The 72,089-nt window shown below is 47.9% G+C and overlaps 1 protein-coding gene across 1 annotated transcript; it reads right to left on the bottom strand.

Annotated features, from left to right (window-relative positions):
- Positions 1-3,806: 3,806 nt before the first annotated feature.
- LOC144141005 (uncharacterized) lies at positions 3,807-49,969 on the bottom strand. Its single transcript, XM_077672485.1, has 3 exons — positions 49,419-49,969; positions 48,331-48,484; positions 3,807-4,208 (listed from the first exon to the last, which is right to left on the bottom strand). The coding sequence occupies exons 1-3, from the start codon at positions 49,967-49,969 to the stop codon at positions 3,807-3,809; spliced, it is 1,107 nt and encodes a 368-aa protein (XP_077528611.1).
- Between the last annotated feature and the right edge of the window lie 22,120 nt (positions 49,970-72,089).

Consider the following 72,089-nt stretch of genomic DNA (forward strand, 5'->3'; position numbering starts at 1 on the left):
ACGAGAAGGATGACAACCTTCGTGTGAAGGCTTTTGGAACAGTACTTGTCTGTCCCTCCAAAAATTCGATGAGGGGCTGCAGGTGTGGGTCTTCGCGCTGCTTCTGGGACATGGTGGTCGTGTTCACAGCTCCTAAGAACGGAATGTCGTATTCTTCATCGTCTGTAGGCATTAGTGGAGTTCGGGAACGACCGTCCGCATCGCAGTGCTGTCGTCCAGATTTATAAACGACGGTTATGTAGAATGCTTTGAGCCTCAGGCTCCAGCGCGCAAGGCGCCCCGAAGGGTTTCTAAGGCTCGTCAACCAGCATAGTGAATGATGGTCGCTTACGACTTGAAACGGCCGTCCATAAAGATAAGACCGAAATTTCAACACCACCCATAGAACCGCAAGGCATTTTTTTCAATTGCCGTGTAGTTCGACTCCGCATGGGAGAGCGTCCGGCTTGCGAAAGCAAGAACCTTTTCGGCACCATCTTGTTTTTGTACTAAAACTGCTCCTAATCCGATATTGCTTGCGTCCATGTGGATGGTGGTCGCCGCGTCTTCATCAAAATGGGCTAACACCGGTGGTGTTGGCATGCGCGGCTTCAGCTCATTAAATGCCGTTTGCTGTTCCTTGTTCCACACAAATCGGGTATCATCTCAGGTTAGGCGGCTTAAGGGGGCTGCGATGTGGGAAAAAGGCTGGAATAAATCGGCGCTAATATGAGCACAGTCCCAAAAAGCGGCGTACGCCTTTTTTGTTCGTAGGTTTCGGGAAATCGGCGACAGCTGCAATTTTGTCAGGGTCTGGCTGTACTCCTTCGTGTCTAACGACGTGGCCTAAAAAGCGGAGCTTCTCGTAACCGAAATGGCACTTCTCCGGCTTGAGTGTGAGTCTCGTTGAACGTAGTGACTGGATAACCAAGCAAAGTCTTTCCAAGTGCTCCTTGAAAGTGGCGGGAAAGCTAACCACGTCTTCGAGGTACGCAAGGCACGTTTGCCATTTCAGGCCGGTCAAGACAGTGTCCATGAGCCTTTGAAATGTTGCTGGAGCTGAGCATAAACCAAAAGGCAGAACCTTAAATTCATAAAGTCCATCCGGTGTCACAAATGCAGTTTTCTCTCGGTCCCGTTCATCGACCTCGATCTGGAAGTAACCACTCCTGAGATCCATCGACGAAAAAGACCGTGCGGGGCGCAGTCTGTCAAGGCAGTCATCGATTCATGGTAGCCGGTACACATCCTTCTTGGTGACTTAGTTATCTTGGGGTGGTCTACACAGAAGCGTACACTACCATCTTTGTTCTGCACCAGAACAACAGGAGAAGCCCTGGGGCGTTGCGATGGCTGTATCACATCGTCCTCCAGCATTTTTTTACCTGTACCGTATAGCGTTTCGTTCCTTGGGAGGGACACGATACGGGATGTGGCGAAGAGGTCTCCCATCCTCCGTGGTAATGATCCGATGCTTCATAAGGGGCGTTTGTCATACCTTGGTTGTAGAAGAGAAGCAATCAATAAAATGTTGTTATAGCTCCAGCAGGCATTGTGGCTTCGTGGCTGGTAGACGAGGGCATATGTCGAAGATGGAGGGTTCACCACCACCTGGCGATGTTTCGGCCTGTAAGGCAAGACATTTCAAGTTTTCTTCAATGTTCTGAAAGCATGCTACGGCGGTTGCTTTTGAGATTTGCTGGCGTTCGTTGCTTAAGTTTGTTAGAAGTACTTCGGTGCAAGTATCATTTAGGTACACTACTGCTCGTGCGATTGAGATGCCACGGGTGAAAAGAAGGTCATTTGTTGCTTTAGCTATCCCTTCAACATACCAGGAACCCTCGCACTTCGCGGAAACCAAGGCGCGCGACCTCGGTAGCAAGACAACGTTCTCATCAACAATATGCGAGATAGACGAGCATTGGTCGTAATCGAGGTCTCGAGCCGTGACGCCAGTAGAGAATGTGACTAGGCGCTCTTGGATATTGTTAATGGCGTGATATTCTCGCAGAAAGTTCATTCCCGAGATAAGGTCTCCACAGCCCGGAGGAAGGATCCCGAAAGTGCCAAAAAAATTCGTAATATACGGATTCTCGCAGTACACTTCCCCGTGGGCGTCATTACGTCGCCGTCTGCGGATCGAATCTGTGGCCCAGTCCTTGGCGTTTTTACTTTTCTGAGCTTGCCTGCAAGTCCTTGGCTCATTATCGAAAAATCTGCGCCAGTGCCCCCTGTGATGGAACGTAACCCCGGAAGAGGACTGACGCCCTATTCTACGCGAGAAAGGCGAAGCTCAAGGCCAAGCGGCTGCTGCGGAGTTGGAGGAAGAAAAGGTGAACGAGGCTCGAGCACAGAGGAGCGAGACGCAGCCAGGGAAGAAGGCGGACTGAACGGGGGCAAGGCTCTGTGCGACCTCACGGCAAGACGTCCGGTCTACGTGCCACAGTGAGGCAAGCCCGTCGCCAGTCTCCGCTACGGTTCCGGGCGTCGCCGCCAAGGACCGGGACATCGTCGCCAGCACGGGCCACCGTCGACCTGGCTCGGGCGTTCCGAATGGCGCGTGACCGGGCGCGAGGCGGGAGCAAGCCCGTCAGCGGACCTGGCTGAGAGTCTTCTGGCATCGGAACCTGTGGTGCCAACCTCGATGACGCGAACACTGCTACGAGGGCGACGTCGGCACCCGCATCCCTTACAACCGACTGTGAGCGTTTCCCGCCCTCGGGACGTTTACGCGGGGATGGTCGCGGATTTTGTAGTTGCGGGTGCTGGAGCGGGCCATTTGGGCTGTGTTCATTAGCTGAGTGTCTCTGTAACGTTTCGTGAATTCCTTTCGTCGTTGCTTGAACCTTCTGTGCTGCTGAGTCTGTAAATATATTGTCTTTTTCTCATCCGCACCAAGAGCGTCCCCTCCGTTTCGTGTGATCCGGCCCATTTCATTACATCCACAAGAGCAGTTACTTCCTGCCCGTCGATTAAAAAAGAAAGATCGGCGCTCACCACTTCATCGGCGCATTCTTCCCCTGTAGGCCGATCGACGGCCGGCGACATTAGAGGGTCTTGGACCTTCCATCGGCAGCAACCTTGCTTCCAGAGGTTGCTGGTTCTAGTTCCCCTGTGGGGACTTGGAGACCTCCCCCTTGACGCATCGTGAGAGCTTTGACGATTGAACGAAGTGTTCAAACGAGCTGGCGAGGGCGAGCGTGGTCACTGTCTCACAGACTGCTCTTGCTTCGCCGCGAGATAGGCGTCGATGTCAGGTTGTCGTTCCCCGAAACGAGGAGGGCGACGAGCGGCGGGTTAAAAACCGGCACGTCCCATCTCGCGGTATGGGCAGCGACGGTACACGTGACCCGCCTCACGGCAGTGGTAGCATAGCAGTGTTTGGTCTGCGGTGCACCATACGTTGGTCTTGCGTATCGGTGGCTGGAAGATTGGCTCAGTGCGAGACCATGTCCCAGAAGGTGGCTATCGTTGCGTTGGGAAAGAGGGCCGTGCAGACGACTGACGAGCCAGGGCATTCGCGTAGCTCAGTTGTAAAACTTCTGGGCTGGGTTCAGGTGGGACAATCGCCTCACGAATCTCTTCGCGACGACCTCAGTGATGGTAGCAATGGCTGGCTGCGAGAAACTTGCGGTAGGCTTTCTCAGTTTTTCTTGGACAATGCTCCGGACGAGGTAACGCAGCGAATTTTCGTTGGCTGGTGAAAGAATGGCGGCGTGCGCAGAAGTCGCATTGCCCATTCGGTTGTAATGGCGTCAGCGATGCCGTAGCGCTCGTTCGATGGGGGTAACTTCTTTTATAAACTGCGGCACAGTCTGTGGCGGGTTTCACACGAGTCTGGCAAAGAGCTGCTCCTTCACGACATGCATAAGGTACCGCAGCTTTCTCGGATCGGACATGTCGGGATCCGCTCGGCAGAAAAGATGCGCCATGTCCTCAGCGAACATTGGAACACTTTCGTGTGGCTTCTGCACGCGCGATTCAAGGAGCTGCAAGGCGCTGTCCCGACGATCTGCGTTCGGGAATGCCTCGCGAATGTCGTGGCCGAAGTCGTCCCACATTCGAAGGCTCGATTCATGGTTCTCCAACCATATACGGGCACCGTCCTCTAGCGAGTAGTAGACATTTCTTAGTTTGTGGACGGCATTCCAGAGGTTATATGAAGCGACTCGTTCGTACTGGTGCCAGTCGTCGACGTCTTCGTACATTTTGTCATGGAAGTTGGGTGGCTGCCGAGGTTGTTGGAAAATCACCTGTGAGTTGTTGGACTCCATGGTTAACGTTTCGCGAGCTTGACGCGCCTGAGCATTCCCTGGTAGGAGGCCGAATTTAGGGGTTAGGCCCAATAGGCGGCGGCTGCTGCGATGGACAGGCGTGTCGATGAGATAAGGATTGACGGGGCTAGATGAGCGGCTGCCGGTAGGACTGCTGGACATACCCCGCTCCTCCACCAGTGTTCCGTTGAAAGAAGTGCAGCAGGCGAAGTTAGGGCAAAGACAAACACAGATTTATTAAGCGAACTGATGCCTCTAGAAAAAAAGCCATGAAAAAGAAGTGGCCTCACGCGAAGCACTGATCAGCGAAATCAGCGTTCGAAAGCAAGAGCCGTTCCAGGAACTCTCCTACACGGGCCACGTGGAGGAAACTTTCGTCGTCATCGTCTTCATGGCTCCGTCTCATAGCAGACGCACTCGTGACCATATGCTTCTGCTGACAAAATCGTTGTTTGTACGATCATGGTTTTGGCTGCATTAAAATATGGACCATGAGCAGCGCAGGATAGCATAGTGGAGGTCTTGGAGGTGTCACTGTAAAATTATGCGCATGGGTATTTAAACTGAAGAGAAAGAAAGTGCTGCAGTATTGCAGCTCGTAGTACGCGTGTTTTATCAAGTTTGAAGAAAGAAAGGTCGGACAAAACAGGACAAACATTCCAAGGCGGTAAAATGTCTGAAAAGGATGATCTGTACACAACTAAAAACGAAGCGCTTAGATCCGAGGCTCGGTCTCTCACTCTAAGTGGAAAGGGCACAGGAACGGATGGACCATTCACAAACAGCAGAGATGTGGATGTATCCTTCAAACAGGATAAAAGGGATGGGTATTCAGCGATCAAACTTTAAAAGCATAAAGCAAGTCCATGTGCGTTCGCTGGTTCTCAAGGCTTCACTTGTTACACTCGAAATACAGGCTCTCGACAGGGCTAGTCCGAAAATTACCCTAAGATAGACGAAGCCCCAAGTGTAACACGGGGTCAAGCATTCAAACAGCTGTTTTAGTCGCCGACCCATACACCCCACTGCCATAGTCCAAACGAGAACCAACCAAAGCAATATACAAGCGCAACAGGAGTAGTTTGTCGGAACCGTAAGATTGGTGGGAAAGAACCTTAAGGATATGCATTGTTTTGAGACATTTATGCTTAAGTCTCTTGACGTGGGGAATGAATGTTTGTTTGGTCAAACGCAACACCTAAGAACTTGTGCTTCTTGTTCACAGGAAGTGACACGCCATTAAGAGTAATGTCTGGGTCTGGATGGACCACGCGCTTCTTGGAGAACACAACGCAGGAACTTTTTGCAGGATTCAATTTAAAGCCAACCTTTTTTGCCCAGCCGGCAAGTTTCTTTACACCAAGCTGGACTTGGCGTTCACAGTTTACATATTGCATGATTTATAGGATAACTTGATGTCATGTACATACATAGAATAAGAAGAGTTCATTTTTACTATGAACAGAGTGCAGATCAACACGCCACCTTGCGGCATGCCATTTTCTTGCAGTTGAACCTTTGATAGTACACAACCACCTCTAGCTCCAAATGTTCTGTCTGACACGTAACTAACGAGGATGTTTAGCATGTTGATGATGATGGTTGGATGTTAATGGCACAAGGCCAACTGGGGCAAAGGCGCCAAAACAGTGGTTAAATATGAGAGGTGAGAACGTAAACCCTAAAATCAGTAAGCAAGAACAAAAGTAAAATGAATAAAAAACATTGAGGAATGCTGGTGTATAAGGCCAGGTTCTGATCATGCGTGGTATGAAATCAAGTCTAAGAATTTAACTTCTGCTAAATATTTAAAAACGCGCTTGAGAGAAAATGTAGGATCATAAGAGAGGAAAAAGGATGGATGTAATGGGATGTGTTGTATGTAAAGTTGGGTGAAGTGTTTGTGTTGTGTTGTGTCGAGTGCTTTGCATTAGAGTAGTACCTGGATTACGGATAGAGCCTCTCCTCACCCACTACAAAGGGGTCTTGGAAATCCTGTGAGCAAGTGGGAGTGTGTTTTGAGTGTGGCCTATCCGTCCCCTAGGAAGGGCAACTTCAGTATGTCTACGGTGTTTGTCAGTGGTGTATTGTCCCAAGAGTGGCTTTATTATGTGTAGTTTGTTGTCTGTCTGTTGATTCCAGAGTGCTTGTCATGTTTCTCGAAGGTGGTGTCTGATGTGTGGCTTGAGGTCAGTGTAGGGTAGTGTTGGTATGTCCCGTGTATTTGTATGTGCAGCAGCAGCGGCCTTCTGATCCGCGGTCTCATTTCGAGAGATCCCAGAGTGGCCTGGAATCCAACACATGATCACTTCAACAGTTAATGCATACGCTGACATAATGGTTTTATACACTGCATTAGGAAAATGGTTTTTAGAAGACTTGTTGGATGATAATGAATGTACAACACTCAGTGAATCTGTGAAAATGAAAGACTTGGGTATTTGATGTTGGAATATGTGATTGAAAACAAGCAAAACTCCAAGGGCTTCCGCCGTAAAAATGCTGGTTTTCGAGTTCAAGGTCTCAGAGACTCTAAAATCGGGTCCGTGCGCCGCACACGACAGAGTAAGGGCAGTTTTTGATGCGTCACTATAAAATTCTGCACATTGATACTTATACTTCAGGGACAAGAAGTGCTGCAAAATAGCAGTTTGTGGTACCCTGGTTTAATCAATTTTCATGAAGGACAAGTTAGACATACAGGTTCAAGCTGCCAGGGTGATAAAACGTCAGCAAAAGAAGATGTGTAAATGTCTAAAAAGGACATGTTGAAATCCGAAGCTTCCAGCCTCACTCTATGTGCCCAGGCAGCACAGCAAGTCCGATTCTTGACCGGCCAATCTACGGCTGTTCTCCGGAATGCTCGGCCATCGGCAACAAACTGGCCAGCATTGAACATAAGATAAGCGGTTTGAATACGGCCTCCATCCTCTGCGCACCATTTCGGCAGCCAATGTTCTTAAGTTGGTCAGCTTTCACTCGTTAACCGTCAACACGGTTTCCCCTCGGCGGAAGTTACTCAGAAGTTATCGGGCGGATCAACCACCGGTGATGAACGGAACTTGCTCCAGCAACGTTCAATCAAAAGACAGGCGGCAGGTGTGCCGCCGCCGACTACTCGTTGTTGCTTGAAAGCGGGTTTGCAAAAGATGATCAGCTGTGCACGGCCACCAGGCGACCGCTTTGTTTCCGCTTGCAGGGGAACACGTTGTGAATGACTGTTGTCCAGCTCTAGAGTGCTCGTGTTTCGTAGGCAGCCGTTGTTCAAAAGTTGTTTTGGAAACGTACGTTATCCGGTCCGCTTATGAATCTGCACGCTCCTGCTGTTCGAAAGTTGAACGGCTGGCGTCTGTCTAATGTCTAGCACCACCCGTACCAATCACCGGAATTCCGAAGGTCATGCGGGGACACGTGCCCAGCCACCAAACAGTGTGCTGTATATACACGTGCACTCATGGACAAATGAACCAGGACACAAAAATATTAACCGAATAGGCTAAATCGAACATAATCGATAGTGAAGACAAAATAAGGGCTTGCTAGTGGTATATTTGGAAAGGCACATTTTCTCTCTAGTGTTGTGACATGTGTTCGCGCTTTGTGGATATCCTGCTTGCCACTTTGGAAACACGTGATGCTAAGGATAAGCTGAAATGCTGCTGCAAATGATCGACGAACGGCGGTGTTTTCCAGTGCCTGGACAAAGAAGTTCATTTTTGCTAGCCATTTTCTTGCGCGACTAAAGTTCGGTGCAGAAACGTTTTACGGCTCCATTTGCCGCTTCCGCTTCACTCTCACGGTGTGGTTCGCGGAAGCTAAATTCAATTCACTGATGCTGACGACGCTCGATATGTCTAGCGTTGCTGGTGGACAGGTGGTAGGCGCAGCGGAGGCGGCGTGGAAGTCTGAAATCATTGTAGGTGCTGTTGATAACATCGTGAGGGATGGAGATGTTTCGTAGCGTATGCAGGTTTTTATCGCACGAGCTCCGTTTATACAGGGTGATCAAAGTTGCGTGGACATGTATTTTTTTAAAATAGGCGCTTAGATTTACGCGAAGACCACCTCTACAGTGAGGTTATGATCCCAGGAGGACACAGAATTAGGAGGTAATTATTGATGTAGGTGGTGTAATTAACTAAAATTGATAAATTACCGTTTTAGGGGCTGCAGTAACCAGGCATGATTGTATTGGAAAGTTATCCGCAATCATGTTTCTACGCAGTTTCAAGTGACAGAATTCTTCTAGCGCAGCCGTAGTCCGAGATATAAAACGGCGAAGTTTAATTGCCGTTCGCATGATTACGCATGTTAGAAGTCAAGACCGGCGCCTAGCCCCTCCCGTTTGTTCTGTGTTTCGATAGTGGTTCCTAGTACAGCAGATTGCAATACCGCTAGCCAAGAATAATTGGGTGGAAGTTATCACTTTTTCCTGCGCCTCCACCACTTTGTCGAACTAAACACCGTACACAGTAGGCACGTCACACAAGGGGGAGCTTTGCGCCCGTGCAGACTGTCTTACATGCGTAATCATGCGAATGGCAATTAAACTCCGCTGTTAGATATCGCAGAGTACGGATGCACCAGAAGATTTCTGCCAATTGAAACTGCCTAGAAACCTGATTGCGTCTAACTTCTCAATATGCTTGGTTACGGTAGCCACTGAAAAGATATTTTGGTCAATTTTAGTAATTAAGGCTCCGAAATCAATAATTACATCCTATTTATGTGTCCCCCTGGGCACATAACCTCCCTGTAAAAATCGCCTTCGCGTAAACCTAAGCTCCTATTTTTATAAAAACCTGTAGGCTGGGCGGTTTCACCACACTATCATGTGTTTCGATGGCTCGGCTACTTTGAACAAGGCAAAATACCATATGCGACTGCTCAACTTTTCGGAGCTAAAACGTCCCTTGAGAAGAAAGGAAACATGGAAACAGTTTGAAAACCTGAGCTTTGTAAGAAAAGCGTTTTCCCATTTTTATTTTTATCTAATTTCTGGCTGAAAACCTTTCCTAATGCTTTCTCGGCTTCTGTTTTATTGGAAAATATTTCTTTTCTCTAACCAATTTGTAGTTCAGTAGCACCTCGGCTGAACGCGCGAAAGTTGTGCGCTCTCACCTTGAGTGGGGTGCGGCTCACGGTGTTCTGTTTGGGGGCCTTCGCTTCATCACAGGGTGTGGAATTTTCTTTTCTCTGCAACGTGGAGGGGTCTATTTCCCGTCTGGTGCCGCAAAAAAGCAAGCATCCCTGCGTAGTCGCAAGCGCGTGCTCAGTCTGGTAGGGTGTTTTCACAGTAACGAACTTTTGTTGTCGAGTGATGTCGTTGAACGGTGACTATTTAGTCGGACACTGAAACTGCTTGCGCACTCAAAGCACAACTGAACGCCCAAAACTCTAAGTAAAGGTTCACTCTTAGAAGAGGTTGGTACACAGCCTTGACGAACAGGAAATGCAGAAATAAGCTGTGAAGTTGACCAGCGACAGCAAATAGGACAGCCATGGCCGTATTTACGTTGTTTAGGCCATGCCAGGGGTGCATAATCAGCGAAATTGAAGATAGTGCGGTTGGTTTTTCCGCGTCTTTCACAGTGATTTGCGCATCCACCGCTTCACGTGCACGTGTTTTATTTGGCTCAGGTATTCCTGGCCGTGTAATCTAAACAATGTGCATATTTACTTCCACTGCTCCAAGAGTGTTGTAGGGTCTCTTTAAAGCAAGATACATTGCACATTACCAGTGTAAATATCTGTAGGTGCCTCGAACTGCCTTTCAAGTTTCGTGACATTGGGAGCTGTACAGAGGTGTAACTCGTCCTTTTTCTTTTTGTTATGTGGTGCAGGTGCTCCTGAGCACGGCCGTTGTGGTTTGCTTTCGAACTCTGTCCATGACAACAGAAGCGGTTGCATCAAATGGAAGCAGCATCACTGTAGGAGCAGCAATTGAGAAAATAAATCTGCACCACATTTTGTTTTCAACAGTCTGTCAGTTGCTGAATTTATTTGTTTACTTAAAAGCACGAATGACTGCTGTTACGAGGCTATCAATTCGGCACTTGAATGTAGAAACAGCTCGACTATACCCATTGTACGGCTGGATGAAAGCTGCAGCACCAAAATTAATATGCCTCCTGCAGTGGAACGGCCAGAAGAGTATGTTGCATGGCTAGAGTTCAACCATGGCTGAGCGGCTCTGGTTCAACAGCTGGCCCTCAAGCAAGGCTAAATAGCCGTCGTCTGTAAAAGTTGAACGGCCATGGGTTGTTAAAGGTTGAACGGCCACCGGCCAATAAAATAACGCAAGACGACGGCAAAGTCTGGCGGCCGAAGGGCGGTTGTAGGCCCATTTGTCGGTGCTTTGGTCAAAGGTGAGCAGCTGTTCAGCTTACACCGGGGAACTTTCAGCGCACGGCCAATGCCCACTTTTAAGTGCGGGCTCCATCAGAGTGTAACTCTGATGGAGCAACGGCCGAGCGGAAACAGAAATGCTTGTGTGCTTGGGTGAGAACGGCGAAGGAACGGACGGGCAATTTACGAACAGTGGCGATGTGGATGTATCAATAAAACAGGTTTAAAAGTATGGTTATTCAACGATGAAAGTTGAAAAGCGTAGACAAAGTCCATGTACGTTCGTTGGTCCTCAAGGCACCACTTATTACATTCAACATATAGGCTCTGGACCGGGGTAGTGCGGAACGTACACGACGCAAGGCGCAGGCCCAAGTGGAATACTGGATCAAGACTTTTTAGGGTTGTTTTTGATGCCGACCAATACACGACACTGCCGTCGTCTAACCAAGACCTGACCAAGGCGGTAAAGACCCGGAGAAGCAGTTCTTTGTCGGCACCATAGGATTGGTGGGAGAAGACCTTGAGAACGTTTAGTGTTTTGAGGCATTTATGTTTAAATGCTTTGATGTGTGGGATGAACGTGAGCTTTTCGTCAAATATGACACCTAAAAACGTGTGCTCCCTTTTAACAGAAATAGATGCACGGTTAAGCGTAATCTCAGGGTCTGCATTAATCCCGCGCTTGCGGGAGAACACAACACAAGTACTTTTGTACGGGTTTAGTCTAAACCCGTTAATGTCCGCCCAGCGAGCAGGTTTCTTAACATCGAGCTGTACTTGACGTTCGCAAATTGACAGGTTACAGGATTTAAAAGATATTTGCACATCATCTACATAGATGGAACCGAAAACGGCGGTAATGCCTTTCGGAGGGAGTTCATCTTACCTATAAACAACGTGCATCTTAGAACTCCACCTTGCGGCACACCACTATCTTGCAAATATACATTGGAAAGTGCACTGCCAACCCTCACTCGAAAGGTTTCTTCTGCCAAATAACTACAAAGAGTGTTCATCATGCTGCTGTAGACACCAAATGTCTTAAGGTCCCTGAGTATGCCGTAACGACAGGCTGTATCATAGGCTTTTTTCAATATCGAAAAATACAGTAAGGCAGAACTGGTTGTGGAAAAATGAATCTTTCATGTAGGATTCCAGTGCAACAAGTTGATCTTTGGTAGATCGCCCCACCCTGAAAACGGCGGTAATGCCTTTCGGAGGGAGTTCATCTTACCTATAAACAACGTGCATCTTAGAACTCCACCTTGCGGCACACCACTATCTTGCAAATATACATTGGAAAGTGCACTGCCAACCCTCACTCGAAAGGTTTCTTCTGCCAAATAACTACAAAGAGTGTTCATCATGCTGCTGTAGACACCAAATGTCTTAAGGTCCCTGAGTATGCCGTAACGACAGGCTGTATCATAGGCTTTTTTCAATATCGAAAAATACAGTAAGGCAGAACTGGTTGTGGAAAAATGAATCTTTCATGTAGGATTCCAGTGCAACAAGTTGATCTTTGGTAGATCGCCCCACCCTGAAGCCTGCCTGGCCGCCCTCGAAAAGACCATTGTACTCCACAAAGTACACGAGCTTACGGTTTATGATCTTCTCGAGGAGTTTACACAGGCATCTTGTCAGGGCGATGGGACGATAACTTGCGGCAGAGGAAGGTTCATTCCCTTCCTTCAGAAAGGCCACAACTATGGCCACCTTCCAACACCTTGGAAGCTGCATCGAAAGCCTTATTCTGGTGCAGAGGTGTAGGAGGTCTCAAGAGTGTCTGCGTATAGGTGTTCTATCATGGTGTTTTTAATGCTGTCTGCCCCTGGAGGTGAAGGCTTACACGTGGCAAGAGCAACCTTCAGCTCATAAAGTGTGAATTCAGAGTTGTAAGCAGAATAAGACTTGTCCCTGTTTCGTAACCGCTTCTTTTCTGCGGGTGTTTTTTGTTGCATGAAAGTATTAATGTAGTGTGCTGAGCTGGATACGAGCTGGAAGTGTTGTGCGAGTGTGTTAGCCTAGTCTACCAGTGTGTCCCCTGTTGTACTAACCAGGGGCAGGCTGTGTGTCTGCTGTCCTTTTAGTTTTCGTATTCGTGTCCAGACTTTGTGTGTGTCTGTGTATGAATTGATGGAAGTGAGGACGGTGCGCCAACTCTCCCTTTTCGCCTCACGACGCACTCGCTTCCAAACAGCCTTTGCCCGTTTAAAAGAAATGAGGTTATCTGACGTTGGGTAGCGGCGAACGACACCCCACGCCTTGTTGTGGGCCTCTGGCGCCCGCCTACAGTCCTCATTCTACCACGGCCTCCTTTGGTTGCACGGAGCGCCGGAGGCGTGGGGAATGGACTTTTTGGCCGTGTCGAGGATGTGCGCCATGAAGAGTTGGGCTACTTCCTCCACGTGTAGGTGTTTTATGGATGTGTGGTGTAGTTGAGATGTTTGTGTGAAGGTGCTTCAGTTTGCTTTTGATTCATTAAACCTTTTATGGGAAGATGGACTGCTCGGGCCTGTACCAATATACGTTATTGAAGTGGTCTTTACCATATGGGTCAGTGACACAACCCACTCGAAACATGGAAAGAGAACTGCAAAACCAATAGCCAAGTCAAGATGTGAGTATGTATTGTGTGCTAAGTTAAGGTATGTAGGCTGTTTTTTTTTGTTGAATAGCCATGCTCCAGAGAATATAAGAAACTTCTCTATCAGGCGACCTCGGGCATCCGTTTTGGAGAAGCCCCAAAGTGAGTTGTGCGCATTAAGGTCGCCTGTTAGGTTGTATGGTTCCGGCAGCTGGTCAACCAGTGCCTGAAAATCGGAGCTCAAAAGTGCAAAATAAGGAGAGATGTAAATGGAGCTTACCGTTATCAACCTAATAAATATTATCGTACAGATTGCTACAGCCTCAAGGACAGTGTTTAAAGAGAGAGGGTGTTATGGTAATGATTTCCGGGCGACAATGGCCCCACCCACTGAAGAGTGTGTGCAGCCAACCCTATCCTTTCTGAATACCATGTACCTTGTGGGCTACCTCGGCGCAGTGAGTGGTGCGCATGCGCGCAGGACGCCCTCAGGGCACACAGCATTACACACGACGAAGCCCTGGTAGTTCACAGCCGGCAGGAGATTCCAATCTTCTACGCAGAATGCGCGCGCAGCATAGGCAGATAGTGGCGCCCATAAGAGGGGGCCATACAAGCCGAGGGGGCGGTCAGTCGCGCGTAGTCTAGCGGTGCTTTTTGACCAGTGGAAGCGAGTGACAAGAGGCGCGTACCTACTCTGACGGAAGGACAGCAGCACGACGCAAGGTCGCCGAGGAAAGCGAGTAAGTGTCCGCTTCGCTTGACCACGGCTGGTTGAATGGTCGAAGCTCCCCGACAAGCGAGTTCAGGATAGCGCCTTCTTTGCTGGTGATCACTGTTCCACTGCTCCGCCCAGCCACCTGTTATCACGAGATGGTGCCTGTCGGCTCGTTATCCTAGGGTTTCGTTCTGTTATTTTCACTGGCCTGGGTAAAGGCCGGCTAATTTTGTGTTTTTATTCTCGGGGCGTTGAATAAAACTTGTTCGTTTATTACTGCCATGTCTTGGTGTTTCCTCATCACGCGAAACGCGGCTCACGTACCCACTTTACAAGAAGGCTAGTTCCTTCACTGGCGCCCAACGTGGTTTTTTGCGTCGAGCCTCGGTTCGTTTTGTGAGGATCATCAGCCAGTTAGGGGACTCGTAGTTATTTCGACTTGCGGGTAGTGCCTGGGGTAACTCGGCTTCAGTGGTGTTGGGGTACTGTTGCCTTATCGCGTCGTTCCCGTGCTAACAGCGATCATAAGGTGTGCCAGACACTAGGAGTGCTACTAAGGAGGCGGCAAAGACGGAAGCTCCGAAGGTCGACCCCTCACCAAAATCCTCGCAGGATATTTTGAAGGACCCAATGCCGACGGCCAACCCAGGAGACAACCAATCCCATGGCAGTGAGACCAAAACGGAAAACCCCACGGAGGAAACCCAATTGGTGGCAATGATGGGGCAATTATTCGCACTGCTTACACAGCAAACCCATTTCATTGGCACAATGCAAACTAGGTTCACCGAGCAAACGAATGAAACGGCAAAGATACAGGAAGCCTATTTACAACGGCTGTCAGACGTCGTGCACGCCCATATCGGCCATGCAGGGTCTCCTGTGGCAGCTACGCCCACTCCGGCCGCCACAGAACTGGCCAGACTAAACCCCAGGCTTCACATTGCAGTCCCGGCGTACGAAGGTCACACGGACTCAAAATCGGCGGTCGATTTCCTGGGAGCGATGGAGGACTACCGCAGCGCCGAGGCGCTCCCTCACGAGTTCTTGCTACAGCGCGTCTTACCCGTTGCCCTGACGGGCTCGGCGGCTCGGTGGCGCCGCCGTCAAACATTTGCAAGTTGGGTGAACTTCAAGGAACAGTTCCAAGAAGAGTTTCTGCCTCTAGATTATGCCATCCGTATGAAGGACGAACTGGTATACAGGGCTCAAAGAGAGGACGAAACGCTCATAGAGTACATCCGCTATTTCCAAGAGCTTCATGAACGCGCGGACCCAAACGTTCCGTCGTCGGAAAAAGTCATGAGGGCAATACGGCAATACTATCCTCGCTTCCAGCCTTTTCTGGGTAGCCACAGCTTACCCACCATGGACTCTCTGGCAAAAAAGGCATCGATCATTCAGGCCGAAATGGCGTCTTGGGGCACATCGGCGGGAGCTCTCACAAGCTCGGCAATGGGATCACCAAGCATGGCCCCGCAGCCGGCGGACCAATATGGCCAGACGGCTGCGCTTACCCGAGCAGCGCACGAAACCGCACCGAGCACGGGACGGCCCAATTGTTCCGGCGGAGGCCCTAAAGACTCAAGGCCAGCTTGCTATCGGTGTGGGGGTCGTGGCCACTTTCAGAGACAATGCCCCAGACCACCCGATTCGGAGCTCCGGCCGGGAAACCAAGGCAGCCGGCAATGGTGTGCAACCGTTGCCGGCTGTCATCCAGAGTCTACGGGATACCGCAATATGCGTCGGGCCGAGCTGACGGACCCCAAGGAACGGTGGAAAATGAGCGGAAGAGAGAATGGAGGAACCGCACGTCCTTCCAAAAGCTCAGACAACGGCCACAGCAGGAGACTACAAATACGATCGGTATGAGGCGAAGGATACCAACTAAGCCACCAGGCACATGGATGTCACCGCAGCCGTCGACGAACCTCCGTCGGAACAGAAACGTACCCACGGTACCTACATGGGCTGCTCAACCATTGTATAACAGGCCGTTACCCAGGAAAACCCGCATTTTTTGGTCATCCCGGTATGCAGCACTAACAGAGTCAAGCGGCGTTCCCGTTCCAGCTCTTACACACCCCAAGAAACCCCATCAGAATGGTCGCAGAAACGGTCGTCAGCATGCGTCCATCGTATATCAGCAACTTCAAAGGCCCGAGACCTCAGCAGCACCCGAACCGAGGGCAATTCCGGTCATAGGGCTGCCAGCTTTCTGGCCTACAACAACACAGCCAGACACAGAAGGCCTGAAACAACAAGACTTCGAGGAACAGTCGCCCTTCAGTAGTAACGTCACTGGAGGGCCGCTAGCCAATACAGAGACATGGGTAGCGAACAAAGTGGTCGCGGAAACGAGCCCGAGGGGCGACCTTCCAGCATTTCAAACCCTGCAGGCGTCGCATAGGAGCACCAATCCAATGAGCAACCTGCCTTCGGAATTCAGACTGCGGGGCAACGAGCCAGAAAAGATGCCCTGTATTAACATCCAGGTGGCAGGAATGGACGTACCTGCACTTTTGGATACGGGGGCCACAAGTTCGGTGTTTGGAGACGACATTAAGAATGGTTGCAAAAGAAAAAACTTGACTCTGCGCCAAGTAAACACAACAGTGCGCATGGCCGCCAACCAAGCCGTGTCGGCACTAGTGGCGGCGAGGCTCACCGTAACCGCAGATGCACGGAAGCACCGACAGCGATTTTTGCATATCCCCGGTGTTTGTTGCCCAGCAATCCTAGGATGGAATTTTATCGTGAAGGCAGGGATAAAATTGACCTCAGAGCCGGTAACTATTGCTACCAGACCGACCACACACCGATCAAAATTGGAGCAAGTTCGCCGGAATCGTTACTCTAACTTCGCACGGAAGTCACCCCTTCCGGGCCACCCAGCAAAGCAGAGGGCTTAGAGACGGTGTTGAAGACGTTTAAAGGACGAGCAGACCAAAAGGTAAAACTGGCGACTGTACTCGAACCATTTGCAGCAATGTTTATGGAGACCCCCCGAACCATCAACGTGTTAAAGCATCGCATCGACACGGGTAACGCTCGACCCATCCGGTTTAATCCGAGGCCCTTGAGCGTACACAAGCAGGGACGCTTAGACGGGGCCCTACAAGAAATGTTGAACAGCGGAGCGGTACAACCTTCAAAAAGCCCGTGGGCATTTCCAATCGTCCTAGCAGAGAAAAAGGATGGAAGCACTCGCCTTTGCGCGGACTATCGGCGCTTAAACGCAATCACTACAAGAGACTCGTACCCGTTCCCATCGATCGATGCAGTCATGTACTCGCTCGGATCGTCGAAAGTCTTCACGACGCTCTATTGCAGCTGCGGCTTTCTACAGATCCCCCTAGACAAAGCGGATAAGGAGAAAACTGCTTTTATCTGCAGCAGAGGACTTTTCGAATTCGTCAGATTGCCTTTCGGGTTGTCCAATTCCCCAGCAACATTTCAGCGTGCAATGGATATCATACTTGGCGATGCCAAATTCAACTACGCCATGGCATACATGGACGACGTGGTTGTGTTTTCAGATAACATGGAAGATCACCTGGGAAAGCTTCAAACGGTTCTTCGGCGCATGCAGAATGCAGGACTGACAGTTAACCCTCGAAAAGCACAGCTCGCCAAGGACAAGATTGACCTCCTGGGTTTCGTTGTCGGGCCCGGCACGGCGAAACCCAATGAAGACAAACTACAGGCCATACTGCAATTCCCGCGCCCCACCGACGAGAAGAGCTTGCAACGCTATTTGGGAATGGTTGGCTTCAACAGACACTTCATCCATAATTGCTCCGAACTTTCCAGGCCGCTCCACCAGCTACTTCGAAAAGGCGTCGGCTGGTCTTGGACAAACGAAGAGGAACAGGCGTTCCGCACACTTTCCAAAGCGGTCGCGGACACCGCTACACTACGTCTGCCTGATCTCAACCGTCCCTTCGTTGTTCAAACAGACGCAAGTGATTACGGAGTGGGCGCAGTTTTGCTCCAAGAGCACCATGGCATACTATGCCCTCTGGCATTTGCAAGTCACAACCTCTCGGGAGCAGAGCGGAACTACTGCGTTACAGAAAAAGAGTGCCTCGCTATCCTATTCGCACTCAAGAAGTTTGACATGTACCTAGACGGAGCGAAATTCACAATACAGACCGTTATGAGGCTTTGCCATAACTATCACGCTTGCAAAACCCCGTGGGTCGTTTAGCCCGATGGGCGCTAACTTTACAGAAGTATGACTATACGGTGCAGTACAAGAAAGGCAACAGCAACGAGGTGGCCGATGCCCTGTCCCGCGCGCTGTTGCCAGGCAGAGAGCAGGCAACCCCAGAAGCGCACGCTATTACACTCCACAGCGAAGCATGGGGAAGTTTAATCACCCATGAACAACTGTTACAAGAGCAGCTGAGTGACGAGGAGTGCAGGCGCATTTTCCTCTCGCTTGCCAACGACGATGCCGCAGACGATACAGCTGCGAACAAGCTTCATGACTGCTACGTACGGAGCAAGGAGGGTTTACTTCGCCGCTACATCCTTGCTTGCGAAAACGACGGTGGGGAATCACCCTTTCGTGTTTTCGTGCCTGCAAACCTGCGCAGAGCGTTCCTTGAATACTACCACAACTCTGCCCTGGCAGGACATAGCGATGGCCAGAAAACCTACGAAAAACTGGCCGGCTTGGCAACCCGGCCTCGGATGGGACGAGACGCCATGAAGTATGCGCAAACCTGCTCAATCTGCCAGTCAGCAAAGCCAAGAGGAGGAAAACCTCCGGGATTCATGAAGTCGGTGGAGAGCCATTACCCGTGGAAGACCGCTGCATGTGATGTGATGGGCCTTATCCTAGATCAGGAAAGGACAATCGCTACCTACTCGTTATCACGGACCACTTTTCTAAGTGGGTTGAAATGTACGCACTACGTAGGCTGGATTCAAAGATCATCTGGGAGAAACTGCTGGAAACGTTTGCCCGATTCGGATTCCCAGCGCAGCTTATAACGGATAATGCCACCTACTTCACGAGCAAAACACTCAGTGACACTTGCAGTGCTTTAGGCGTGAAACACAAGAAGACCACCCCGTACCACCCCAAGCCAACATCACGGAGCGCGTGAACAGAAACCTGAAGGCCATTCTGGTGGCGTTTACTGAAAAGCACAAAGACTGGGACAGCCGTCCCACGGAGATGGCTTTTACTACACACACGACCATCAACAGGTCCACACAATTTAACGCCAGCCACTTTGCTTTTTGGGCGGGACATACAATTCCCCATCGAGAATTCACTCCAGTGTGTACCCGAATCAACACCCCTTAACTACAACAAGTACGCGCAACACCTACGCACCCGCCTGTGCGAGACATTGCGTGAGGCCAGAGAAAATTAGGATCTGGCGCGGCTTGAACAACGTCTTCAGTACGACAAGAAAACACGATCACTACAATTTGCAGAGGGCGACAAGGTGCTGCGTAAAACACACCCTCTTAGCAGCGCCGCTAAGCCATTTGCGGCTTCCCTCGCCAAGCGTTGGGAGGGACCGTATAGCGTAACTAAGTGTCTTTCCCCCTTATCATATATGATCCGTAAGCCCAGCGGCCGGCAAATCGGACCCATGAGCGTGAATGACCTCAAGGCATACCACACACGTCATGATTTTCAGGAGTAACGCAATACAGTTCGGCGCTCGGGCACATCCAACGGAATGCCTAGGACTATTGATTTTGGTCGGGAAATCATCCCTGTATTTTTAAACGGCAGAGCATGCACTCATGTTCACTCCAAAACTTGTCTCCGCAAGATACCGGGGTAGAACCTTCATGGATCCGGTGTTCGCCGGTCCCAGCCACCCCCACGTCGATACCATGGGCGTGGATTCCACGCTGGGAGGGGCCGGTATCACGCGCCAAGGCACCACCATGAGATTGCACACACGAGCAGGCCTCCGCCGAGATACCACAGACCAACACACGGCGCCCGGGCAACCAGGCACGTGGCGACCTGGTGCCACATCGGCGGCGGTGCAGAGGGTTCATACACCTCCAGGTCCAGTTGGGACACGCAGCCTCGACCCGCCAGAGGCGCCCTACCCGCTCCTGCACCCTTCACGGGAAGAAGCCGGGACGACCTGCGCCGCATAGATCCTCTCAGACCGCTACGAGAGGAAGCCTTCGTGCAATGGTGCGCTCTCTGCGCACAATGCGTGGTGTCGGAATCCGCGCACGAGTCCTCCGAAACGAACCGGGAACGGCTTCGGCTACAGGCAACTTTACAACAAGCGTTGGCCCCCGGACCGCAGCATGAAGCCACCCGCTGCCTCCTGCAGGAACTCGCCGCGGCACTACAGGACCCCGGTGACGCGAGAATGGGGCAACAGATCGCGCTACATCCTCGGGAAAACGCCTTGCAAGGGGAAGACTTAGTCGATGTGGAGGACGAAGTGTAGACCACCTAAATAATTGCCAATGGCATGTGCCCCTTCTCATTTTTCTTGTTTGTTTTCCTTCGTTATCCTCGAATGTAATTTTTTTCTTCTTCCGTTCTCGGGAATAAAAGCCATACCCAAAAGCCACACGGCGTGTGGTCTTCGAGGGGGGCGAGTGTGGGCCACCTCAGCGCAAAGAGTGGTGCGCATGCGCGCAAGACGCCCGCAGGGCACAGAGCATTACACACGACGAAGCCCTGATAGTTCACAGCCGGCAGGAGATACCAATCTTCTACGCAGAATGCGCGCGCAGCATAGGCAGATAGGGGCGCCCAAAAGAGGTGGCCAGACAATTCGAGGGGGCGGCCAGTCGCGCGTAGTCGAGTGGTGGTGCAAGGTAAATATAAATGGTAGCGAAGGTTCGGGAAAAAAGCGGTTCAGAACCTATTGCCAGCGACATCAGCATGGGGGCTTATGGGAGTGGCGATTGAAGCGCGACTAGGTGAGGAGGGAACAAGCACTAGTAACAAAAAACCAAGTTTTGTTCAACAATAAAACAACATTTATATTTTACGAACTATACTTATTTCTCAATAACATTTATTTAGGCACAGTATATAAATCATTTATGAAAATGCTGTTCATGCTCAAAAACCTTTTTTGTAGCGCCCTCTGAAGAATGGCACATGTCATTGCTCTGTTATGCAGTCCTTGTAGTGATCGGAAAGGCGCTCCTAAAGTTCGTCTGCTAGGAAACGCCCCTCGCGTGTTTTGGTGGTGCGCATTTGCATTCGTTTTTCCTTGTTAATTTCGTGTGCACTAAATTTTTGCGGTGCGTGGAGTTGCGAGATGCGTTGTATCGTCGGTGAACACGTGTAGTACCGTCCCCGGCGGGCACGGTGAACTACGGGACGATGCTGCCAACGGTTGGAGCGGAGCGCTTTCGTCGGTACCTACAGAAACGATGTGCTGTACAAGGTTGCAGCAGCGACTCCCGTACACATGGCGTTTTACTGCACCATTTTCCTCTCATTTCCACAGGTAACGCGAAACTATTGTACTGTTAATATGTGCACGGGGGGTTGTGTAAGGGGACGAGGGGGTGCAAAATGGAGAGACGAGCTAGTTGGTGAACAATTTCCATGAGTGAAACTTAAGCACAAAAATTTTTACAGGGACGAGAAAGGGAACGGCACAGGTGCTTGCCGTTCTGTGCCGTTCCCTTTCTCGTCCCTTTAAAAATTTTTGCGCTTAAGTTTCACTCATGGAACCCGCCGCGGTGGCTCAGTGGCTAAGGCGTTGCGCTGCTGAGCACGAGGTCGCGGGTTCGATTCCCGGCCGCGGCGGCCGTTTTTCTGATGGAGGCGAAAAGCAAAAACTCCCGTGTGTACGAGATTTCGGCGCACGTTAAAGATCCCCAGGTGGTCAGAATTAATCCGGAGCCCTCCACTACGGCGCGCCTCATCGCCTGCGTTGCGTCGGCGCGTTAAACCCTACAATCAATCAAGTTTCACTCATGGAAAGTGGTGGTGCTTCGAAAAAATGGGTCTAAAGCTTTGTTATGTCACAGTTATCTCTTGATTTCACCTCAGGCTGGCTCAGAGCAAGTTGTGTCAATTACTCAAGGACTTTTCGGCGTAGTACCACTCGAATTTAAACGAGTCGCTTTAATTGTCTATCTCAGTGTCTTCTCTATTGCATTATAACGCTTGTAGTGCTCGGTGCTTCCCGCACTTGTATGCGCAAGCATTATTTCTAGCGCAGTACTGTGTTGTGCTGCTCCGTGCTGCGCTGCTGCCAGATCTTTCCTGCTATGTGCTTTTACATACTGCCGTCGCTTTCGTTTGCATTGATCCATTTTTTCTCTTTTTACTTATCTGTTGCGACACTTGCCTAATAGTGCAACCAGGAAATTGCAGGCGTGAATGCTGAGTGAACTTCTGTAGAAACACTTGTCTACTTGATAAGACGCCGGGACAGCTGCAGTGTGCTCGCTGCACTTTCGTGAATCGGCATTCCTGAGGCCCGGTTTTCTATGTCAAGATGCAGTGCCTAGTTCTTTTCTCTTGTTTCGAAGTAGTTCTGCTGTTGACGCTTTCACATAGCATTATGAGCAATATTGCTCATGATGCTATGTGTTACTGGTAAAGTCAATTTTTCGGCGCGTAAGGAAAATCATAATGCATGTAGTGCCCACGAACATTTTGTACTTAGTGTATACGTGCTCATTTTGTGCAGTGTGGTAAATTTGTTTTATGTTTATCCTGGAATAAAATTCAAATGTCTTGATTATAGCATGACTATGCGTTATTTCTTCTCTTAGAACAGAAGCACACAAACTGAGCAGGCATTATATAACCTTGATCTATACTTAAGGCACGCACGCAACCTGCGTATGTGCGACACTTAGCAGCGGCGTTGGTAGAAATTGGTATCGGGGTAAGGAGTGGGCACGTTTTTTATATAAAAGGGGGGCCGGGGAGAGTGGTCAAGTGTCATTTTGGGCTCTGTATCTCAAGGCAGAAAAAAAATTCCAGTCGGGGGGGGGGAGTACGTTTGCCACCCGCTGCAATCAAAATAAGCAACTGATTGCTTTTATACAGCAGTGCAAGGCATGAATACAGAATAAAGGTTCAGAGAAGATGCAAGATGCTTTTATAAACACCGAGGCGAATCACACGACAGTATGCTAAAGTAAGTTTCTCTAGTCGCGAGTATAAGCTGGCGTTGACTTGAAGCACACACGCCAAGGGCTCGCCAACTTGCGTCAGATGGCAATGACATGAGCCCTCAGCCATCAGATTCCTGCTAAGGCTCTTTTGAAGTCAAATTTTCCCGCTAATGCCACTAAAATGACGTCACTTTCTGACCGGATCTTGCGTCACATCCTGTTTATTTTTTGTTCCGCCGGAAGTGTTCCCTCCTCACACAGATGGCGCAAAGCCCCATGAGCAGCTTAAGAGCCGCCATTTTCTGAACGTATGGGCTTCTATGGAAGCTTCGCTACCAGTTATATTTACCTTGGGTGGTGTTTGACCCGTGGAAGCGAGTGACGAGAGGCCCGTACCTACTCTGATGGAAGGACAGCAGCACGACGCAAGGTCGCCGAGGAAAGCGAGTAAGTGTCCGCTTCGCTTGACCACGGCTGGTTGAATGGTCGAAGCTCCCCGACAAGCGAGTTCAGGAAAGAGCGTTCTTTGCTAGGGATCACTGTTCCACTGCTCCATCCAGCCACCTGCTATCACGAGATGGTGTCTGTCGGCTCGTTATCCTAGGGTTGCGTTCTGTTATTTTCACTGGCCTGTTGAAGGGCCGGCTAATTTTGTGTTTTTATTCTCGGGGCATAGAATAAAACTTGTTCATTTATTACTTCCTTGTCTTGGTGTTTCCTCATCACGCGAAAGGCGGCTTGCGTACCCACTTTATGAGAAGGCTAGTTCCTTCAACCTATTTAAGAAATTTGTTGGTTTATAGTTGAGGTGGGTTTCCTGGAGACATCATACTTGGCTGATTGGCATGTAGCATCTCATACACATCGTCAAGATTTTTAAGGAGGCCTCTGCAGTTCCATTGGATGATGTTTCCTGTTCCCATTATGTAAATTTAAGAATAACTGGAGTGTGTGTGTGCGTGTGCGTTCATGTGTCGTCTTTCGGGGCTGTTATTCTGGAATTTTTGGGCCTGTCTGTCAGCTTGGACATCGGAGGCCGCTCCTTGCGATGCGTTGCAGGCAGGAACACCGCGACATCCATCTCCTTGCCAGATGTCAAAGGGGTGCCTGCCCAACCGGTACCCTGGACTTAGCCCCTTTTCGGGAGCCCTTCATTTGAGCCACCACCGCCGAGGGCGTCCGGGGCACCAGGGGTGGCACGGGCGGAGTGGTGGCGGTGGGAGCCGGTGCAGGGCCCGCCGAGTCCATCCCCTCGGCAGCCTCCAACGCACTGGAAGACGGGGAGGCAGAGGCGGGAGAGGCACCGGTCCCGACAGAAATGGTTTGCACCACAAGCGCTGCTGCCTCAGCAAGCGGCGTGGTGCCGGGTTGGGCTGCGTGAGGCAACCCAGCGGGGGGCGGGGGCGGGACCACGTCAGACTCGCTGAACTGGGTCCCTGTGGACACCAAACGCCGCTCCGCCCACCGGCGAGCTGCGTCGGCATACCTCCCCAGGGGGAAAGAGGCGAACCTCTTTCGCGCCTCTGGGAAGGTGATGTTTCCCATGACCTTCGCATTGATGACTTGCTTTTCTTGCTTGAATTTTTCGCATTTCCGTGAGTATGCAGCGTGGGGACCGTGGCAGTTTGCGCAGGTGAAATACCAAGTATTGCAGCTTTTGGAATAATGGTCGTGGTCATGCTGGGCGCATTTTGCACAGGTAAGTTTGCCACGGCCGAAGTTTGTGCCAAGCCCGAACCATTGGCCCTTCAAACAGCGCCACGGGTTCGGGAAGTAATGCCGGACTGGGCATCGGATAAAGCCTGCGTTGACACATTCGGGGAGGGTCGGCCTGTCGAAGGTAAGTATGAGGTGCTTGGTGGTAGTTGTTTGTCACCTCTATGTATGGTTATACGTCTGACACAAGTTACGCCCTGACCACCAAGCCCCTCCAGCAGGTCAGTTTCAGTTTCATTCAAGAGGTCATGTTCAGAGATCACGTCCTGTGAGCTGTTTAGGCTGTGGTGGGGCGTGACTCGGATGGCCAGATGGTCGATGCTGGTTTGTACGAGAGGTTTATCAGCCTGATCGTGGCTACTGACTTCAACAAGGATTTCACCGGTTCTTTGTTTTTTGGCTTTATATGATTCGCCGATGGCACCTTCGAAAAATGGTAGAGGAGAAATGCTGACTTTGAAGCAAGAGGGTTCAAATGATCAACTTATTCTATCACTAAGAAGCGAGAGTAGTTGTTTGGTTTCGGAATACGGTTTCGAAGTGGTGGAAAGGAAACTTCGGTGAGGCCCCTTTTAGGGGGCCGATCATGTTTGGGGAGGGGGGTTGGGAAAATGCCATATGATACATTGGAAAGCAGGGAGACGGAGATACTTTCTTCTTTGAGCTCATTCTGGCTGTCAAAGAGGTCCCAGAGCTCCCTGCCTGGTAGAAAAGCATGGAGCCCATCAGCCGGAGCTTGACCAAGGCTCCGACGGCCACCGTTTACGGCTTCTACCCTTCACCTTTAAACACCTCGCCACGGTTGGACACGGCTTATGTATGGGAGCTTCGGGTCCGCGGTGTCGCTGCTCACCGTCACCATGAATACTCATGGTGCCCCGTGAGGGGGTGTTTAGCATGTTACCCGGAACACCGAATGACTTGCGGTCACTAAGGATTCCGTATCACCAAGCGGTCTCGTATGAATTCTCGAGGTCAAAATACAGAGTTAAACAATACGTTTATGCACGAAGGCATCCTTGATGTACGAGTCAAGAGCTACCAGTTGATCGTTCTTCAATCTCCCGACCCTGAAGCCTGCCTGGCCACACTCGAGAAGACAGTTGTACTCCATGGAGTACACGAGCCTGCGATTGATCATCTTCTCCAAGAGCTTGATCAACTTCTCCAAGGTCTATAGGATGGTAGCTTGAGGGGGACGATGGGTCCTTGCCTCCATCATAAACGCCACTACTATGGCCTCCCTCCAAGACATTTTAATGTGCCCGGAAAGCCATATTGTATTATATAGATGTAGAAGTGTTTCGAGTGTGTCTGCGTGTAAGTGTTGTAACGTTGTGTATGTGATGTTGCCTGGGCTTAGAGCAGAGGGCTTACACGTGCTCAGAGCAGCCCTCAGCTCATGTAGTGACAACAGGGAGTTTTAAGAAGTCTGTTATTTGTTGTTGTCGTGTAGAGACTTGTTTTCACTAGAGTCTTTATACTTCAGGGAAGTGTTCGTGCAGTGTGCTGAACTGGACAGATGTTGGAAGTGTTATGCGAGTGTGTTTGCCTGGTCTTCCAGTGTGTCCCCAGCTGTACTGACCAGGAGCAGGCTGTGTGTCTGTTGCCCTTTGAGTTTCCGTAGACGTGTCCATACCTTGCGTGCGTCTGCGAATGGGTTTATAGATGTTATGAGTGAGCACCAACTATCTTTTTTCCTCACGGCGCACACGTTTTCCGAATGCCATTGCCCGTTTGAACAAGAGGAGGTTTCCCGACGTGGGGTACTGACGGAGAATACCCCACGCCTTGGTCTGGACCTCTCGCGCTCGCCTACAGTCCTCATTCCACCCCGCCTCCACTGGTTGCGCACGGCACCATGGCGTGGGGAATGGTCTTTTCGGCGGCGTCGAAGATGCGCGCCGTGAGGAGTTCAGCGGTATGTGTGTTATGGTAGTGTAGTGCAGTTTCGATGTCTCTCTAAATGTGTTCCAGTTAGCTCGTGCTTCATTGAACCTATTATGGGAAGATGAACTGCTTGGGCCTTTACCTACATATGTTATTCAGGTGGGGAAGTGGTCACTGACTAATTGATCAGTTCCCACACCACACTCGAGAAGAGGACAGAGAATTGCGGAGCCAATAGCCAAGTCAAGATATGAGTATGTGTTGTGTCCTATTTTATGGTATGTAGGCTGTTTATTCTTGGAAAGGGTTCCTTCAAACGATGTAAGAAACCTCTCTATCAGGCGACCCCGGGGCATCCGTACCGGAAAAGCCCCAAATAGAATTGTGAGCATCAAGGTCGCCTGTTAAAATGTATGGTTCGGGCAGCTGGTCAACCAGCGCCTTGAAGTCAGAGCTCAAAAAGTGCAACATCAATAGGAACATATATGGAGCATAGCGTTATCAACCTATTAAATATTATAAAACGTATTGCTACAGCCACACGTATATTGTTTAAAGTGACAGGGTGGGATGCTAATGATTTCCGGGGGATTATGGCCACACCGCCAGGAGAGTGTGTGCAGCAATACCTGTCCTTTCTGTATACCAGGTAACTATTCAAGAATGTTCTGTTTTGAATTCAGATGTGTTTCCTGAACACAAATTACACTTGGCTGATTAGCATGCAGTATTTCGTATACATCGTCATGATTTTTAAGAAGGGCTCGATAGTTCCATTGAATTATGCTTACTCTTCCCATTATTTAGTGTGGGAGCTACTGCAGTGTGTATGTTTATGTGTCGTCTTTCGGGGCTGCGACTCCCGCTTTTTTGGCTTGTCGGGAGGCTTTGGCGTCGGGACGCGATCCTTGCGGTACACCGCAGACAAGAATTGTGCGACGTCCATTTGATCCAAGGATGTCTTCGGAGCACCTATGTATCAGACTCCCTTGACCGCGGAATCTTTAGGGCGCGCTTTACCTTGCACGCCACCGCCGAGGGTTTCAAAAACGCCTCGGGTTGCGCAGGCGGTGCGGTGGGGGTGGGAGCAGCCACTGGCTCACCCATTTCCATCTCCGTGCCCTCGCATGTGGTTTGGGGACTGTGCAACGGAAATGTAGGCTGCAGCATCACTCCCGCAAGACGTGGTTGTCTCCACAACCACTGCTGGCTTAGCGAGCGGTGCAGAGGCGGGTTTGGCCACCAGAGGCAACCCGGGGGGGGGGGGGGCGGCAGAGCCGGGGAAAAGTCCGACTCGCGGTACTGGGTTCACGCCGAAACCAGGCGCCGCTCCGCCCCCCAGCGAGCAACGTTGGCGTACCTCCCCAGGAGAAAAGAGGTGAACCTCTTTCACGCCTCTGGGAAGGTGATGTTTTCTGTTATTTTGAGATTGATTATTTTCTTTTCTATTTGGACCTTTTCGCATTGCCTAGAGTAGGCCGCATGTGGGCCCGTGCAGTTTGCAGAAGTGAGTATGTAAGAAAACAGTTGTCAGTGGGGAGGTCCTGCGCAGCGCATTTCGGACACGTTGTTTTTCCGCGTCAAGAGGTTGTACTATGCCCGAACCGCTGGCACTTGAAGCAGCTGCGCGGGATCGGAATGTAAGGATGAATGGAGCATCGAATGAAGCCTGCGTTGCTATGTTCAGGAAGTAAGGGCAGGTTAAAGGTACGGAAACTATGTTCCGTGGTGATTATGTTATCATCCTTGATCATCGTGATGCGGTGCACAGCTGTGACGCCCTGATCCTTTAAACCTTCAAAAACGTCGGCATCTGTTTCCGTAAAATCTGCCTCAAGAAATCTCCTTCGTCATTATCCTGTATGTCTAGGGTACTGTAGAGTTTGTATAGACCTCCTCGGCTACTCTGACTATTTTGTTCCTTTTTGGTATGACATTGCCTTCTTTGTCTTCAAGTGCATACATGTCATTTCTCCCCATGCCTTGACGCCTATTCACTGCTTTCAAGGTACCTACGTTGTTTAAAGCATATTCGATCCTCTCAACAATAAACTTCCGTAGGTCACCTGTCTTACGCTCATTGATTAACTTAAAAAGCTCCGCTAGTTCTATTCTGTAAGCTGGGGTGGAGATTATCATAGTTTCCAGTCTCCGAATTACATCTTTCGTCTCCTGGGAAAGTTGACCAGTATCCTGTCTAGCCGTCGTACCCCGACTTCTACTGCACACTCCGTGATATTACGTGTAATATTGTCCCTGGCTTTCTGTGTCGTAAACTCTGCTTCCTCGATAAGAGCTGTATATCGGTTCTGCAGCGAGATCCGGCATTCTTCAAGTTTAGGTCTTGGTGTTAGATCATTAGTCGGCTTTGTTCGTACTAGCTTGTTGCCGTTCCTCCTCAAATCTAGCTTAATTCGAGATCTTTCCATACGGTGGTCACTACATCTTATCCTTCCGAGGACTTCCACATCATACACGATGGCAGGTTATCAAATATTATGAAGTCTCTTTCATTTTATGCTCCCCATTCGGACTTCTCTACGTCCACTTCCGGCCCCCCTGTTTGCATAACGTATTCACGATGCGTAGATTATGCCATTCTGCAACAATTTATGCCCCGTGATTGCCGGCATCTATATTTTAATCCTCTGTTCAGGTTTATTCCCCAAAGACATGCCAATTGCCTGTGTAACACCCATTATGAAACACGGGGACAAAAACTCTATGTAGTTACAGGCCAATTTTGAAATTACGAAGAGTTTTGAAAGAAACGTAAAAAAATACTTCATATCAGGCTGTTATCGCACTTAAATAAGCAAAACGTTCTCCACGACATTCTACACGCCTTTCGAAAACACCGATCAACCGAGCAACCGAGACGGGTTTATTAAAGCACAAAGATATATTAATCGAATCAATCAAAAACCAAAAAAATTATTGCAGGCATGTATATTGATTTCTCTAAGGCTCTCGATCTGATAATTCATAATATTTTACTATTCCAAATGTAAAACTATGCGATCAAAGGAGTCCCGCATGCTCTGGTCGAATCGTACATGTCTCATTGGAAGCGATTTGTCAATATTGATAACGCTACATCAGCTTCTGACTCGATTAGTGGAGGTGTCCCCCAATGCAGCACATTGGGACCACTTCTGTTCGTGATGTGTAATACTGATATAGTACACGGTGTTAAAATGCAGTAATGGTTTCTTATGCTGATGGCACAACTGTTTTTGTTCCTGGCGTATTTCAGGCAGAGGTAGAAGGAAAAGTAAATGATGCGCTAGTTGAACTGAAAAACTCGGATGCGCAAACGGCATAAAAAGAGATAGCAATAAAACAAAAGTGGTGTTATACCTGCCCACGGGGAAAGCACTGCAAGACATCAACATTTGTTTAAGCCGCGACAATTTATAAATTGTGGACAACGTAGAGACACTTGGCAATATTATTCCTAAGAATCTAACTTAGAGTGACCATGTTGACTATATCCAATCTAAAATGTGTTCAGCGGTTACCGTAATGAATAGAATGCGGCATATTCTTCACGATAAATTCAAACTACTGCTCAACAATGCACTGGTAAGCTCCATTCGGCAGTACTGCTGCTTAGTTAGGATACGACAGGAATCACGAGCTTAAAAAAAGGACACCTGCTTCAAAAGAGAGCTAATCTGTGCATTTCAAATATACCCTTTCTTTCGTGTACCAGCCAGGTATTTCTAAAAAATGACTGTCTTCCTCTGTTTTCATTTATATAATTACCAGGTACTAATAAAGTATAAATCGTTCACTAATAAAAACCATAACTTCATTAGATGTTTGTACAAATTCATAAGAAAAAGTTCAACTCGCCTGACAAGAAATGCCGAGAAATGGTTTGTACCTACTCCCCGAACTTATGACACACGATCGCTCACCTATAGTGTTCTGGTCCTGCTTAACAGGCTGCAGTCAGAAAATTTCGACTTAACTTCCCATCCCAACTCGCATATTGATTGCACACTCAGCAATTGTGCAGCACCGTTGGAACTCACGTGTTCTTTTACATCAGTGTGTTCCTTGGCTGTCCCAGAATCATTTCTTTTTCGATGGTCAACACATTTCGTTGCAAAAACCGCCCGAGCTCTTGGATTACAGCAAAAGTGTTTCATACGCCTGTAATTTGCCTTTCAGAGCTTGTCAGAAACATTATATAACATACTAAAAACAGTTTTATGACGTTCTGCTTACGATGTCTATATTGATTCTTTTTGGTGGTTTTGCTGTATATTGTTGCTTCAATTATGTTTTACTTATGACGAGCGTCGCACCGCCGACACTGATGCCAATGTGTACGGGGCTGGAGCGTCTGTCAAGCTGGATTCACAGCTTATAGCTCCAGTAGCTCCTGTCAGAGGAAAATAAAAGAATTGAATTGAATTGAAATTGAATTGAAATGGAATTGACTAGTAGGTCCCCCTGATATTTCTACATCGACAACCCCAATTGTCTACTGATTTGTCTCCAGCCTGCTTCTTGCCTGCATTAGCATTTAAATCTCCCATAACTACGGTATACTGTGTTTTTACATTAGCCATTGCAGATTCCACATCTTCATAAAAGTGCCTAAGTAGCTCGTCTTGGTGGCCGGGTGTAGGCGACTAGCCCTGTACCACCTTAAGGTTGTACGTCTCATTAAACTTAATTACAAGGCTGGCTATACTATCACTGATGCTATAGTATTCGTCTATGTTGCCAGCTACGCTTTTATTGACTAGAGATCCCACTGCCAGTTATCATGGGTTCCCTAGACGACGATAATACGAGAAGTGGCCATTTTTCAGCACCATAAAGGATTAACCTGTCGTTTTAACCTTACTAAGCCCTATGACATTCATTTAATGCCCTGTAATTCCTCGAACAACACTTCTAGAGTTGCTTCGCTAGATAAAGGTCTCGCGTTAAACATTGCCAGGTTCAGATTCCAATGGCGGCCTGTCTCGCTCCAGGTATTCTTACCACTCTGTGCTGCGTCACAGCTCTGACCACTGCATTGGTCAGTTGCTTTGCAGCCACTGGAGACTGCGGGCCGTTGGTTAATCGGCGGCTTCATGGGAGCCTGTGGCCATTACTTCACCAGGGGTGGCAATCCTGCTCTGGCCAGGGAGTGTTTTACCGGCAATGGTCACCGGGGTCAGGCCGCACCCCAATCCGCATTCCGCAATTCCCTCAACACGCGGATCTTAATAATTCCTCTGGGAATTGTGCGGCATCTGGAATCGAACCACGGTATTTCTGCTAGCGATGCGGAAGCTCTACATCTACGCCACCGCTGCAGCTTAAGACAGAAATAAGAGTTGGCAGTCAAGAAAACCTCGGAAAGCAAAGGGGAGAATGTGGAAGGTCATTGAAACAGGTAAAGACTTTCGTGTGTCTTGATTCAACGAGCCCCTCGTTTGCCGTTCTGATTCCGTGCACGCATAGCTAGGGCTTCTGTTCTAGCAAATCTTTGTGCCATAGAGAGCTTAAGAGGCTTCAACGCTGGTCGACCACTCGCGAGATGTTGCAGACACTCGATTGGCGGCCAGGGGGTTGAAAAGAAGGTCCCCTTCACCCCCTGTAGTCCGGGCAGCACTGGCTAGGACCCCCAATCGCTAGAAACAAAATGCATTACCACAAATATCCCCAAAACGGGAAAGGAGAACCGGCAGGCCCGCAGCGTAGTGGTTATTGCACAATACGGGTATTCTGGAGGTCGTTGGTTCAGATGCCACCCACCGGGCATTTTTTCTGCACTTTCTTTGTTTCCAAAAATATTTATCTGTTTCAATGACGTAACACTTCCTCCCCTTGGCTTTCCGAGGTTTTCTTGGCTGCCAACCAATATTTGTGCCTTAATTCAAGGAGGCCCTCATTTCCCTTTCTGATTCGCTATACACCCACACACGCACAGACACACATCTAAATACATATATATATATATATATATATATATATATATATATATATATATATATATATATATATATATATATATATATATATATATACATACATATATATATATATAAATCTAGAGAAAGATAAACTCACAAAGCGCGCAGAAATAGTATAAGTAAAGAGTCGGATACACAGCAAGAACAATAACAAACAAGGTTTACATACGTAGCAGCAACGGGAGTTGCCTTCATTAGAGTAAAGTTACACGATTTTGCTGTCGCAAACATTTCGAACACATTTCTTATATAGGTTTGCCGGAAACATTGAGAAGGAGCGGCAAATGTTTCGGAAATGGAGAGTGTGCATACAGTCGGGCTGCGCCTATGTTACAACAAAAAACAAAAAACAAAACAAAAAAAGGCGGGGGGAGGGAAGCGAGAGAGAGAAAAGGGGTCATGTTAATATTGCAGCGTTCAAGGTTGCACCATGACGGTTCAACGTAAGCCGCGCGGGCTGCAAGTTCAGACAATGCCGGAAACTGGACAACAGCGGTTTGAAAAGAACGGGAAGAGTATACAGTAAGGTATTCAGCGGCTGGGGAGACTGGTGGGGGCGGAAGCGAGATGGGTTTGCCCCCGCGGATGATGAGAATAGATAGGGGGCACAAAAGAGCATTTCACAGAAGCTAGCAACTGAACAGGAAATAGGTAGGGTCACAAAAGGTTAAACATGAGTAGATCTCAAAGAGGCAAACATTCTTAAGTGGTGGTGGGAACGAGGCCTTCTTCCCCAGGACAAATGGCATTGTTGAGCCGCATTAGGCTAATAAAGCTGCTGTATTAGGAGAGTTTCTGTGAATTCAGATGGGAAACTCGAGGGTAGGAATAATGAACATAGTTATAAAAATTATGAAGCCGCTAATTTTAATCGAGGGATAAGCCCGTTAGTTTTCAGTAACTTTCATTATTCCAAGTGTGGCTGACCCAAACTTATAAATGCGATAAGATTCCCGAACCTCGCGGTCGTAGTGTGTTTTGAAGGCGGATTCTAAAATCGTTGCTTTGAGATGTTCAAATGCATGCCCCGGACTGTTCACATGTCTTGGCAGTGGCAAATAAGGGCAGCTTTTTGCATGAGAGCTGTGATTATTGAACCGTATTCGGAAGGGCGTTTCAGTTTGGCCGATATATTGTTGCCTACAAACAGTGCACTTTAGACGATATACGATATTACCGGAGTCACAGTTAAAGTTACCTTTTATATTTACGTAGTGTCTGAAGCCGTGCTGGTGGCGCGCTGTGTAGTGGTCATATGTGGCCATATTTTACATCGGGTTTTATTGCAGGGCATGCAGCCAGTAGTGGCCGGTCGGTTGATACGAGAGTTAGTAAGAAAGTCACCTAAATTCTTATTACGCTGGTACACAACGCGTGGTGGTTCGGGGAATATGCTTTTTAAGCGGTAACTTTGCATTAGGATATTGTGAGGTTTTTTTAGCACGGTTGACACACTTGGAGCGGAGGATGAGTGGGTTAAAACAGTTAGTTTGCGGGTTCCCGTTCGGGGCTTTTTTCTTACAGATTTCGTTACGGTCTAATTGGTTGGCTCGCACAATAGCGTCGTCGATAACTTTTTCCGGGTATTTTTATTCAGGAGGGCGGTCTTGAGTTCTCGACAGTTTGAGTCAAAGTCGGCTTGGTTTGAGCAAATTCTACTAAATCGGTGGACTTGGCTGTAAGGTATTGCTGTCTTGCAGTGTCTGACATGCCTACTTCGGAAGTGCAAATACTGCCGCGTGTATGTCGGTTTTCTATACAGTTTAGTTTGAAGCCGACCTTGGAAGGTAGTAACGGTGACGACCAGAAAGTTTACACTGCGTTCCGAATAGGAATGAGGAAGCGAAATACTAGGATGGGCTAGGTTAAATGCCTCAATAAAGGTGAGGAGCTCCGCCTCACCGTGTTGCCAGATCATGAATATGTCATCAATATATCTTTTATAGTATATTGGCTTTATATTTTGGGTGTCAAGAAAGTTTGATTCGAGGTGAGCCATAAAGATATTAGCGTAGTTATGTCCGATTCGAATTCCCATTGACGTTCCGCTGACTTGCACGTAATTAACTCCGTCGAACTCAAAATTGTTCAGTTCAAGATTAAGCCTAAGGAATTTTCGGAGAGCAGAAGAATCGATAGGTTTGTCGCACGATGACTGCTCATACGCAAGGAATACAGCGGCGATGCCATCTTCATGTGGGATGTTAGTATACAGTGACGCAACATCAAGGGTGACTAGAAGGCAGTTATCAGGAATTTCAATTTTTGAGATGTCTGAGAGAAAGTCATTGGTATCCTTAATGAAGGATGGAAAGCTGGGCGGAATGTCGCAAATGAGATCATCCACACAGAGCGAGAGGTTTTCGGTAACAGTGCCAATGCCAGAAACAATGGGGCGCCCTGGATTGTTCACCTTGTGAATCTTTGGGAGAAGATACAATTTACCGGCTACCAGGCTTAAGGGGATCAGGGAAGGAGCCGTGGTTTCATTTATCGTTTTATTTATTACAAGCTCAGCAAGTTTATCTTTGACAATTTGCTTATAATCTTGAGTGGGATCATTGGGTAGTGCTTTATAGAACGTCGATACTGATAGTAACTCCGCCAGATACATGAGGCTACGAGAATACTTCTACGATCACCCCACGACGGAAGAAGCCCACAAAACCCTACCTCGCTAAAGCACTGGACCCCTCCCACACAGCGTGATAGTTGCCTCGACATGTACATCAAAGCTGTCCAACGCGATGTGCGAAAAGCATACCAAACACAAATTTCTTTCCACCAGAACATGACTACCAACGAAACGAAATCCCTAGAGGAACTCGCAAGCTGTCCCGACATACTTATTAAACCTGCCGACAAGAGAGGCGCAATCGTAATCCTTTACAAAACCGGCTATGTAACCGAGGCCAATAACCAACTATCAGTAGCGACGTTCTATAAAGCACTACCCAATGATCCCACTCAAGATTATAAGCAAATTTTCGAAGATAAACTTGCTGACCTTGTTATAAATATAACAATAAATGAAAGCACGGCTCGTTCTTTGATCCCCTTAAGCCAAGTAGCCGGTAAATTCTATCTACTTTCAAAGACTCACAAGGTTAACAACCCAGGGCGCCCCATTGTTTCTGGCATGGGCACTGTTACCGAAAACCTCTCGCGTTATGTGGATAATCTCATTTGCGACATTCCGCCCAGCTTTCCCTCCTTCATTAAGGATACCAATGACTTTCTCTCGGGATACCAATGACTTTCGCGGCCGCGGTGGCCGCTTTTCTCGTGGAGGCTAAAAGCAAAAACGCCCGTGTGTAGGAGATTTCGGCGCACGTTAAAGATCCCCAGGTGGTCAAAATTAATCCGGAGCCCTGCACTACGGCGCGCCTCATCGCCTGCGCTGCATTGGCACGTTAAACCCTACAATCAAATCAATCAATCATCAATCGACTTTCTCTCAGACATCTCAAAAACTTAAATTCCTGAAAACTGCCTTCTAGTCACCCTTGATGTTGCGTCACTGTATACTAACATCCCCCATGAAGATGGCATCGCCGCTGTATCCCTTGCGTATGAGCAGTCATCATTCGACAAGCCTATCGATTCTTCTGCTCTCCAAACATTCCTTAGGCTTATTCTTGAACTGAACAATTTTGAGTTCGACGGAGTTGATTACGTGCAAGTAAGCGGAACGTCAATGGGACCTCGAATCGGACCTAACTACGCTAATATCTTTATGGCTCACCTCGAATCAAACTTTCTTGACACCCAAAATTTAAAGCCAATGTACTATAAAAGGTATATTGATGACATATTCATGATCTGGCAACACGGTGAGACGCAGCTCCCCACCTTCATTGAGGCATTTAACCTAGCCCATCCTAGTATTTCCCTTGCTCATTCCTATTCAGAACACAGTGTAAACTTTCTGGACGTCACAGTTACTACCTTCCAAGGTCGGCTTCAAACTAAACTGTATAGAAAACCGACAGACACGCGGCAGTATTTGCACTTCCGAAGTAGCCACGTCAGACACTGCAAGACAGCAATACCTTACAGCCAAGCCCACCGATCTAGGAGAATTTGCTCAAACTGAGCCGACTGACTCAAACTGTCGAGAACTCAAGACCGCCCTCCTGAATAAAAAATACCCGGAAAAAGTTATCGACAACGCTATTGTCCATGCCAACCAATTACACCGTAACGAAATCTGTAAGAAAAAAGTCCCGAACGGGAACCCGCAAACTAACTTAGTTTTAACCCACTCATCCTCCGCTCCAAGAGTGTCAACCGTGCTAAAAAAACATCACAATATCCTAATGCAAAGTCACCGCTTAAAAAGCATATTCCCTGAACCACCACGCGTTGTCTACTGGCGTAATAAGAATTTAGGCGACTTTTCTACTAACTCTCGTATCAACCGACCGGCAACTACTGGCTGCATGCCCTGCAATAAACCCCGATGTAAAGTATGCCCACACATGACCACTACACAGCGTGCCAAAAGCACGGCTTCAGACTACTACGTAAATATAAAAGGTAACTTTAACTGTGACTCCGCTAATGTCGAATATCTTCTAGAGTGCACTGTTTGTAGGCAACAATATATCGGCCAAACTGAAACTCCCTTCCGAATACGGTTCAATAATCACCGCTCTCATGCAAAAAGCTCAGCTTATTTGCCACTGTCAAGACATGTGAACAGTCCCGGGCATGCATTTCAACATCTCAAAGCAACGATTTTAGAATCCGCCTTCAAAACGCACCACGACCGCGAGGTTCTGGAATCTTATGTCCTTTATATGTTTGGGTCAGCCACAGTTGGGATTAATCAAAGTTACGGAAAACTAACGGGCTTGTCCGTCCATTAAAATTAGCGGCTTCATAATTTTTATAACTATGTTCATTATTCCTACCCTCGAGTTTCCCATCAGAATTCGCAGAAACTCTCCTTATACAGCAGCTTTATTAGCCTAATGCGGCTCAACAATGCCATTTGTCCTGGGGAAGGAGGCCTCCTTCCCACCACCACTTAAAGAAGCCATGAAGAGAAAACAAAAGTTTGTTTTATTCGAAAGATTAGGTGTTTTATAGTACCCGAAGCGGTTTCCCGGAAGCAAATGATGCTTTATTCACTGAGAAATAAGGCAATTTAAGCCAAAATTTTAAATCTCCCGCTAAAATTGCACATTTTGTCACGTGAACAATGGCGTCCATGAGCCGGTCCATGAAACAGATACTTAGTATGTCGACTCCATATAGCACCCACACGCGGAAGTCGACCGAGACGGCGGCCATTTTAAAAATACTAGTAAAATTTTGTGCACCCGCAGCCTATATTCATGGAATCGCCTGATCCGGAGAACAAAACTCTCGCCGAGGAGCTCGGGCTTGCATTTAGCAACCTCACACCACTTGAACGCTCAATGCTTCCAAGTGCACGAGCGGCAAGAGTTGTCGGATACGCGGTGGACAGGAAAGCGACCATTCCGCGATAGCCACAAAAGACGAACACCCAGCCGTCGGCACCGCGGCCTCGTCAGCCCCGTCGCGACGGACGAATACAGACTGGTACGTATGTGCCGTATTTTCAATTTCAGTAGCAGTATCGCTTATGCCAGTTGGCCGGTGTTGTGTATGGAAAGCCGTTCGCTCGAGCTCTCTGCTCCGACCAGAAAGATTCGAGCGTCAATGCGCGGTGTGTACGGCAATTTTTTTTCCCAAGGTCAGAGCGCTTTGACGAAGTCGGCGACGAGCACCAGCATGTCCGGGTCCCTGCCGTAATCACTTCCTCGGAAATAAAGCGAGCACACTCGTACTTCCTTTAGCTCTCTTTCGCCTCCGTTTGCAAAGTTGACAAAACGTAGCCACTTGCTTCGCCGGCCGAGGTTCGTCGTTGGGCAGCGCATGAAAGGAGATCTCACCGGTGGGGATGTCGCACTCCCTCGACGATTGGCCCGTGCTACATGGGTATTTCAAAACACAGCAACGAAATTTCATTGTAAAGTGCTCGAACAAACTGATGTTTTGAGTGGTTGTAAACTGTAAACGAGCTCGTAACGATAGCAGCAAGCCTCCATACCGAAACCTGTGCGACGAGTGGCACTATCTCGTTGCTGCTCGGTGTTCCTTACCCCCCTGGTTTCTATTTTTACCTTTGCTGGTTGAGGATATGACGGCCAACCTCCTGTGAAGGGATTACGATACCAAGCAAGGTGGCGGCTGTGCGTGCTGGGATGGTTCGTTGGCCCCGAAGAGCCTTAAACCCGAAAATTCGTCTTCGCGACGGTGCCAATGGCGAGATGTCGAGCTCGGCCAACGGTAGTTTCGTGCGCATTGGCATACACGCCTGCGTGTTCGTTCGGAACTTCAACCGTGTACTCCCCCGTTCTTTGTCATAAAAAGAATGTGCAGTATGTTTCACGGGCATTTAGCTCGCTATGCAAACTGTAAGCCCTGCCTAACATGCGTTTGCTTTTGCCGGCCTCCGCCAATCGCAGAACATTCTCAAGTGACATCATAGGTTGTGTTGCGGAAAATGAGCTGGTGGGTCGCATGGTCATTTCCTTTTTCCCTAATTATGTAGCTCATTTGAGCGATGTTTGCGTTATAAGTGGTGTCGTTATGGTTCTAACAAGGCAATCTTTCGAATGAACCAAACTTGTGTTTTCTCTTCATGGCTCCTTTAAGAATGTTTAACTCTTTGTGATCTACTCATGTTTAACCTTTTGTGACCCTACCTATTTCCTGTTCAGTTCCTAGCTTCTGTGAACTGCTCTTTTGTGCCCCCTATCTATTCTCTTCATCCGCGGGGGCACACCCATCTTCGCTTCCGCCCCCACCAGTCTCCCCAGCCACTGAATACCTTACTGTATACTATTCACGTTCTTTTCAAACCGCGGCTGTCTAGTTTGCGGCATTGTCTGAACTTGCAGCCCGCGCGGCACACGTTGACCCGTCATGGTGCAACCTTGAACGCTGTTTTGTTAACACGAACCCTTTTGGTCTTTCTCGCTCCCCCCCCCCCCCGCCTTTTTTTGTTGTTGTTGTAACATAGGCGTAGCCCGACTGTATGTACACTCTCGATTTCCGAAACATTTTCCGCTCCTTCTCACAGTTTTCTGCAAACCTATATAAGAAATGTGTTCGAAATGTTTGCGACAGCAAAATCATGTAACTTTACTCTAATGAAGGCAAGTCCCGTTGCCGCTACGTAAGTAAACCTTGTTTGTTATTGTTCTTGCTGTGTATCCGACTCTTTACTGATAATATATATATATATATATATATATATAAATATATATATATATATATATATATATATATATATATATATATATATATATATATATATATATATATATATATATATATATATATATATATGTATATACCGAGAGGCGTCGTTCTTCAGTCGGCTGCTCCGGAACTACTGCAGACGATCAAGACCGCTGTTCTACCTTGACCACGCGCTGCAGTTCCATCCTGCGGCACGAGTCCTTGCAGCAGACGGCCTTCCCCCCATCTTCGAAATGTCCCTCTCATGCCCAGCCACCTCCATGAAAGGTGCCTCAGTAGGAGGCGCCCCTCTAAACCTGGTCTTCGACCTGTCCCGCCAACTCCGCGCCGGCAGAGCCGTCCCTTCTGGCCTCAAAAGCACCGCCGCGCAGCTACGCCACCTCGGCCGCTGCCCCTGCGGTGCCTTCCACTGCAGCTTTTTTGAGCCGGCAGTACAACCTCCGCTCGAACACTTCAAGGTTCCTGCCCCGCGGCCGCCAGGGTTGACTGTGCCCTACTGATGCTGGTAACGCAACCAACCATAATTTCTCTAGGAAATTTTACATGGCATAAAACTAACCGACAAACGTGCCCGATATGAGGTGCATGCCTCCACTCTGAAAAAGTACCTCAATTCCTCCATTGTGCCCAAAGGTCTTGCAATAGAATTAAAACCAGCCACACCTGAGTTGTCGCCAGCGAATAAGGAAAAGTGGGACGGTGTGCTCAAATCCGCTTCATTGGACTGGATACGCATAATTGTTGATCGCTACCAGACAAATTTTGAACTTTTGGTAAGGAACGAAAAAAATTCTCTTTCCCTATCTGCGCTAGCATGAAATCGAGTCATTGGCCTCGCACGAATTAAAGATTCGAGATGAGCTGTCTCAAGTCAAAGCCAAAACATTCTCGCGGGATAATGTTTTCCCTAAACCAGACGGGCCCACTGCTCGCACTTTACCAGTCACACAGCAACAAGATGTCGAGAGAAGTAACGTAGTCAACTAGTCAGATGCGGTTTTGCCCAACGACAATTTCAGCATATTTTCTAGGGGTTTGAGCTTTTGCCCAACAACAGGTTTTTTTTTCAAATTCCGGTATTTCAAAGATCTGGAAAATTTGGCCCGTACCATGAGATTAAAGGAATACTTTCATGACCGCGAGACATGTAGTGACACTGTTAAATTCCTTCCAAGCCCTCAACAGTTGACACCACCCCCTCCTCCCCCGAACGGGACAAGTGCTTAGATTAGTATATCAAAGCTGTGCCGCAAGTCATCATTGAAGCTTACAAAAAGCAGTTTACCTTCCGCCAGAACCTCTCCATCAGTGAAAAAAAATCATTGAAAACGCTGTCTCACCACACTGATATTGTAAAAAACCAAACAAAGGAGGCGCAATTTTTTTTGTCAATTCTTGTTTTGTTTTTTTGTTAATACTTTTTTGTCAATCTTTCGTTCTCCCTTCGTTCTCCCTTAAGTGCGTACCAATTATGGAAAACAAACTCTTAAATTTACAGTTGTATCCGTCTGGAACAGCATACCACTTGAAAAAAAGTTATGCCCCACATTCTATTCGTTCCGCAAACTTTTTAAAGAGTCATCATCATCATCATCATCACCAGCCTATCTACGCCCACTGCAGGGCAAAGGCCTCTCCCGTTATTCTCCAATTAACTCGGTCCTGTGCCAACTGTGACCAATTTATCCCCGCAAACTTCTTGATCTCATCTGCCCATCTAACTTTCTGCCGCCCCCTGCAACGCTTGCCTTCTCTAGAGATCCACTCTGTTACCCTTAATGACCAGCGGCTATCTTGCCTTCGCATTACATGCCCTGCCCACGTCCATTTCTTCTTCTTAATTTCTACTAATATGTATTTAACACCAGTTTGCTCTCTGACCCACTCCGCTCTCTTCTTGTCCCTTAATGTTACACCTATCATTTTCCGCTCCATTGCCCGCTGAGCCGTTCTCAATTTAAGTTGAACCCTCTTAGTGAGCCTCCAAGTTTCTGCCCCGTAGGTGAGTACCCGTACGATGCAGCTGTCATACACTTCTTCAGCGACAATAGTAGGCTGCTTTCATTATCTGAGAATGTCTGCCAAATGCACCCCACCCCATTCTGATCCTTTTAATTATCTCTGCCTCATGGTTGTGATCTGGGGTCACAACTTGGTCTAAGTAGATATATTCGCTTACCACTTCCACTGCCTCGCCACCTATCTCAAACTGCTGTGCTGTCCCGAGGTTATTGATCATTACTTTAGTTTTCTGCATATTAATTTTCAGGCCCACGGTTCTACTCTGTTCGCCCATTGCGGAAAGCATGCTTTGCAATTCGTCCCCCGAGTTACTTAGCAAGGCAACGTCATCAGCAAATCTGAGGTTACTGAGGTATTCTCCATTAACCCTTACTCCCACCTGTTCCAAATCCAACGTTCTGAATACTTCTTGTAAGGATGCTGTTAATAACATTGGACAGATTGTGTCTCCTTGTCTGACACCCTTCCTTATAGGTATTTTACTGCTCTCCCTATAGAAAATTATGGTAGCTGTAGACCCACTGTAGATATCCTCTAGTATTCTTACATAATGCTCATCTACCCCCTGGTTCCGTAATGCCTGAATGACTGCTAGGGTTTCGACAGAGTCAAATGCTTTGTCATATTCTATGAAGGCTATATATAGGGGATCAGTATACTCAGCGCACTTCTCTATCACCTGATTGATCGTGTGAATATGGTCCATTGTTGAATAACCTTTACGGAACCCTGCTTGTTCTTTAGGTTGACTGAAATCTAAGGTTGCAGAGATTCGGTTAGCGATTACCTTGGTAAATACTTTGTAGACGACTGACAGTAAGCTGATCGGCCTGTAATTTTTCAAGTCCTTCATGTCGCCTTTCTTATGGATTAGGATGATGTTCGCGTTCTTCCAAGATTCCGGTACCATTGCGGTCATTAGGCATTGCGTATACAGGTTTGCCAGTTTTTCAAGTACAATTTCTCCGCCATCCTTCAAGAGGTCTGCTGTTATCTGATCCTCACCAGGTGCTTGGCCCCCTTTCATTTCTTTCAAAGCCTTCCTTACTTCTTCGGTCGTTACTGGTGGGATGTCTATCTCCTCTGAACTACTGTCTAGTTCGGCATTATCCTGTATGTCCCGGGTACTGTAGAGATCCCTATAGAACTCATCGGCCACTGTGACTATTTTATCCCTATTTGTGATGACATTGCCTTGCTTATCCTTAAGTGCATACATCTGATTTTTCCCCACGCCAAGACGTCTTTTCAGTGCTTTCAGGCTACCTCCGTTCTTTACAGCGTATTCGATCCTTTCCATATTATACTTCCGTATGTCAGCTGTCTTACGCTTATTGATTAACTTCGAGAGCTCGGCTAGTTCTATTCGGTCAGCTGCGGTAGAGATTCTCATGGTTTGCCGTTTCCTGATTAGATCTTTCGTCTCCTGTGAACGTTTACCAGTATCCTGTCTAGCCATAGTGCCCCCGACTTCTATTGCACACTCCGTGATGATGCGTGTAAGGTTTTCGCTGGCTTCCTGTGTCGTAAGCTCGGCTTCCTCGTTAAGGGCGGAATTTCGTTTCTGCAGCGCGATCCTGAATTCTGCTACTTTACGTCTTACTGTTAGTTCGTTTATCGGCTTCTTTCGTACTAGCTTGTTGCGGTCCCCCCTCAAATCTAGCCTAATTCGAGATCTTACCATACGGTGGTCACTACACCTTACCCTTCCGATCACTTCCACATCCTGCACGACGCCAGGGTTATCGCATAATATGAAGTCTATTTCATTTTTGTGCTCCCCATTCGGGCTCCTCCAGGTCCACTTCCGACTCTCCCGTTTACAGAAGAAGGTATTCATTATGCGGAGGTTATTCCGTTCTGCAAACTCAACTAGTAGGTCCACCCTGCTATTTCTACAGCTCAGACCATAGTTTCCAACTGCCTTGTCTCCAGCCTGATTATTGCCTACTTTAGCATTGAAGTCACCCATAACTACGGTATACTGTGTTTTTACTTTAGCCATTGCCGATTCCACATCTTCATAGAAGCGTTCCACTACTTGCTCGTCGCAGCTGGATGTGGGCGCGTAGCCCTGTACCACTTTGAGCTTGTACCTCTTATTGAGCCTAATTACAAGACCTGCTGCCCGTTCGTTAATGCTATAGTATTCGTCTATGTTGCCAGCTATGCTTTTATTGACTAGAAATCCCACTCCCAGTTCTCTTCTGTCCTCTAGACCACGGTAACATAGGACGTGTCCATTTTTCACCACCGTAAAGGCTTCGCCTGCCCTCCTAACCTCGCTAAGCCCTATTACATCCCATTTAATGCCCTCTAGTTCCTCGAACAACACCTCGAGACTTGCTTCGCTAGATAAGGTTCGCGCGTTAAACGTTGCCAGGTTCAGATTCCATTGGCGGCCTGTCCGGATCCAGGGATTCTTAGCACCCTCTGCTATGTCACAGGTCTGACCGCCGCCGTGGTCAGTTGCTTCGCAGCCGCTGGGGACTGAGGGCCGAGGGTTAGTTGGACATGGTTAGTTTAAAGAGTACCTGATCACAAAACGTGTTGTTTGCTAAACTCTACCATCGTGCCATGCTTATAATTTATACCATGATAGTATCTCTTTTACCTACCATACAAAACGCTGTTACACGGTAATTTTCTTGCCTTGTTGTTATGAAATGTTACGCAATCTTTGTTTAATTCGTACAAATGTTTTGACTATTTGCTGCCTGTTTATTGCACTAGACTTATTCTCTAACGAAGGTCCCCCCGAAAGTTTTCTAACTTCGGGACCTCCTCTGTACTGCAACATTTTATTCATGTAAATGTATGCATTATAGAAATAAAGTTTGATTGATTGATTGAAAAAAAAAATAGTTATACTTAACCAGCTTGACTACGTCAAAGAAGCACAGAGGCAGCTATCAGTCTCATCATTCTACAAACCACTCGAAAATGATCATATAGCCGACTTTAAAGAAACTGTTACACAACATCTCACTCAATTGGTGAATGATGGCGTAATGGAAGAAAGAACACCCCATTCACTTGTTCCGCTTAATCCTGTAGCCGGCAGGATTTACTTGCTGCCAGAAATCCACAAAAAAGACAATCCCGACCGCCCAATCGTCGCGGGGATAGGCACCGTCACGGAACACCTTTCGCGGTACGTGGACTCGATAATTATCATCATAGCTTATAGTTTTCCTTCCTACATTAAAGATACTAACCACTTCCTTTTGGACGTTTTATACTTGGACATTCCCAGCAATTCTCCCCTGGTTACTATAGATGTTGTGTTACTCTACACAAATATTCCGCACGACGATGGAATCCAAGCAGTAACTAACGCTTGCAGGTAAGCAACCTTTGGAAAACTTGTCAATGGATCTACACTAAGCACTCTCCTTCGGATAATTCTAGAGCTTAACAATTTTGAGTTCGATGGAAAACACTACGTCCAAAAAAGTGGCACATCTACGGGAACACGCGTAGGGCCAAACTATGCCAATATATTTATGGGGGTCCTGGAGGGAGAATTTCTGAATAGCCAGAGCTTAAAGCAGCTCCATTATAAGCGTTTCATTGATTATGTATTCCTGATTTGCGCCCACGGCAGACGAACCTGCTAACCTTCATACACGCGTTAAACTCTGCGCATCCCTCCATTTCTTTTTCTTAGCAATACTCTCCGCCTACAGTTAATTTTCTTGACGTAAACTTCACCGTCTCAGAGGGCAAACTGATCACTAAACTGTACCTAGAAGCGACCGACAAGCAACAGTACCTACATTTTCAAAGCAGTCACGTCAAACATTGCAAAACCGGAATTTCCTATAGCCAAGCACATCGTTTTCGGCGAATTTGCTCAAACGAAGAGGATTTCAATAATAATTGCAAGGAGCTAAGCAGTGCACTTTTGAATTAAAAATATGCCGTTGATATAATTGACAACCCTAAAGACCGAGCACGAAACCTGAATTGCTCAGACCTTCTCAGAGGCACCAAAACCTCCAACGACACCCCGCAAACGAACTTGGTCTTAACACATTCCGCATATGTTCCCAAACTCTCTTCTATACTAAAAAAGCACAATAATATTCTGACCCAAAGTGAGCGCCTGAAACTAATTTTTCCGGAGCCCCTACAGGATGTGTACAGGAGAAACAAAAACATTAGGGATGTCCTGACCTCATCCAAAATAAGGAGTGAAACGACCGGAAGATGCAGTCTTTGAGGGAAGCCTGGATGTCAAATATACACGCACATGTACACAATGGATACCGCGGTCAGTTCAGCCTCTGACGTTCGTCTAAAAGTCGGAGGAAACCTGAACTGCGATAGTTCCAATGTGGTATATTTGCTCGAGTGTACGATGTGCCACCTACAATACATCGGGCAAATACAAAACTCATTCAGAACTTAGTTTAATAACCACAAGTCAAATTCCAAAACTCTGCCATCTCTCCCGTTGTCAAACACGTTAACCTTCCTGGGCACTCTTTTGACCACCTCAGAGCCATGGTATTAGAATCTGAGTTTCGCTCTTACCATGACCGACTAATCCGCGAATTTAGAAGTTCAAATCCGCATCGTCAGGCATTAGTGAGAGTTTGGGGAAATTATCGTCTTTGTTGAGTACCTAAGGCATTTTCACCTTTTTCCTTTTTTCTGTTTTTTCTTTCTTTTTTAGCTTCATTTGCGCTACGAATCATTGTCAGCCACCTTACGTTCCCCCCCTTCACATCCTTGTCTCTCTCCCTTTTTTTGTGCAATAGTAGCTGCATTCCCAGTACGCCTCCGCTCCCGCGGTTGGCAGCCCACTTTGGGGGGTAAATTTGTTATCGTGAAGGCGCCGTCCGCGCGGTCACTCACCATTTTTTATAAGCGCGGTTTCCCCACCCCTCCGCTTCTTCGACAGTTTAGTTCGCCCTAAATTTTCTCATTCATAACTCACTTCTTTGCATGCCTTCATCACGCTGTGACATGCTTTTATCATATACTCGGAAACTTGTTGACCCTTATTGGCAATCTATTTAATAGTTGCTTCCACGCAGGACACACCTAGATACTTCCTACCTAGCTAAATAATTGGTTGCGTTGCTGGCACGTGCGCTCTTCTGTCACTTCTGTGAACTTTTGAACTGGCCTGATATGCCCCACGCCGCCGGTAACTGGTATTTTCAGGAATGGATGTGTCACCGGCGGCTTCCGTTCTGTATTTGTTGTTCTTGTACGTTGCATTTCGTGTGTAGAGACGTTCCCGGCACCATTCATTCATTCGTGTAATTTGTATGTAAAGGGTTTTTGAACAGCTCCCTACCCAGTCCTTTTTTTATGGATGAAGTTGTATATTGCTGGGCTTTTTAGAAAAGAGTTTGTCGTCATGTATAGTGGCACATGATAGTGCCCTCCCGTCCCTCTTCCCTCACCCCAACCCGCCTATGTTGTTAACAAGAGTGCACTGTAGCACACCTTCTACACCTATATAAGCGTGCGCGCTCCTATGTTGTAGGTTACTCAAGATGAAGACTGGTCCTCCAGTCGAGACGTCAGTAAACCACTGTTTTTGTTTTAATTCGTGCGTCTACCACCATTTTCTCAACTATTTCTTCTGGCTCCTCGAGAATTTTCGTTTGCTGCTTATATATGTATATATATACATATATATATACATATATATATATATATATATATATATATATATATATATATATATATATATATATTCTGAGGCCGTAGATAGAAGATGACGGGATCGTTGCTTTCGCAGCTCCTTTATTCCGAGGCGTCAGGTGGGGACGAACCAAGATGGTGACCCAGCGTCCCTGCTGATGATGATTAGCCGAAGACAACGTTGTGCCGGTGATGATGAGTATGTACAGCCGATGATGCGGTAGCCGCAAGCTACTGGTGATGATGATTAATACCAGTGGGGACAAATATCTCCTAGCAGGTGTTGCATAGCCGGCGCACACACGGTGCGTGGACGACCGACGAGACAGCGCTGGGGACTGAACCATTTATTCGTCTGTGAAAACAGTATTTAAAGCATAGCAAGGGAGAGGGAGTTGGGAAGGAAGAAAGGGCGAGGAAAGACATGACGCTGAGTTGTTGATACGTCACACGCCTGGCTCAGGCGGCGAGAGGTACCAAAGCAAGCCGATTTACAACATTTCTCCTCCCTTAGTATTGAAAACGCTGTACAGGCTTTCTTTCCCGAGTAGAGCGTCGCAAAACTTGCGGGGGTTCCTGCGCCTTCTGGATAGGTGGCGGTAGTTTTTCGGGTGCCACCTGGTATGCAGCCTGCTCGTTCAAATCGCCTTCGTTGTCGGTTGGTGTGGGCGCAGCTGCAGCCGCATTGCTCCCCTCGTCTTGGTCTCGGTGAACGCCGCTCCGAGCGGATGCCGGGCTCGGCCTGGAACGCACTTGGTTTATGTGACGTCGAACCACCCCAGCGGGCGTTTGTATGATGACCATGCGAGACCCTGTTGTGGACTGAACTTTCCCTGGTGTCCACTTCTCCCCCTGGCCGTAGTTATGGGCGTACACGGCTGTGTCGGGCGGCAGTGTCCACTCTTCAGTCTCCCGGGTTGACGCTGGGAAAGGTGGGAAACATGAGTCCAAACGAGAGCGGATCAGGTAGCCGAATAGAAGTTCGGAAGGGGATTTCCCTCGTGGCACGGCGTTCTCCTGTAGTTGAAAAGAACTTTCACTAATTTCTCTTCTAATGTGCCTTCGCTTATCTTCTTCAAAGCTTCCTTAATCGTCCGAACAGCTCGTTCAGCGAGTCCGTTAGATTGTGGGTGATACACAGCCGTACGGAGGTGTGCGATGCTATTGTTCTTCGCAAAAGTGGCGAATTCTTCACTAGTGAACTGCGTGCCATTGTCCGTAACTATTGTGCGTGGAACACCGAATCTGGCAAAAATGCTGCGGAAGCTGGCAATTGTGGACTGCGTGCTTGCATGCCTCATGAGCACGGCTTCAATCCACTTAGTGGCAGCATCCACGACCACCAATATCATGCTGCCTGCGACGGGCCCGGCGAAATCGGCGTGCAGCCTAGACCATTTTTTCTTAACGGCTGGCCAACTTATTGGTTGAGTAGAGGCTGGCATAGGCAGGTTTTGCACGCAGTTGTGGCACGACGCTGAGAGTTTTTCTATCTCTCGGTCTAGTCCCGGCCACCAGAATGCCGATCTGGCGACAGCCTTCATTGCCGATGACCCTTGGTGTGTCTCATGCAGCATATGTAGCACCCCTTCTCGTGCTTCTGTGGGAACAACAACTCGATGACCCCAGTATAACAACCCATGAGCCACGGATAGTTCTAACCGGCGGTGCGAGAATGGCACCAGCTCTGTGTCCTTTACATGTTTCGGCCAGCCATTCTTGGTGTACTCAACGACCTTCGCTAGTAAAAGGTCCCGCGCAGTTAGCTCTTGGAGTTCTTCGACAGACACAGTACCATCATCGAAACTTGGTAGAGCGTAAACATACTCTGGGGGTTCCTTCTCGCTGGCGGTGCTGGAGTCTGCAGCGGTAGCTGGCTGAGGGTGTCGGCGTTTAGTAGCAGCTTACCGGGCGAATAGTGAAGCTTGTAGCGAAATCCGTTGAGGTAGAGAGCCCAGCGCTGTATTAGAGCTGCGGCCAACGCTGGCGTCGGCTTCTCCGCTTTCAGCAGGCCCAGGAGCGGCTGGGGATCTGTGACCAAGGTAAAATCTCTGTCGAGAAGATAGTCGCGAAATTTCGTCACCCCAAAAATAAGGGCCAAGGCCTCACGTTCTAGCTGGGAGTAATTCCGCTCAGCAGTGGTCAGCGTTCGCGAACGGAAGCCTATGGGACGGTTCACTTTTCCATCTGTATGAAACAGCACGGCACCAATGCCATGCGGAGAAGCGTCGCACTCCAGTTTAAATGGCTTTGCGGGGTCGTAGTGAACGAGCACCCCTGCCGCAAGTAGACACTGCTTTGCGTTGGCAAAGGCGGTGTCTTGAGCTTCTCCCCAGACGCAACCCGCATTTTTGCAAAGCAACTGGTACAAAGGTGCAAGCAAAGATGACATATTCGCAAGGAACTTGGAGTAATACGACAGCATGCCCAGAAATGAGCGTACTTCCTGCACATTTGTCGGGCTTGGAGCCTGGGCGATTGCTTCCACATGTTTCTCAGTGGGGTGTAGGCCGTTTTTGTCGATTTGGTGCCCTAAGTACGTGGCTGAAGGCTGACTAAATTTGCATTTGTCTAGACGGAGTTTCACACCGTGCTCCCGGAAACGCTGCAGTACCGCTCGCAGGGTCTCGTTGCTTCCCTGTCGCTCCGCAACCAACACATCATCGAGGTAAGCTTGCACGCCTGGTAGCCCCTGCAGGACTGTTTCGATTTTTCGTTGGAAGATGGCTGGGGCAGACGCTATGCCAAAAGGCAGCCTCGTGAAGCAAAATAGCCCTCGATGCGTGGTAATTACGCATAGCCTATGCGATTCTTCGTCAAGCGGTACTTGATTATACGCGTCACACAGGTCGAGAGTGCTGAAGTACTCTCCGCCGTTTAGGCACGCAAACATGTCGTCAATCACCGTCAATGGGTACTGCTCCAGTTCGCATACAGGATTTAACGTGATCTTGAAATCGACGCAAATCCGAACGGTTCCATCTTTCTTTAAAACGGGCACAATGGGCGTAAACCACTTCGCATGCGCTACCGGTGATAACACCCCAATTGCTACCAGTCTGTCAAGTTCTTGAGAAACCTTATCACGGAGAGCGAAAGGAATGGATCGTGCTTAACAGAACTTGGGTGTAGCTCCTTCCTTGAGTCTTAAGTTTAACACAGGCTGACAAAAGAAATTTCGAGACTCTATTGTAAGCTATGTTTGCATCTGCTTCGCAACCTGATGAGAAGTCTTGCTATTTTAAACCCTGGCATGTTTTTTTATAATCCAATGGTTCCAACAATTGCGTCTGTTGATTTTCAATTTTACGATATTCAACAGTTGCCTACAAAAAATGTCGGTAGTGATCGGTAATATCATCTGTTATTACTCCTGCCTGGACACAGTTCTCATCGTAGTTTGATAGTATGTGGTCAATTATGAAAGACGTATTTGCAGATACTCTCGTGGGGTTTACTATATGGTTTTGAAAGCCATAGGATGACAGCAACGTTTGGTACTCGTGTTCATGTTATTGGCCGTGTTTAGGTTGAAGTCACCACAAATGATAGCCTTGCAGCTATTGTTAGCAAAGTACTGCAAAACGTCCTCCATCTTTGACATATATGTCTGAACTTGAGACCCTGGTGGCCTGTACACTACGCCAACAGAAATTTTGTTTTCTAATTCAACGAACAACATTTCATGTTCCGCTAAGCGTGTTTCGGTTAAGCTGAGTTTTTCGTAGCGAATTTGTGTGGATAGGTAGAGAGCAACTCCAACGCCACTAGCATAAGCTTTTCTAGGAAGTGATACAAACGTGTAGTTTGGCAAATTATTAAAGTCTTTATCTTTCAACCAAGTTTCTGATAGAGCTAAGATGTCATACTGTAAATTTTGACGTGTTAGAAGAGAAAGTAGTAAGTCATATTTTGGTTTAGACTTCTTATGTTGCAGTGTAGGAGACTAATAGTGGGAGTATTCGAAGAAAATTCACCACTCGGAGCACTATTATCCATTTCGGACAGCTAGCGTACAAAAATGTTTCACCTTAAACAATTTTTGCTAGGTACTCTTTAGTGGCAATGTGGATAGCCTTGGCGTTTTCTGCATCCCTCGCGAGAATTTTCGACTCAGTGACCCAAACGAATTTGCAGTTTTTCTCCTTCTTTTTTGCGATGGCCATGCCCAGCAAGGATTTATTCTCAGGACACAGGTGTTCCTTAATGAACACGGCATTCGTGTCTGGAAATCCTATTTCGTTGGCTGCGAACCGCTTTTTCTTTGCTGCCTGGAGAACTTCTTCACGTGTAGCTCGGGATACAAATCGAACAATCACGTTAGTTTTGTCTTTTTCGTTCGTCGGCACTCTGTGTACCACATCAATGTCTGCAGCAGCCACTGCTACTTCGACTTTCCCTGCTATCTTTTGAGCAACTTCCACGAGCGATTATTTTTTTCTTTGGGGATTCCTTTTATCTCAAGGTTGTTCTTTCTAGTGTACTGCTTTAGATCAGTTAACTCTTTCGTTGCACTAAGCATTGCCATTGCTAGTTCGTCTTTCTCTTTTTTGAAGGCGGCATTATATTTTTTCAGGTTGTCCAACTCTTGCTTCGTGCCACAAAGGTCCTCGAATGTGTTGTTCATGAATTGCATGCTTTTTTTAACTTCATCTAACACTTGTTTGAGGTTTGATGTCATGTCCGTGAAGTGCTTCAGCAGTTCCTTTATACTGTTTGGGGGTCTGTCACCCATGGTCATGCAGTGAGCGATCCAAGCGTACTAAGCAAAATGTCAAGGAAAACTACGCACCGGCGAGATAGAGCAGATTCGTGAGCGGGGCGTAAAATGCTTTCGTGCCTGGATCGCTCGCTGCAATGTGAAGCTTGTAGCTGAGGATGGATTTATATGGTCCCGAAGGCGTGTCAGCGATGCTCCGCGCAGGCGCTCTGCAGTTCGATTCCCTGGAACGTGGCACCGGCAGTTCAGCAGGCTTCGTCGACATGTGTCATGTCGCAGGCAGTAGATCCAGCAGATTTACCCTACGCTGCAGTTCCAGGGGCCGGTGCTGCGAGATAGAGCAGATTCGTGAGCGGGGCGAAAAATGCTTTCGTGCCTGGATCGCTCGCTGCAATGTGAAGATGGTAGCTGAGGATGGCTTTATACGGTCCCGAGCGCATGTCAGCGATTCTCCGCGCAGGCGCTCTGCAGTACGATTCCCTGGAACGTGGCACCGGCAGTTCAGCAGGCTTCGTGGACACGTGTCATGTCGCACGCGGTAGATCCAGCAGGTTTATCCTATGCTGCAGTTCCAGGGGCCGGTGCTGCGAGATAGAGCAGATTCGTGAGTGGGGCGAAAAATGCTTTCGTGCCTGGATCGCTCGCTGCAATGTGAAGCTTGTAGCTGAGGATGGCTTTATATGGTCCCGAAGGCGTGTCAGCGATGCTCCGCGCAGGCGCTCTGCAGTTCGATTCCCTGGAACGTGGCACCGGCAGTTCAGCAGGCTTCGTCGACATGTGTCATGTCGCAGGCGGTAGATCCAGCAGATTTACCCTACGCTGCAGTTCCAGGGGCCGGTGCGGCGAGATAGAGCAGATTCGTGAGCGGGGCGAAAAATGCTTTCGTGCCTGGATCGCTCGCTGCAATGTGAAGATGGTAGCTGAGGATGGCTTTATATGGTCCCGAGCGCATATCAGCGATGCTCCGCGCAGGCGCTCTGCAGTACGATTCCCTGGAACGTGGCACCGGCAGTTCAGCAGGCTTCGTGGACACGTGTCATGTCGCAGGCGGTAGATCCAGCAGGTTTATCGTATGCTGCAGTTCCAGGGGCCGGTGCTGCGAGATAGATCAGATTCGTGAGTGGGGCGAAAAATGCTTTCGTGCCTGAATCGCTCGCTGCAATGTGAAGCTTGTTGCTGAGGATGGCTTTATATGGTCCCGAAGGCGTGTCAGCGATGCTCCGCGCAGGCGCTCTGCAGTTCGATTCCCTGGAACGTGGCACCGGCAGTTCAGCAGGCTTCGTCGACATGTGTCATGTCGCTGGCGCTAGATCCAGCAGATTTACCCTACGCTGCAGTTCCAGGGGCCGGTGCTGCGAGATAGAGCATATTCGTGAGCGGGGCGAAAAAAGCTTTCGTGCCTCGATCGCTCGCTGCAATGTGAAGCTTGTAGCTGAGGATGGCTTTATATGGCCCCGAAGGCGTGTCAGCGATGCTCCGCGCAGGCGCTCTGCAGTCCGATTCCCTGGAACGTGGCACCGGCAGTTCAGCAAGCTTCGTCGACACGTGTCATGCCTCAGGCGGTAGATCCAGCAGGTTTACCCTATGCTGCAGTTCGAGGGGCGGTGCTGCGAGATAGAGCAGATTGGTGAGCGGGGCAAAAATGCTTTCGTGCATGGATCGCTCGCTGCCAAATTTATATGGGGCAGCAAAAAAATGTCGAATAATGCCTATTAGCGTGTCGACATTGCTGAATTAGCGAGATGACTGGATGAGCGAAATAGAATACATCACAGTAGCATGCAGAATATTTTGGATCAGAAGAATTCGTGTGTTTGTTAAGGTGAAATAAAGGCTCCTATCAACCACAATAGGTTTGGCGTCCTCCGTAGTTGGAAATTTTGCAGTGCTCTCCTGCTCGACCAGTAAGAAAATTTAGCACCGCCGAACATAGCCGAAAGGGTATATGATGACCAACGGAATGCTCTAAAATGCCGCTTTTTCAACATTTTGCTCTGGTATTTTGTTTCCTCCATAAGGTTGACATGTCGATCGGCAGTTAAAAATATTTGCCTAATGCATATTTTATATGCGTCAAATGGTTTTCAAAGAAAGTCTTTACATTAAGTAATAGTTAGGAAGCCTCTAGAGTTTGAGAAAAAAAGGGGAGCGATCAACTGGCTTGATACGGAGGGGATCCGATAGAATTCTTCAATAGCTTCCCGTCCTATGCACTACAGTTATGCAGCCTTCGAAAGGTGCAGCATCTCAGTCCATGGACACTGTTCCTTCCAAGCCGAGGAAACGGCGATAGCACGTGCGCTTACCCAAAGCAGCGCCAATTTACCATGACAGATTCTAAGCCGGAGTGCTCCACCTTTTCGGAGGTTCGATTGCATGTCACAACAATTCGAATATGCCATCAGAGACCAGCAGCGAGACAAGAAAGGATCGTATGAGCACCAGCTCATCGGAGCGTAACTGGGAAGAAGATCGGCCACCTCGTGGCTCCACGTTTCATCCACCGAGCCAGCTCTGATGAAACCGAACCGAGTGCATGCATCCTTCCGTCACATTACGCTCAGCACTATTGGTCAAAAGATTGTCTAATAGGTGGCGCTACATAAGATAGGCCGTGCCACTGCTAAATGTGCATTGAGGCGAAGCAAACGACTGAAATCCGTGGGTTTGTTCAGGGCAGTAGTCGGGTAAACAAGTTTCAATATTTGCACGAGGCTACTATGCGCAATGGGGCATTAGAAATATGCGGAATACACGTCAGACGCTAGACTGCCTCGCATTCCGCAGCCCTAAACCAAACGTAATCTCTCAATATCAAAGCTGAAACTTTCGAAGGTGTGTCGGACTCAGTCCGCAATAGATACTTCACTGCAGAGTGTTTCAGGCACATCTCAGACAGAATTGGTAATACCTGCACCAAAATTGCCACAGACTCAAAAAAAATTACACCATCTCCCCGGAGGGAACTATGTGGTTATGCAAAGCATGGGGGTCCCGTGTAGGTTCCACACCGGAGCAGAACTGGCGCAGGTGGTGTCTCGGAGCACACTGAACGCCGCACAGCGCGCGCACCTGCTTTTATACAGCTGTACAAGAGCAGAATGGAGGAGAGACGCGCATGCGCAGTGGGTGTGTGGACGAAGCAACAAGGGAGGGTTCCGTATGGGTTCTATTGTGTTGCCGTTATGATGTTTCATTTATCGGAGCACGAATGGGAACGTAAAGTTAACCCCCATGTAGAGACAGAGAATGTAGAGAAATATAGAGACAGCGAAGAGACTGACATCGGCATTGGTTGGCTGGTTGGCGCTACCTGATCGAACACCTCCTGGTTCTCGTCTTTCTTTATTGCCTGCTCACGCTCCTACCCCGCTGCCCGCCCTCTTCCTCTTCTCTGGTTGAGCTGCAAGGCGCGAGGTGCTTCCCGCAACAGTTTTCCTACGGGAAATTCAACATCCTCCTCTAAAGTTTTAAGTTCGTCGTTTTCGTTGACGTTCAGCATCGCGTGCCTTGGTTGTATCACTAGCTTCTTGGCGTAGTTTGAATCAGTCAAGGACATCAGGCGTGTTCGTAGCACTTGCTCCTGTCTCGGTTTTGTAGCGCAGTGGGAAGAGCGCCGTGCACCTCCCGTTGCGGCCAGAGAGTCGTGGGATCGAAACCGGGGGCCGCTAACCGTTTTCCTTTTTTGGGGGGAGAGGTGCGAACAACGGACGGACGCCGGACATAGCCCCGAGCAAGAGATGCTCTGCATCTAAAACCGAACTAAACTGATTCGCAATCATTCCCAGCAGTGAAGTGAAGCGATTTGAATGAATAGCTTTTCGGTCGGAAAACTTATTTGGGGCGAACACGATATGACGCGGAAAGTCAAAAGTTTTTTCAGATTACACAATAAACGTTCCGCATTACCAAGGACGAAAGCTTGGTCCTAGATCACTTTTATAGCAACGCTTCATTTACGTAGCTTTCACGTTCCATACCTACGAATTTAGCTACGAATGGGGCCATTATTACATGGTTTGCACTCACATGACAGCTAGAAACGCTCCGCGAAATTACGGAAGTGTTCCACATAGCGGAAAGCGGAGACAAGTGTGTCAGTCAAGCAAGCGCGTCTTGATCACAAAGAGATGGCATATCTGGCTGGACTACGACTGTAGTGGTGTCTATATATATTTGTCTTAGTACCATGACTTCTATAAACTAGATTTCATCATTTTCACTGTTTTTATTGTGTTGTTTTAAGTGTCCATATGCACCCTTCCTGATACTATTAAATGAGTTTATTTGTTAGATCAACGGCTCTACATTAGTTCCACTTCATTTGAGGCTGCTTAAGTTCGTGCTGGTTTCATCAAAGAATAAACCTATCTTTTCCCTGCCTACTATCTATCTCCACCCCCATGCGACTGCTGATTGAGGGTGCTTGCGGAATTGGGTGTGGCTTGACATCTAGCTGTGAAAGGCAAAAATGGAAACCCCGCGAACAGTGCGCGACGTTACGTAGTGTAGCTTTCGCTACAAAAACCACGCCACACATGTGCGCACAATAAGGCAGGGGTCGGGCACAAACTACGTAGGCCTCGCACTCGACATCGGGCGCATCCGACCTTCGCACCACAGAAAAACAACCCTTGAAATTTCTATCGCTACTGCCGTAGAAAGAAGCCACTGATATTGTATCAGAGAGGGTGCGTTACCCGGACACACGTTCCACAATCACTTCAGCAATAGATGCAGCGTTGGTGTTTGCAGTTCAAAAGCGCTGAAAATGTCGCGCCAACAGCCCACCCCGATTTTCGGACGTACATATCTCGACCCGGAAAGACGGACACGGAACGAACGGTGGCAAAGCGCCCAATGGGAGCACCTCAGCACAATAGTAACACAACAAGCCTACAGCGCCTACGTACTTCGCACGTGTCTTGACGGTGGACGGCACGATAGCGGCGTGCAAGCGAGCGCGGCCTTATTACAAGTATTTCTGATTTCATACGCACGTCACCGACGTCACGCAAATGGCGAGACGCCGTTAGAGTTGCGGATGAACACAAAATTCATTTGATGTCGGAAATGCCGCTTGAGACTAAAGCTTCCATATACTACAGGAACACCGCGGCAGAGACCACTCAATCACGCTTTCTTGAATTTTCAGCGTTTCAGGTTAAGAAACGGAGTATATACTAGTGCTCCTGGCAAAGACGGTGAAGTCCCGGGCTCTACAGCAAAGCAAGCCGCCCGTCCGGAGCGCCAGCGAAAGTTGCATGAAGCTTAGCCTTACGATTATCGAACGCCAAGATGTTTCGCCGGTAACATAGGGCTTCGTGACTTTTGGCAAGCGAAGCTGGGCTACTTTTATTTGTGTAGTTAAAGAAGATAAATCTTGCCGTCTGCGAGACACTCGATATTTTTTCGGGGGAATTGAAGTGTTATCGAAAGCACGCCGTAAATGCAGTTTCAATACAGAAATTGCATGAAATATTTCTTCCCCTCACATGAAGAGGAAAACTCCGGAGATAGAAATGTCAGCAGCAAGGTATAGGCAGAAAAAAATAACGAATTGGGTGAATTAACAACTGGTCTTGGAAGACCGGACAATGTGTTGTCAAATTTTTTGCAAGTATTGGGCTTCGACTTCTGGATTGCTACGTTAAGTGTTCTTGTCTGCCATGAACTGCCCATTCCTGACAAGACCAGAAAAAGCTAGAAGTATGGTGCCCTCTCACCTACCAGCCACTGTTCGCCTCATATATGAAAAATACATTCGTGTTTCCATTAGAGTGTAATATAGTGCATAACACATAAATACCCGGCACTCAGTGTCTTTCTTGGTCTCATGCCGGGCTGAGGCCTAAATAGAAGTTGCGGGGCTTGGCTGGGATGCAAACGCAGAAATATTTCGGTGCCCAGACCAGGCCCGGGTCTCCTCATTAATAATTAGGTCGGGCTTCTTCGGCCCGCGCAACGTAAAAATTGGCCCCCGGCTGTGCGGGGGTCGAAAAAATGGACTGTGCAGTGCTCTCGTCTTCTACATAGGCTGGCTTAAGAAAAGGACAATCGGCTTTGGCCTCTTGGGGAGAGATGTGGGCCCCCTGCTGCGAAGGTGCAACCACACCACTGCGCTCCATGTGCAGTTTACAAACAGTCCCCGTATGTCGTCTTTTGCATGTTTTTAGTTGAAGTTCTCCACGGCGCATAACTGCGCTATACAGAAGGAAGCACAACATATTCGTGCGTAATAGCTTCACGTGCGCGCGGGTGACCCGCAAATAGTGAATCGTACTTAGTATTGTCCGACATCCCTGCGCTGATGTCCTGTTTTCCTGTAAATAGGGTGCTCCATTATGTTGTGTTTCTTTTGAAAAATATGTATTTGTAATTCCAGCGAATTACGCTGAAAACACTCTGCACCCCACCGAAGGAAGCAAGTCAAGGTGTGTGGAAATTTGACGTAATTGTACAAATACGTCAGCAGGTAACCTGCCTGCTTATTGAACAATCAACTTGAAATCCCAGAGGATATGTGTAATTAATATCTGCTTACCATGTGCGCAATCTCATACTAAAATATTCAATCCTTTTAACAGTAAAATTCCAGTCATCTGGCTTTTTTTAAGTGTAAGCAACATTTTCAAAAATGGTTTAGATGTACAGAGCTGAAATATTTTCTTTATGTGTTAAATGTATCAGGCCTTCTTCTGAGCTAGAACAATAATGGTGGCAGTGGTAATTGATTTTTAAAATATATATGCATATAACAAACACAAATTGCAAATATTGCCGGCCGAATATACTGTAAATAAAAGTCTTGATGAGACCATCCGTATTTTGTCTACACAATGTTGTTTCGCAATTCTAATTTCTACCGATAAGAAAACACTAAAAAGTGGTTTCGGAAAATGAAGTATTTGAATAGAAAATATTGTTTTTTTTATGTGGAATGGTGTTCTGAGAAAGTTCGCACCAAAGACATCCTGTCATTTATTCAAGTTGCTTCTTGCGAGGATTCTGAGAAAATTAAGGCAATGCTACAAGGCGCTCCTCCTGTTGCTTTGTTTGTGATGTTTTCAGCGATGCGCTTTTTGAGTTTGAAAAAAGTGGCATTGTTGCAGCCACCCCATTCTATAGGGGCCGTTTCCTGCACAAGCCGGGACAACTGCCCAAGCGTTGTAGTCGCACAGAAGGGTGGAGAACCAGGCCAGAGTCACTTGTACCTATTTTACCAGTAGGTTCCCGGCCCCCCGTAGTCACCCGACTGCAGATGGGGACTTCCACAGCCACGGTGCATGCTCAACTAGGCAACCGCGTGTAGGAGACCACGTGTAGCAGAGTCTGTCACCGCTGGGAATGTGACAACTAGACATGTTGGCCAGGGACCCCACTAGATGGACAGGAATTAAGGGCCCATCCAAGGGTAAGGGCAGCTATCCAGGCACGGATTCCCATTTCAAGGATCCACTCTAGACCAGCGACTCCTGCCCCCAGTAAACGAACTGGTGGGTGCGCGGTGGTACGCGGATTCCAACCCGGTACCTTTCCGCATACGAGGCGAGCGCTGTACCTCTGAGGCATCGCTGCAGTTGAAAAAGCACGACCCCTACAACCGGGGAACTTCCCGATGAAACCGGGTAACTTGCGAAGCACGAGATCAGCTGTGCAAGAGGTTCTTTAACCGATATAAGTGGTTGGTTCCCAGCGAAACAGAAGTACTTCTGACATCCGCATACACCATTCTACAAACCTACGTGGTGTTACGGTTGCCAGTGCACCGCGTCCCCCGTACGGGAGGGCGGGGGAAGGCGCCTGATCCCATTTTTATTTCAGTGAGTGACCAGCGTCACCGGAAGAACGGCCCACGTCTCCCACAGTGGTAGTGCCTGTCCAAGCCCATTACCTCTCCCGAGACTGGGGGCTCTTGCACCCTTTGAACTGGTGGGTGTACAGCGGTCCCAGACCCATCCCGAAGATTTTCGTGCGACGTACGACAAGGCTTCCCGTGGATGCTTGGGGTTAAACTTAAATCGTTTGCTGTAACGTCGAGAGGAGCAACGATTTAGGACGCTTGTATTTTTTGAAGAAAACAGTGGGTATCCGGCTGCCCATCATTTGAACCTGGTGCCTCCCGCTTACGATACGAGTGGTTTAGCACACGACCATCACGATAAGTTAAAAAGTTCCTGCAATTCTGTAGCCACCCCATTCTACAAGGGGTGATTTCCTGTAAAGCTATGTGAATTTCCGAAGTATTGTAGTCCCACGCAGGGGTGAGGTCAGGGCAGGCAGTCGCTGCGACCAATTTAAAGGTAGGTTCCGGCCCCTTCAAGGCACATGAATGCACGTGGTGACTTGCACAGCCACGGTACATGATCAATTCGGTGACCGCCTCTGACAGGACATGTCGCCAGACTCTTTCACCCCTGGCAACGCAACAACCTGGCATGAATGGCAGACGGCCTTCCAGGTGGACATGGATCGGGGGCGCTCGCAAGGGTAAAGCCAGCTTTCCAAGCGTGACTTCCTCTTCAAGAGTTTGCTTTCGACCAAGGAAGGATGCCTGTACCCATTAAAGCAGGGTGCCCAGCACTACAACGCTTCCGACCCGGTACCTCCGTCATACGCGACGATTGCTCTACCTCTGAGCAAGGACTCCGGTTCAAAAGTAACTGCATTTTTGCATTGAACTTTGTTGCGCCTTTGACATGGAATGTTTCCAGCACAGCGGGCTTCTGCCTTGGCTTTGTCAAAAAAGAAACGACTTACGGGCGTGCGATCCGAATGATAGTGTATTGACCTAACTGAAACCAATGTTTCACAACTCACACACAATACTTTTTAATGAGCGGAGAGCCTTTGCGAATGTATTTACCTACAGAAAATTTCAAAAACTATGGGTTGTATTTGTAACTAATAAAACGAACATTATTCCGCATTTTTAACAACAAATAACAAGATGCACTGTGCGTGCACGAAGCTGGCAGTGACTAGCTGGGGCTTAGTGTGGCCGTGTTTAAAAACATGAAATGCGACGGATCTCTTTAACTCGCCTTGTCCCTCCGGCGTCTTCCGTCGTCCGTAGTCCGCATCCCTGCCCCATTGTCCTCGCCGCGCCAGCTGCGCGCTAACGCCGCTCTCACCGCAGCGCCATCTGCGTGTTAGCGCTCGCTACCGTCACCGTGCCAGCTGTGGGTCTGCGCGCGTTAGCGCTCCGTTAAACATCTAAGACATGCGCATGCGCTGCTGTCTCTTATTCCCCTCAACGTTAACGAGCGGTACATATAAACGCGGTAACTGCGCCGCTCCGCTCAGTCGTTCCGCCGCTCCGATGACGTCCGATGACCACCGATGATTTGAATGGAGTCTAACAGGCCTGCTATCGCGATGCTCGGCGAAGCCGTACGTAATATAATAGAAACAACAACAAATTGACACGCTCAATGCAAACAACATAACCGAAACGCAACGAAAACCCCACGATGCGTGGCATCTACCCATGGTTTCCCTCGCGGGAAGATGGTGTAAACTTTAAATGACTTCTGCGGCGCAGCTGAGAATGCTACTTCATGGGGACTGTCTTCAAGAATGTTTCAATATTTTGGCCCTAGCATAAAACTTGCAAGTTTTAACCGGTTTTTCCCTTCCTGTACCATTTTGTGCAGTGCACATTTCTGACAGAATTTATTGAATTTCGTTCTGTGCCCATATTATTCGTCAATTTGGGGCACGAATAAAATTCGATTACACAATTCTTCCTTACGCACTGCTGAAAGCAATAAATATTGTTGGTAGGAGCGGAACATTTTTCGAATACAAGGCTTTTTTGGCATGGCGTGCGGAGTCACTTACCGGGAAGTTATAGTGATAGCCCCGGTTTTGAGAAAGCCGCGTGCGGAAATGGTTGAGGTCTGCAGGAAAGTCTTCGCGAGGCTCATAAATCTTATCCGACATCTTCACACAAATTGTGCGCTCCCTCTCAAAACCACTACGGTACAGAAAGCTAAATTAAAATCGAGACTTCTACCTGTTCGATGCAGTGCGGCACCGAAGGAATTCTCTTCCGATTTTCTTGCGCACTGACCAGATACTGGTTACGGGATCCCAACTGGCCGCTCTAACGTGTGCTAGAAGATTTGCGCCACTGCGAGAGCATCAGCACAATTCAGGATCGTTCTGCTTCACCTAACTTTATGTTAGGGGATGATACTAACTTTATTCGCAGGCGGGCTCCTTTCGGAGGCGTAAGCAAACAGCTGTGCGATTCCGAGTACCGCCGGAAGCCCCATCGACCGCTAAAAGAACAATCGAATTCCTGCATTATTCTTTTCCAGTGCCCATTGTAAGCCGAACAAAGTCCGCTATACCACATGTTTTTGTGGATTATGCAGGCCACACAGCACAGTGCTCTTCTGAAGAAAGCCCTGGTAGAAATGTTGAAGAGGTCTAACAGATTATTACGCAGCCGTGTTTTGTTCTTTTTTATTTTGCGTAATCCTTCCTGCTGTAACCTTTAACTAAGAACATTAATGCGAAAGACAAACCTACGGAAGCTGGCTATAACACCCCGCGAATCTTTGCAGTTACGGAATCAGTGTTGTCGTCCTCTGATGCCTATAAATCGTACCACTCTACCCTTCCTATGTAGTGTACTTGACGCTTGTCGCGAATGCTAATGCTCTTAGTTGCAATGACGGTAATAAGCTATGCTGATTACCAGGTGCGGGAAGTGTTGGCGAATTCGCCATAGATGGAACTCCTATAAAGTTCGAAGGCAAAGCATTTCTTTTTTTTTAAATATACAGGTGGTGCAACCATAACTGGAACATTTAAAAGAATTTTTCGAAGAGCGCCACTGCCCTGCTCGCGCTCAAACTTCACACGAAGGTCGCATCTCGTGGTTTATTTTGTTTGACACAGGAAACAACGGCAAGAGTTACGTGTATATAATGAAAAAAAAAAAATAAACTCTCTTTTTGCCTATAAGAAAACGGCGGCCGATTTGGACGTGCGGGTCAGCGCAAGCTGATCTTGTAACGACGGCGTCACCTGGGGTATGCAGAGTGAAACGCACGGCTTGAGATTCACTGTACAAAGGAGCCAAATGTGGTAACATCTCTTTCGTCCCTAGTTTACGATGATCACAAATACTTGCGTAAGAGCTTACACCAGCCGCGGCGGCCGCCGCTTGTACGTCTTAAGAAAATCTTTTCCCTGCTAGTGTCTCGGCTAACTTCAGCTTCTTCTCCAAATGATGTGCCATGAATACAGCGCAACAAGGTCACTTGCTGGCAGAATGGTGAGTAGTGCTAGTTCGGAAGCGCTCGTACCATTGGTCGGCTTGTTTGTGTACAGTTTTCAGTGTTACGCTTTTCGAAGGTTTCGTCTCACACAAGACACACTAGCTGACCTTCTCCATCGCTGTTCACAGGGCGGACTCTCTTCTTCGGCTCGCGTGCCACATACCCTGAATTAAGCTCAGACTAGTGATACCTGCGTTGCTTTTACACTCTTCGATCTTGACCATGACGCTCCGAGCATGACACCCTTTCTCATGCACAGAACCTGCCCTACGGGTGGAGAATCGCCGGTACAGTGACATAGGAAGCGTTACCAGAGCATCTGTAGGGGCTAGTTGGTGCTGCATGGCTTGAATGGAGAGCGCTTAAACTTTTACTCGTAAACAAGGACGAAGCGCAAACTAACAACTGATTTATGAACGTACAATACAACACACACACACACGCACACACACACATATATATATATATATATATATATTTATATATTTCCTTACTATATTATTCTGCGAAAGCCTAGCGAGGGTCTCGGTTCAGGCAGCCTTGATGCCTAGGTAGCCTAAGGAGCTTCCCGGCAGTTACCCGCTTATGACGGGCTGTAGACGTTGCAGTCACGCCCCGGGGGTTGAAAAGAAGGTCCCCTTCTCGCCGTGTAGTCAGAGTGGCGCTGGTTTCCACCCTCAAGTGTCAGATATAATTCTAGTAAATATAAATAGCCCAGAAAGTGAAGGAAAACACAGTCGCACAGATAGCCAAATTGGTAAGGCATTCGACATGTCATCGAAAGGCGTGGGTTCGTTCCCCACTCTGGGCGCCTCTTTTTCTTTATTTCTTTCCTCTGTATATTAAAAAAATGTTTACTTCATTAACCGTAGTAAAAAAGAAAAGAGCCTAACCACACCCCTATGCCTCCTTTGGCATTGTACACTGCTGACCTATCTTTCTGTATTTCCTCAACGAGCCCCTCATTTCCTTACTATATTATTCTGCGAAAGCCTAGCGAGGGTCTCGGTTCAGGCAGCCTTGATGCCTAGGTAGCATAAGAGGGCTTCCCGCCAGTTACCCGCTCATGACAGGCTGTAGACGTTGGAGTCACACCCCGGGGGTAGAAAAGAAGGTCCCCTTCTCGCCGTGTAGTCAGAGTGGCGCTGGTTTCCACCCTCAAGTGTCAGATACAATTCTAGTAAATATAAATAGCCCAGAAAGTGAAGGAGAACACATTCGCCCAAATAGCCGAATTGGTAAGGCATTCGACATGTAATCGAAAGGCGTGGGTTCGGTCCCCACCATGGGCGCGTGTTTTTCTTTCTTTCTTTCTTCTGTGTATTATATAAATGTTTACTTCATTAACCGTAGTAAAAAAGAAAAGAGCCTAACCACACCCCTATGCCTCCTTTGGCATTGTAGACTGCTGACCTATCTTTCTGTATTTCCTCAACGAGCCATTCATTTTCTTACTATATTATTCTGCGAAAGCCTAGCGAGGGTCTCGGTTCAGGCAGCCTTGATGCCTAGGTAGCATAAGAGCGCTTCCCGCCAGTTACCCGCTCATGAGAGGCTGTAGACATTGGAGTCACGCCCCGGGGGTTGAAAAGAAGGTCCCCTTCTCCCCGTGTAGTCAGAGTGGCGCTGGCTACCACCCTCAAGTGTCAGATACAATTCTTGTAAATACAAATAGTCCAGAAAGTGAAGGACGACACAGTCGCCCATATAGCCGAATTGGTAAGGCATTCGACATGTAAACGAAAGGCGTGGGTTCGGTCCCCACTCTGGGCGCGTGTTTTTCTTTCTTTCTTTCTTCTGTATATTAAAAAAAATGTTTACTTCATTAACCGTAGTGAAAAAGAAAAGAGCCTAACCACACCCCTATGCCTACTTTGGCATTGTAGACTGCTGACCTATCTTTCTGTATTGCCTCAACGAGCCCCTCATTTCCTTACTATATTATTCTGCGAAAGCCTAGCGAGGGTCTCGGTTCAGGCAGCCTTGATGCCTAGGTAGCATAAGAGGGCTTCCCGCCAGTTACCCGCTCATGACAGGCTGTAGACATTGGAGTCACGCCCCGGGGGTTGAAAAAAAGGTCCCCTTCTCCCCGTGTAGTCAGAGTGGCGCTGGCTACCACCCTCAAGTGTCAGATACAATTCTAGTAAATATAAATAGCCCAGAAAGTGAAGGAGAACACATTCGCCCAGATAGCCGAATTGGTAAGGCATTCGACATGTAATCGAAAGGCGTGGGTTCGGTCGCCACTCTGGGCGCGTGTTTTTCTTTGTTTCTTTCTTCTGTATATTAAAAAAAATGTTTACTTCATTAACCGTAGTAAAAAAGAAAAGAGCCTAACCACACCCCTATGCCTCCTTTGGCATTGTAGACTGGTGACCTATCTTTCGGTATTTCCTCAACGAGCCCCTCAATTCCTTACTAAATTATTCTGCGAAAGCCTAGCGAGGGTCTCGGTTCAGGCAGCCTTAATGCCTAGGTAGCATAAGAGGGCTTCCCGCCAGTTACCCGCTCATGACAAGCTGTAGACGTTGGATTCACGCCCCGGGGGTTGAAAAGAAGGTCCCTTTCTCCCCGTGTAGTCAGAGTGGCGCTGGCTACCACCCTCAAGTGTCAGATACAATTCTAGTAAATATAAATAGCCCAGAAAGTGAAGGAGAACACAGTCGCTCAGATAGCCGAATTGGTAAGGCATTCGACATGTAATCGAAAGGCGTGGGTTCGGTCCCCACTCTGGGCGCATGTTTTTCTTTCTTTCTTTCTTCTGTATATTAAAAAAAATGTTTACTTCATTAACCGTAGTAAAAAAGAAAAGAGCCTAACCACACCCCTATGCCTCCTTTGACATTGTAGACTGCTGACCTATCTTTCTGTATTTCCTCAACGAGCCCCTCAATTCCTTACTAAATTATTCTGCGAAAGCCTAGCGAGGGTCTCGGTTCAGGCAGCCTTAATGCCTAGGTAGCATAAGAGGGCTTCCCGCCAGTTACCCGCTCATGACAAGCTGTAGACGTTGGATTCACGCCCCGGGGGTTGAAAAGAAGGTCCCTTTCTCCCCGTGTAGTCAGAGTGGCGCTGGCTACCACCCTCAAGTGTCAGATACAATTCTAGTAAATATAAATAGCCCAGAAAGTGAAGGAGAACACATTCGCCCAGATAGCCGAATTGGTAAGGCATTCGACATGTAATCGAAAGGCGTGGGTTCGGTCGCCACTCTGGGCGCGTGTTTTTCTTTGTTTCTTTCTTCTGTATATTAAAAAAAATGTTTACTTCATTAACCGTAGTAAAAAAGAAAAGAGCCTAACCACACCCCTATGCCTCCTTTGGCATTGTAGACTGCTGACCTATCTTTCGGTATTTCCTCAACGAGCCCCTCAATTCCTTACTAAATTACTCTGCGAAAGCCTAGCGAGGGTCTCGGTTCAGGCAGCCTTAATGCCTAGGTAGCATAAGAGGGCTTCCCGCCAGTTACCCGCTCATGACAAGCTGTAGACGTTGGATTCACGCCCCGGGGGTTGAAAAGAAGGTCCCTTTCTCCCCGTGTAGTCAGAGTGGCGCTGGCTACCACCCTCAAGTGTCAGATACAATTCTAGTAAATATAAATAGCCCAGAAAGTGAAGGAGAACACAGTCGCTCAGATAGCCGAATTGGTAAGGCATTCGACATGTAATCGAAAGGCGTGGGTTCGGTCCCCACTCTGGGCGCATGTTTTTCTTTCTTTCTTTCTTCTGTATATTAAAAAAAATGTTTACTTCATTAACCGTAGTAAAAAAGAAAAGAGCCTAACCACACCCCTATGCCTCCTTTGACATTGTAGACTGCTGACCTATCTTTCTGTATTTCCTCAACGAGCCCCTCAATTCCTTACTAAATTATTCTGCGAAAGCCTAGCGAGGGTCTCGGTTCAGGCAGCCTTAATGCCTTGGTAGCATAAGAGGGCTTCCCGCCAGTTACCCGCTCATGACAAGCTGTAGACGTTGGATTCACGCCCCGGGGGTTGAAAAGAAGGTCCCTTTCTCCCCGTGTAGTCAGAGTGGCGCTGGCTACCACCCTCAAGTGTCAGATACAATTCTAGTAAATATAAATAGCCCAGAAAGTGAAGGAGAACACAGTCACACAGATAGCCGAATTGGTAAGGCATTCGACATGTAATCGAAAGGCGTGGGTTCGGTCGCCACTCTGGGCGCGTGTTTTTCTTTGTTTCTTTCTTCTGTATATTAAAAAAATGTTTACTTCATTAACCGTAGTAAAAAAGAAAAGAGCCTAACCACACCCCTATGCCTCCTTTGGCATTGTAGACTGCTGACCTATCTTTCGGTATTTCCTCAACGAGCCCCTCAATTCCTTACTAAATAATTCTGCGAAAGCCTAGCGAGGGTCTCGGTTCAGGCAGCCTTAATGCCTAGGTAGCATAAGAGGGCTTCCCGCCAGTTACCCGCTCATGACAAGCTGTAGACGTTGGATTCACGCCCCGGGGGTTGAAAAGAAGGTCCCCTTCTCCCCGTGTAGTCAGAGTGGCGCTGGCTACCACCCTCAAGTGTCCGATACAATTCTAGTAAATATAAATAGCCCAGAAAGTGAAGGAGAACACAGTCGCCCAGATAGCCGAATTGGTAAGGCATTCGACATGTAATCGAAAAGCGTGTGTTCGGTCCCCACTCTGGGCGCGTGTTTTTTTCTTTCTTTCTTTCTTCTGTATATTAAAAAAGTTTTACTTCATTAACCGTAGTAAAAAAGAAAAGAGCCTAACCACACCCCTATGCCTCCTTTGGCATTCTAGACTGCGGACCTATCTTTCTGTATATATATATATTTATATATATATATATATATATATATATATATATATATATATATATATATATATATATATATATATTGAGAGAGAGAGAGAGAGAGAGAGAGAGATTTCGATGAGTTTTGCAACGGGCCAGAAGAAACGGTCAGGTAAAAGATAAGAACAACTTTGCGGTTAACTTGTTTATTATAAATTAGTCCGACAGTTTCGGAAGTGGAACTTCCTTCCTCAGAGACATCTCACAATCTCACATTGTGAGATTGTCCCTGAGGAAGGAAGTTCCACTTCCGAAACTGTCGGAGTAATTTATAATAAACAAGTTAACCGCAAAGTTGTTCTTATCTTTTACCTGACTATATATATATATATATATATACATATATATATATATATACGTGCTTGCATAAAAAAAGTGCATAACAAGATACAAAAAGATACAAAAAGTTTGAGCGTGTGTGATTACAAGTGCACACGGATAACGAGAAGCGCATGCTCAGTTCTTAGCGCGACAAGAAGTCTATTTCTCTTTTTGATAACGGGATAGAGGGTGCGCTGAGATATTCCCCGTCTTTTCGAGACATCACGCTGTAGGTTTTCCATATCTCGCTCATCATCTTGATTCTAGACCTCAGGAGCACTGCCGTTATATGGTACTGAGGCGTGCATCCAGAGCTTGCGTAATGCTGTGCCATGTTTCTCGGCGCAATTATCAACGAACACGCGTACTTGTGCTCCCGCAGCCATTCATTGAGGCAGGGACCAGTCTGGCCGATGTATGATTTGCCACCAGGAAGGAGAATTTCGTAAACAACACCTTTTTCACATTTCACAAACTTGTGCAGGCAGTTTACACCAGAAAATGCTTGCTGAGTTGAATGTGGCACAACAAGGGCCATAGGTCACCCAAAATGATGGGTACATCAAAATATTAGTGCCCTTCCCCTCTGTGAAATTGGACGAGCTGTGAAGCCACACGCCCGCCAGAGCAGTGCACTACATAAAAGTTGTCGGTTTGTATTTTAAGACGGCATACATTCTAGCCAATTGAAGGGAGGAAACTTGAAAGGCTCCAGCTTTGTCCTTGTGAACAAAAGTAAATGTGTCTCTTTCCCGCCCGCGTCGTAGACAACTCTCTTTTTGTTCAACATGCGACCCAATACACTTTGCCACTGAGCCCACCAGACCAGTCGGATCGGGCGGTTTCACAGCCACGTTTAGGCCTCACACTAACACAACCCACAAGGACATCGGTAAGAGTCTGAAACATTCACCCACACGTGCCTGCCCTCCTTCCTTCACTTGCATAGCGTGCACAAAAAGAACGGACGCCGGTCATGAGTGGATGCTTAGTCCTGGAAGCCATTGTCGAAAATGTCACTTTTAAAGTCGGCGAATTACAACAAGGACTGTTCGGCAACGTGGGCGTTCCAAGCGGGCCAAGTGCTGCTCAATAAGGAATGATTCTCAGCTACTCGAAATACTACAATTTGAGGCAGCAGCACTGGTTTTTTATTGTTGTCGCGTGAACTCACGCTGCTGCACAAGAAGGCGCTTCACTGTCCGCTCTTTTTGCTCCAAGCGATCACCATACATCCCTGCCATAGCGAGTTAACATGTCGAAGGCCTCGGCATTTTTACTCTAGCGGACCCGTACGTTAGTGTCTCGCTGCTTGGTCGCAGGCATCTTATTTCTATCCAACACACCAACACGACCCAAATCGCCCTATTGCGCAGGACAGGTGATCGGGTGCCATAAACCATGAGACTACCACTTTAAATCTCCCACCATCACAATAGTAAATCATTGGTTTGTGCTAGGCTGGAATATGCAGAAACCTTTTGGTACCCGAGCTATGACTATCTGGTAACATCACTTGAGTTCGTGCTGAATAACGCAGCACGATTTATTCTCAGCAATTTCGCCCATGTGGCAAGTGTCACATCCATGAAAAACTTTCTTCAATTATTCTCTCTATTTTCACGCCCAAACAGTTTCGCCTCTCTCTCTTTCGCAGAACTCTACAACCATAATTCCAACCTATGCGATGAGTTATTCACCTTCAATCGGCGTGCGCAGTGATAACCATATTTTTTTGAAGCACCCATTCTGTTTGCGGCCACTGCCTTTAGGCCTCACGCTTGTTGGCTGGATTGGTCTATCGCTCCGAAGATAAATGACTCGGATGATACAGGTTGCAGTGCGTCGCACGTTTGTGCGTACTGGTTCAACAGAGTTCAGAATGAGTTTCGGGTGTCCGCAAGCACCTCAGATAAATTTGTGCGGCCGCAAGTTCACATCCCCCCAAAAATTACGAGCATGCTAAAGCTCAGATGACACACTGCAGCAACTGCAGTCATTTGTCAAAAAAGGTTAGCGAATGGAGGTGTGGAAAAGAAGCAGAAGGAGGGGCGGGGAGTTGTTTTTTACTCTACTATGCACCAGCGCGGTATTCACAGCCAGATACACCGTTTTGGGGTAGGCACATTCTTGGTTAATGCGGATGCTAATGAACCGGAGTAAAGTGGTATTATTTTGCCATCGTACTAGCGAACGTTGTGGCAAGCCGCGTACATAAAAGTTTCAAAGATATATTTCAGGTAAAAAACTCCCATTTAGGCTAATTGTTGTTTTGTGTGTGCAGTAGTTTCTGTGTTAGTACGAAATGACTACTCAATATTTTCACATAATATGCGATTGCATTGTTGGTTTGTAGACAATTTGGAACATAGCTTTTGCCTTAGCAAACCAGCAAGAGTTCGTTTCCTTCAAAGCTAGAAGGAAACGGTCAGTAGGATTGGGATGTTAGTTGCCATAAGCTGATAAACTCCTTCTGTAAACTAGTTTCCGCTTTTTCTTCATAAAGAAAATGCATGAAAAAGCTTAACCTGTAAAGAAGGAGACAAAAACAAACCTTGAGTACAGTAACACATTTCTTACCTCAGGGTACTTTTTCGACTTTACTTTCCAGCGGAAAAACTAGGGAAAAAGAGAGAGAGAGAGAGAGCCATTTTTATGAGTAATTGGTCAACGACAGTTCGGGGGCTGAAGGTCCGCCTCTACAAGACATCTTTTTCTTTAGTTGGGTGGGCGAGCTCGTAGGGGCTATAAGTCGGCAATTTTTGGCGACCTTTCCACCCCCTCAACAAGGCCCACCTGTAAGTCTGGGTCAGGGGCTGCGAAGCGAGGCCTTACACGTCTCCTAAATTGAGTTTTCGGAGAATGGGTCCCGAGGCATGACCAGATGATGTGGACCAGATTTGCATAGGCGCTACATAAGACCACGCTAAGGTTAGGTAAAGATTGTGTTGATTACGGTTCATAAGGGCAACACATAGGAAGTTTCTCCAATGGAGTAGGCGCCAGACGTAATCTCGCTCTTTTGTGAGGGATTCATCTGCCTGCGTGGTAGATTTAGGGGAGAGAAGGTAGTAGGTACCAACATCGTGGCAATCGACAAGACGGTCCCGCGCTGATCGGGCTCTGTGATAGGAATGCAGGCTCGGCCAAGCCTGGATAGTTGGTAGTAGGGTGAGATCATGGCCTGCCTCGCTTCCCTCGATCCCGCAATAAACGGGGGCCAGATCAGTTTTACAAAAACATTGAACCTTATGAGCACCGCTATGTGTATGCATCAAGCGGCAAAATGTTACGGACGTATTTTAAAATCTGTAGTGGTTGTTCTAGGCATAGGTTGAGTGAAAG

The sequence above is a fragment of the Haemaphysalis longicornis genome, unplaced genomic scaffold, assembly GCF_048455015.1.
Source record: "Haemaphysalis longicornis isolate Haplotype H1 unplaced genomic scaffold, Haemaphysalis longicornis Haplotype H1 scaffold_59, whole genome shotgun sequence".
Classification (NCBI taxonomy): Eukaryota; Metazoa; Arthropoda; class Arachnida; order Ixodida; family Ixodidae; genus Haemaphysalis; species Haemaphysalis longicornis.

Excerpts from the sequence above, each read along its gene's own strand:
- LOC144141005 (XM_077672485.1), bottom strand. The coding sequence starts at position 49,969 with ATGTCATCTTTGCTTGCACCTTTGTACCAGTTGCTTTGCAAAAATGCG. Across the intron at positions 48,485-49,418 it reads ACTCCAGCACCGCCAGCGAG|TGAAGAGTGGACACTGCCGC; the intron begins AAGGAACCCCCA and ends AACCCGGGAGAC. Across the intron at positions 4,209-48,330 it reads TTCGACGTCACATAAACCAA|CCACCCAACTTCCATGACAA; the intron begins GTGCGTTCCAGG and ends CAACCTCGGCAG.